This window comes from Arvicola amphibius, chromosome 11, assembly GCF_903992535.2.
Source record: "Arvicola amphibius chromosome 11, mArvAmp1.2, whole genome shotgun sequence".
In the NCBI taxonomy this organism is placed as follows: domain Eukaryota; kingdom Metazoa; phylum Chordata; class Mammalia; order Rodentia; family Cricetidae; genus Arvicola; species Arvicola amphibius.
Window position 1 is genome coordinate 113,374,871 of NC_052057.2, and position 72,089 is coordinate 113,446,959.

Genomic DNA, 72,089 nt, shown 5'->3' on the forward strand with positions numbered 1-72,089 from the left:
CTTCTCTCTCAATATTTGTAATGCATATGAAACAAAGGTTTCCAATTTTTACCGTTTATCTAAATTGATCCCAGCAGTGAACATTTAACTTGAAATGCCACAAACATGGGGGCAACTCTGAATGTCATTTTGTTTCCTCTCCTGCAGGGGCTGTTAAATGAGCCAAGAGGAGCCTCAGACTGACTTGTTTTTAATAGTAGATGTTGCAAAACAGTGACCAGTGCTTGGATCGTGGCCTACAGACGTGTTTTGTTTGGCGCACACGGCATGTTTTAAAGTTTTGAATGTTTCCAGCGTTTAAGAATAAGAAATCTTACATAAAAATTCGGATTTCCAGCTTATTTTGGAAATCAGATCTGGCTCCTGTCCGGCTCCCTTCTTGTCTTTCAGCATGTAAGCGTGAGCTGAACGTTAGCCACCCTGGGAGGAGCCCAGGCTCGGGCGGTTCCCTGGGGTTGTTTGGCCTTCTGTGTACACTCTAATCTTAGACCTTCAGGCCTAGCACTGGGTCAATCGTGCTTTAAGAAGGGTCGAAAAAGGACCTTTGCCTCAGTTGTCTAGTTTGTAAAATGAATAGGGACACTCCAAGTTAGTGGGCTGCGTGTCAATGTCTGGCTTCACGCTGAATCTCTCAGTGAATCTCTGCTTCCATGTCTGAACCTATGTGGATCAAACACTTAAAGTTTAGACCCAGGAGCAGAGCAGAGGTCATCAGTGGAACCCTAGTGGTATCTTTCACTTCAAGCAGACTTAATAGTGTGTGATTATAGCACTGGGTACAGAATTCTTTTTTTGAGTCAGAGAGGGTAGGCTGCAAACAAACACTTGTTGAGTAAATAGATCAGTCAGAATATAGTTATGCAGATTTGGTGTGTGTCATCCTGCGAGGAGCGGCTGTTTTCAAGGCCAGATTCTTATGATAGATACATAATAAAATAACACTCATGTCTAGGGGAAATTGGGTCCTATTCATCTCCATCACCAAAGTAAATGAGAAAGTGTAGTTTATCATTGGTGACTTCAAAACCAAACCCGACCAGACCCTAGTCTCTCTTTGAGTCCTCTGAAAGTATGGAAAATACGATTCTGACTTGCAGACACGGGCCATGGGAGAGTGGCAGCTTTAAATGCCTTTTTTTGGACTCAAGTTCACTGCTTTAAGTGTTTATAAAAGCAGATAGTACTAAAACATACTTATACCCAAGAGAGAGGCACGGTATCCTTAATGAATGTTTGTAGTCCCAGGATTTAAAGCTGCAGATGAGGGGGGAAATACTCACTGGGCGAGCTGCTTTTCGGGTGGGTCCGTACTCTCCCCTCACCCTCTGAGAACTTGTTTAGAGTCATAAAATACACAGGACCAAGCTATATGCATTAGGATATGATGCGCCATACATCCTTTGGCAAGAATGGTCATGTTTTTGAGATTTATTAACTCTAATACAAGCATTTCTTGCTTAGCCATTTAAATTATATTCTAGAAAGATTAAACCACCGCTTTGATTGGGAGGGCTCAGGCTATTTCCATTACAAACAACTGAACCTGAATACCCTTGAACTGGCTCATTGCTCATGTGTTTCACTTGCTCAAGAAATATACCTACTGTGGTTTCCAGATGTCAGAATCGAGAAGAGATGGAGGAGAGGAGGAGAGAGAAGAGAGAGGAAAAAGAGAAAGGAGGGAGAGAGAGAGAGAGGAGAGGAGAGGAGAGGAGAGGAGAGAGAGAGAGAGAGAGAGAAAAAAAAGAGAGAGAGAGGAGAGGGGGTGGGGGGATAGAAGAGAGAGAGAGGAGAGAGAGACAGCACAATTGTAGGTGGAAACAGTAATTCTTATTTTTGCATTTTTGGAGAGAAAACACTGAATAGCTCAAACCTAGAACAAAACAAGACCAAACCTTGTGAGTTTGGTTGTTGACCATATTCTGTTTTTGCCACACTCCCTCTGAGTGCTGTCTGGGCTGTGTCCTCTTGGCCCCTTTCATCTCAGTTAGGCAAAATCTGTGCCATTTTAATTATCAAAACTTTCTCAGTGTCTCCTCTTGTTAGAATTCTCCATCAATGAGAACCCTTGGCCCTAAGGCTTCTGTTTTTCCCTGACTGCGGAGTCGGCAATTGGAGGTTACCTGGATGGTAGACACCAGAGAGGGAAAACGCAACCATCACAGACATTAGCAAAGCTATCTTGAAAGTATTTTGTGTTCAGTTTTTTGAAGTCAGGTTCGACTAATTAGAAAATGTCTCTAGGATTAGTCTGGCTGACTTTAGTTGGTACAGTGGTCTTTTCTAGTGTGCTTTGTCTATGCAAAATCTCTGCCATGGCACAAGCCCCACATGGGTTGGCTAACAGTAGATTACATTCATTATTTAGAATTTTTTTTAGTTAATGTTTTTATGATACTTTCTTTGTTCTGGAAAATTGTGCTTGTTGGAAGCCACACACTCTGCTTCAGTATGTGACTGAATTGAAGTAGAAACTCCCTCCCTCCCTCCGTCCCTCCGTCCCTCCGTCCCTCCGTCCCTCCCTCCCTCCCTCCCTCCCTTCCTCCTTCCCTCTCTCTCTCTCTCTCTCTCTCTCTCTCTCTCTCTCAAAACCAGTGAGATTAGTGCCTTAGACCCTCATCTAAAGTTGTCAATGGATGTGTGACTGTGCGTGCGTGTGTAGGTGACAGTGCACAACACACATGCAGAGGTCAGAGGACCACCTCAGGGACCTTCCACCCTTTGTTTGTGACGGGGTCTCTCATGGGCCCGGGGCTTCACCATGCAGGGCCAGCCTAACAGGTGCACAAACTTCCAGGGTTAACATCTTGTCATTGCTGACATTCCAGGCTGAAGGTACCATTCCTTTTAACATGGGTTCCAGGTTTATAATATTTCAAATAGTTAATAACAACAGTTTATCTTGGGATATAATTGGGATATAATTGATTATATTAATGTCTGAGAACTAATTATGATAGAGCATGTTGGGGCTCTGTATGTCAGGTGGTTTGACAGTGGAGACAAGTGCTAAGGACAGTTATGAAATAAAGAGAATAAGGAGATATGTGATGAAATGAAATACAAATATAAGTTTGACAGGGAGCCTCAGCCTGGAGGATTCGGGAGGTAGGGAGCACTCCATGCAGACATACTCGCCCACTGCATTTGTAGACCCTGCTAGGGAACCAGCCTCCCCGGATGTGTCTTCCTCATCTGGGGACCACTGACTGAGCATCAGGGCCAGAGCTGTGCACCTGATGCCCAGGTTGTGGAATTATAGGCATATTCACATCAGACGTGTGTCTGCAGAGCTTGGGGGCCATCTCTGTAGTTGGTTGTCCTTGAAATGGACTTTTGTTGGCGTCTCTTGTAATGGCCTTCTTCTAGGTGCACAGCTTGTGGGAAACAGTGCCATCGTGCCCTGTGTGGAGCATTAGCGTGCCTCTGTCCCACGTACGGTAGTCTCTGTTTACCGACAGTGGTCACGATGAAATCTAAAGTCCATACATAAGCCATTGGGGAGGACTGAGTCTCAGGAGTGCAATGGTGCCCTGTGTGGAGCATTAGCGTGCCTCTGTCCCACGTATGGTAGTCTCTGCTTACCGACAGTGGTCACGATGAAATCTAAAGTCCATACATAAGCCATAGGGGAGGACTGAGTCTCAGGAGCCTTTTCCTAGCAACTTTATACCACTAAAATCTACCGGGATATTAAAATGTAGAACTCAAGGCCATTATTATTAAAGTGAGGGGCAAAACTAATGCATCAATGTTTTTATTTTAAAATGTTTCCTTTTGTTTTTCCCCATAAGTTTGAAGAAGTTTCTTTTTAGTGAGCAGACTTATAAATATTTCCCATACAAATATTTTAATAATTGTAGGATTTTGAATATGTTGTATATGCACAGAGACGATATATACAAGTCCCTTTATTTTTTTTATAAGTGTTTTAATTCAAGAAAAAAATTCACAAATTATTACTCAAGCAAATTAGAGCTTGATGTCACTAATACGTAAACAAATGATTCTTAGGACAGGAGTCCTGAGCATAACCCTACTTTTATAACTTTTTCTTAATTTCAGAAGCATTTTTGTTGCCCATTAAATTCCTGGAAAAGCATAAACCAATTTACTGTTGTATTGGGACACATGCTCATGTATCTTTTTCCCAGCAGGATGACTGTAGTTAACAATATTGTGTAGAATATTTCAAACTAGTTCAAAGAGAGGTGTTTGGATGTTCTCATGAAAAGAAATGTAAGTGTTGGGGGCGATGGATAAGAGAATTGCCCGAATTCAGTCATTATATAACATACAAATGCACTCAAACATCACACTGTCTCCATAACTGCAGACAGTTATTATGTGCCAGTTACCATATAACCATGCCGAACTCTTAAGGACTACCTTACGTGTGGTGACGTTTCCTGGTCAAGGTGACTTAGGGAATGATGTGAGGATGCGGGAGGTTTCTGTCTCTTTGTAAGTTGTCCGTCGTACTTGACCCTCTTCTGATGCCCTCTTCCCATGGAAGTCACTACTCTGTTTTGTTTCCCATGGTTCTTCTTTCCCAAGATGTCATATTCATGATGTGGCCTCTTGTATTTGGCTTCTGTCTCTAAGTACAAGGCTTTGTAGTTTCGTCCAGTGTAGGCACATTTCTGCGCCTTTCTCTAGCACTGTAGAACACAGCAGTTCAGTTATTTACTGGTGATGGACATGCTAGTTTCTCTCTCTTTCCAGAGTTTTGAATAGATTGACTTGGGATGTTTGTTTACAGGCAGTTTGGTGTATTTTGGGTGAGTATTCTGGACTGGAGTTACTACTCAGATACTTATGGGTGTCTTAAATAGCAGAGAGGTTTTCCAATTAGTTGTATGGTTCTCTATTCCTGCCAGCAGTGCACAGAAGGCCATTTGTCTATTTGGGTAGCAGTTGGCATTGTCAGTTTTAAAGTTCTGTTTGAATTTTTTTTGCCCATTTTTAAATTGAGCATTTTAATCTGAATTAGGGGAGTTTAAAAATGGTTCAATAACTTCTCTTTACTAGAAGAGTCTCTGAAAACTATTTTCTTCTGATCTACAACTTCTTTTAAAAATTTTTAGTGTCCTTAAAGAAATTTTGTCATTTTAATTGATCTAATTTGTCATTTTTATGTTTAGTGCCTTTTATTTCCAAAGAACTCTTTGCCTCTTCAAAACTTACTTTAAAGATGTTTCGATTAAATTTAAAAATAATGTGATTAGCATATTCCCCTTTTCTCCAACTTCTAAAAAGACATGTTTTAGGTGAACAAAAATCTTTGAATTTCAAGCAATGGGTTTGTTTATTAATTTTAAAAAGACAATATAGATAGGATTGTCTCTACTTGTAGCTGTTCTGATATTCAGTAGCGTTTTCCCCCAGATTAATAATCTTACTCTTTAATATTTAATGAGTCTTTGGATAGATATATTTTCCATATACCACAACAATTTTTTATTTCTCTTCATTCATCTCTCTGAGGTGAGTCTGCAGTCACTAACTGGGAAGTGTGTTCTGCCCCCCGTTTCCAAGTCCCCTGTGAGCCCCTTATATTGTATCTGCTGAGGTTTGGTATTGGGGTATACACATGAAATTGTTTTTCATTTGGAGAATTTCTATTTAGTTCAAATTCTCCCAACTTCTGCTTTTAACTTGTCCTGCTTAGAATTTAGTTTTCCTTTCCTTCCTTCCTTCCTTCCTTCCTTCCTTCCTTCCTTCCTTCCTTCCTTCCTTCCTCTCTTTAACTGTTTTAAATCTTTTTGAAGGCCTATCCTATTCAATGAATTTGAGTTCTTTGGAGGGTGGGGTTATCTATGTGTTTCATAAGATGTCTGTCCAGGATACTTATTTCTTCTTGCACTATGTTGCTTTCCAATGTGAATTGGTATTTTATAGAGGAAAATATGCATATGTATGTGTGAGTTTTTATTTGGTGGGGTCTCTGGGCTATAAAATGACATCATGCAGAAATTTGTGATGTTGGCGACTGTGATGAGGTTTAACATTTCTAGAATGCTTTTTTTTTTTTCTGACAGAAAGTTCCTGCATCAGTAGGATAGCATAATTAACAATTGCCCTGGGCATAGGTCTACAGATGATGGTAGGACACCTTTAAGACCTGTGTAGAGAATGATCAGAATGATCATCCTGCTGCCTTTGAAGGTTGGTGTGCAGGATGGTGTGTGTGTGTGTGTGTGTGTGTGTGTGTGTGTGTGTGCCCACACAGATGTATGCTCATGCACCTGTGTATGTGTAGGTGAAGAATTCCTGCTAATACCAACTGATAGCAACATTCTGTCTCCTTGTGTATGTGTCAGGATACCCATATCTTAAATTAATTCCCCCCTAAGCCCTACTCTCCCAGTAGCACTGGCTCCCTCTTATTGATCAAGGTTTGCCTTTATTCTTAAAAATATTCTGTGTCCATTCCTCCAGATATACTAACCCCAGGGTTATGGGTAAGTGCTGACATGCCTAGCTTTATATGGGTTCTAGGAATCTAAACTCAGGTCCTCTTGTTTGTATAGTAGGCACCTTACCAAATGGGCCATCTCCTAAGCCTGTGAAAATAGGCTTTACTCCAAAATTTATCTGATGTTTTATATATTTTTTTAGCAGGAAGTGTGTCTTTCTGTGATAGATCATCCACCATATTGCCATAAATCCAGTCTCCACGATGGCTCTGGTTTTGACTAAAAGTGGCTTTAGAACTTAGTCTTTAGGATTTACATTTTGCTATTTATTTTCACTTTGGGGATTTCAACTCGACCGCTAGATTGTTTTTCCAAAGGCTGGAAGACTAGCCCTCCGGCACAGAGTGCACAGCTTTCAAAGGCCTCACGAGAAGCTCTTTAAAGGCTTCCTTTCTGGACAGCTGCATCCCCACCACCTAAGTTCCTGCTCAGCTTTCCGTTTTTATTTTCAGATGAGCAGCCTGTATGCTTCGGTTTCCCTCTAGGACACCATGTATTTGTGCTTAGATAACAGCATCATTAAGTGAGCCCAGGCATTCATCTCTGGTTGTTTTACCCTCTTCTGTCACCAAGTAATTAAGAGATGTCCTCTTTTATGAGGAAGCACCTCTGAGGTATTTGCACCCACATTATGAGACATAGACTTCCTCAAGGAAGATCTGTGTAAGAAGTGAGATAACCTCTAAGCGCCACCCTGCAATCTTGCACAGTAAGAACACAGAGAAGGGTGCAGCCATGGAGGAAACACGAAACGGAGAAGGATCTCTGGGAGTCTGAGTCAGCCCCTGAGGACACTGGTAGATTTGAAGTGATGAAAAGGGAACTTCTAACAGGGAGACACCACCATGAAAATACAGCGTGTGGGGTACGAGGGCAGGAAAGGGACCCACGTGGTTCCCACTTTGGCCACACTGGGAAGCAACACACAAAGAAGGCCCTTCAACACGCGGAGTAATTCTAACACGCGGAGTAATTCTAACACGCGGAGTAATCCCAACACACAAAGAAGGCCCTTCAACACGCGGAGTAATTCTAACACGCGGAGTAATCTCAACACACAAAGAAGGCCCTTCAACACGCGGAGTAATTCCAAGTTTCTCATGCTGCTCCCTCCACAAGAAACACTCTCACAGGTGGGCGAGTTCATAGCTACATCTTGTAAAACTAAAAGGCAGCGCATTGTTTCCCCGCTAGGAACTCAGAAGCATCTCTAACCAGAATCTTTCCGTTTTCTTTGCGTACTTTTTGACAGGACGACGTGAGTGTTTCCCCCCTTTAAAGGGAAAAATCTTTTCATGTTCAGCCTAATGTTTGCTCGAGAAGCAAAATGTGAAATACTTCTAGATGGTTAACAGGGAAGAAGGGCACCAGGACAGAAATTGGAAGTCTCTCCTGGCACGTCCCTCCCTCAGTGGTTTCTCCAGTACCAGGGCAGGGGGAACGTACTTTCCCTCTGATACACTCAGCTCTATTTTTACTCTGAAATTTTATTTGTGTATGTGTGTTGTGTTCGAGGACGTGAGAGCACATGTGTGCTCGTATGTGTAGGGGCTAGAGGCCCAACTGGGTGTCTTTCTTTGTTGCCCAAATTCTAATTGGTCTTAATAAAAACCTGGAGCCAGATATTGGGGTTAAGTGCTGAAAGATCAGGGAGACCAAGGAGCAAGCCACAGTCAGCTCTTACCTTGCTCATTCTTTTGCCGAAAAAGGCCGACCTCATGTCTCCTCTCACCTTCTATTTTTCTCTCTCTGCCCAACCGTATTACTTCCTGTCTGTCTGTACAGACCTCCAAACCTCCATGGTAAAGTGGTGGCCAGCTCCACTCTGTGATTTTCTCGCAAGCTTTATTTGTTAGAGTACAAAAAAGGTATCACTGCTTTTCTCTACCCTTGTTTTGAGACAGTGTCTCAGCGAACTTAGTTCACTGACTGGCTAGACTGACTGTTCAGCGGGCTCTGGAGAGCTTTCTCCCTCCTTCCCAGAGCGCTCAGGGGTTAAGATCTCGTGCCTGGCTTTTGTATGGTTACTGGGGAACCAAGCTCAAATTCTTACACTGTGTGACAGGCATTTTGTCGGTGGAGTGATGGCATCCCTACCCTCACCTATCTATTGGCATCTTGAAACACTCCTGCTCTTGGTGACAGAAGACACGCATTCACTACACCCTGCACCAGAGGCTCTAAAACAGCAGACCTGCTGTCTTCCCACCAAAAGGGCTATTCTTGTAGGACTTTCCAATGTCCGTCCCGTGATCGCCATTCATACCCCTGTCTTTTACACCAAAGCTAATGGAAGTTCAATAATCTCTCCAGGATTCTACAGGGATCTGTCTCATCCCTCAAGAGCAAGAGCAGGCTGGGAAAGCTGTTACACACATGTTTTCAATCATGCGTATTTGCATTGCTACAAATAAAAGATACATTCTTCCTAAGTATGCACAGTGGAGATGGTTAGGGAAATCTGTTCCGAGTTAAGCTTACTCCCTTTGATACATGTTTCCAATTGCTAACCAAATGCTGCCTTAATTTTTGTTTATAGGAAGCTGAAGCAAGTAAAAGAAGACTGTTGTTTGGAGCATGTGGCTTGGCTAACCCGGAGGCTGACGGTCCCAGCAGTCAGAAGTCTAGGAAGACGCCACCTGTTGGACAGAAGAAAACTCAGTAAGATGCGGCTGTGCTCTTGTATTTCCTGTGCCTGCAGGGCGGAGGCTTAACTAACAGGATATGCTTTTCATGGGAACTGAAGGAACAGTATTACCAGAGTGAAGGGCCAGCAGGACTGTGGCTGTCATGTAACAATTGTGGGGCCAGCTTAAAGCCTTTCCTGCTATAAACAAACGTTCATAATTGGGTCCAGGTTTCCCCTGTCTTTTCTTGTAGCCTCCTTGTTCGCAGGCACCCCACACTGTTATCACCTCTCCTATTGGGTTCACTTTCCTTCCCGTGCATGTTTTCCTTTCCACGCCCATACTTTCCACGTTTTGCCACGTATCTGCGCCCCCTGCTGGTCAGGAGATTCGTGCCTCCATACCCCGTGGCTCTCCAACTCCTCTGTTCTTAAGTGGAGGCACCTGGCAGCATGACTGGCCTCAGGGCCTCCTTTAGTCTCTTTCAGAACCCATTCTTCTGGTTTGTCTGGTGGTTTATTTATGCTTCCCTGCCCTCCATAAAGAATGGAGAGGCTAGTGTTGGGACTAATCCTGCTACCACTTCCTTGCTGCGTGTCCCATGAGCTTCTCAACATGAAGGTAGCTTGTTTTTATTTCTAGTATGGTCAGCTAGAAACAGCAGAGAAAAAGGGGAAAGACGTGGCCTGCCTACTGCTGAAAGTTACTGAGGTTGAGAACACCAAGGCCTCCTATGGAGGAGTTGGGTTCGACTCCTGACTGGGGTCTTGAAAGAGCTTTCCTGAAGGTGTTGTATCTCACTGAGGCTGGATGTTGACATCACTGTCGTGTTTGCAGCTTTCTTGAGCAAACAGACAGGAGGTTTCCTGCTTCTCACCTGCAGACTTTGAATTATATTTTACTTACGTGAATTTATAATGAATGTTATCTGTATTTTTATCAGTAGCTGAGAATGTCTGTGTTTCCGTGCCTCAGCTAGTATTTACAGCGAGTCAGAAGGCTCCCACGGCAGTTTGTTTCGCGGTCACAGGTAGCACTGGACAGCTGGCCTCCAGGCAGGTGACTCCCTGCAGTCCGTTTGGACGGCGGAGTGGAGAACGCACGGCTAATAACTGGAAAGGGGCAGCCATTTCCCGTGCCTTACCTTGATACCCCGATTCTCAGAGAAAAGAAATGTGTACCCCACTTTGTGTCCAGCTATCCCATGCCAGTTCTTCGGTTGAGATAAGAAGGATAAAGTGTCGATTTTTGGTCTTGCTTTTTCACTTGTTCTCCTTAGATGCATTGAGTATTGAGTGTAAGGCGCTGCGCTCCTCTGTGAATTCAGGTCCGATTCGGGCTTCGTGGTCCGTGTGTTTGGATGGCAAGCTTGCTACAGTCTCTGCATAGCGTGCACTAAGCTTGTGTATAACTTGTGATCACCAAATTCCCTGGGCCTTGGGGCCACCAAGGTTCTTGGTGTCTTCGTCACTGCAGGCTTGCGGCATCTCAGCATCAATGTCACTAAATATATATATATGGAAATGAGGTCCGTTTGGTGGCCTGGGGCTGCCATGACTGTGACAGGTATGAGGGAAGAAGACAGATGTCCCTCCCGGCAGCTCCCACCCTCAGAATCTCTCTTCTAGAAAGGATTTCTCCTGGCACCAGGGCATGGGACTTTAACTTTTCCTTTGAAAAAGCTTGGCTTTATTCCCACTTTGAACTTTTATTTGTGGTGTGTGTGTGTGTAGCAGTGTGCAAGTGCACACGTGCATGTATGTGTACATGCTGGAGGCCCACATTGAGAGTCTTTACCTCTTTTTCCACCTTTATTTTGAGGCAGTGTCTCTCACTGAAGGCAGATGTCACTGATTGGCTAGAATGGCTGATCAGCGAGCCCTAGAGATCTTTCTGTCACCTTCCCAAACTTCTCTGGGGTTGAGATCCCATGCCTGGTTTTTGTATGATCACCCAGGGGCAAAGCTAAGGGCCTTATGTTTGCATGGTGGCATTTTGTCAACAGCGTCTCTACATGGGGACTGCAGGCGTTTTGCCAGTGGAGTCCCTGCATCCCTACAGGGGGCTGCAGCGGGATGGCTGGTGTTCAGAAGGTCAGTAGTTACAGCTCACGAATCACCGCAAGGAGCTCAGATTGCAGACTCATGGAGGCTGTGCTCCCCAAACAGCTTCACTTCTGGTCTGTTCTTATTTTCTTGGGTTTGGTTTCTGTCTCACAAATCCTTAGCGGCCTCTTGGCTCTGCTCCTCAGTTCACTCATTGCTATTGCGTGGTTTCTGCCTGTGTGCAGACACCTGATGTCGTAGGTTCTTCAAGCGCCGCTCTGCACATGTGTAAGCAACCTGTAAGAAAGCAAGCTCATGGTGTTGACTTAGGTGTCATCTGGGCAGTGCTAGGATGATCATGTGATTGGGGGCATGCCTATTTCTGGAATTAGCATTTACAATGACCTTACTATTGCTTAATGGTTTATCAGGAAGTACGGTATGCTAGACATCATAGAGGTATCATTATAAAAGATCTTCTCCCACACATACATGGAGCACCCACAAGAGCAGTGCTGGAATTCAATAGTGTAGAGTCACTCTTAAGAGCTATAGCAGGTGTCATCTTATATAATAATATTGAGATTCTTTGATCCCCGCACCAAGAGAAGAAAGGTCTGGGTAAGATCCCTTTGTTTTACACACACACACACACACACACACACACACACACACACAACTTGCTCAAGGTCATGAAAATGTTTTAGGGGAAGAACAAGCACAGGATCATCCCGGTTTAGACTCTCAGCCCAGTTCCTCCTCTGCATCTGTCTTGCCTCGGATGCCAAATGTTTTCCGAGCAGGGCAGGTGCTGCCATTACAATTACTGTAGAGTAACACGTCTGCCATTGTGGGTGCCGTGTAATATACCCCTATCTATTAGATCGTTTCACTGTGGGAATGCTCGGTAATGTGCACAACAGGATATACAAATGGACCTTCATACACAGAACATCCAGTTTCAACCACTACCAGTATTTCAGTGTTTTAGTACTCCTTTGCAAATTTCACTAAGCATTTTAAAATCCAACATCATGTTATTTTTCACGCGAATATTTCTGTTGAAATATAATCACCAAGCTTAATATCACCAGTTTCCTAATATCATCTCACCCTCAGGCTACATTTAGTTTTCAAACATCTCAAATAAGTTACATTAAACAGAGGAAAAGTCTTCACAATGTCCCGGGGCATGCTTTGTAAAGATAGTTTTTCCCTAGCACTTACCAGTTCTCCAGCTTATGTTTGTTCTAATATTCATGAGCCAAGGAATTGAAGTAATTTTCTCTATAATTTCCTGTGTTGCAAATTGAATGATCACATCCTCAAGATGCTCTTCGACATATTTCTTAGTCCATATATATGTATATATATTTTTTTGAGTAGGGAAACTTCCCCAGAGGCTTCACTGATACGAGCTGAAGTTTTGGCACGAATATGTTGCTAGTGATAATGTGTACATTCAGGTCACACCACAGCAGGTGACACCTGGCAGTCCGGCTTCCAGAGGTGTTAAAATTGGTTGGGGTGCAGTTTAGGTATTTCGAATCTGATCCATCTATTATAAAGTTCTCTCAGTTTTTCATCAAAAGCTTATAGCTACCATTGCCCCAAACAGCCATTTTTTAAGGGTTGTAAAATTCTGATTTCGAATTAAGTCATTGCTTTCTGTAATTATTAATAGGAATTCTTGTGTAAAGAGCTTTCTCTCATGCATTTATGTATACTTTAAAATACAGAGCACATAAGGAAAGCCAACTAGGGCCTCGATTTCAATTTTCAGAAAAACAAATGAAAACAGCAGCTGTAGTGTTGATCAAGTCATGAATCAGAGCTTAAAAAACTCAATTGTCACGATCTGCTTCTTCAGCCTGATATCAGTGTTACTTCTGAGGGTTTTCAAGTTGCTTTTTCTAGAGGGTGATCCTCCGGGTGCTTGGCAGGATCACCTGTCACTTCCTTGTCTTCTGGTACAATCCAGGCCTAAGATTCATGGAGACACATCGTCCCAAGCCTGGGATGGGTATTTTGTGAAGGAATCTTGATTCCTTTCAGAAAGAAACATTTTCTTATTTTGTACATGGGCTTACTATCTCTTCAGGCTTTAGCAATTGCAAATTCTATTACTAATTTATTTATGTGAATGTTTTTGTTTAATGTATATAGCTTCACATTTCTATTTCTTTCTCCTTTTACATTGAGGGTCTTGTATCTGATGCCTGTACAGCCCCTCAGAGCCCCATGCTTGGAGATGTAACTCCATGAGTCTCTCTGGGAGCAAACCCATCCAGCTCCTCTTCTGGACACTTAATAGTACACTGTGCACACGTTGGGCACTCAGCTCTCTGCTAAATTAGATTAAATTCGAGTAGTTTTTGAGTACTTGCATTTTCTGGGGCACACAGAAGTAGTGAGTCTGACTTGAGGGAACATTGGTCATATTCTAGCCCAGTTTCTTCATGTACCCTTGAGAGGTCAATGATTTGAAGCAATGGACAAGGACCAATGAAAAGGAAAGCATTTGTAAGACATGGAACTAAATCCAGAGCCGCATATATTCCAAGTGACTGTTTAGAGCCATGGAAATGTAAATGCTAAGGAGAGCGTTGGAGTAACACATTATGAGACATTGTCAGGAGCTAATCCTGATGTGTCCAATAGGGAAGAGGAGAGGCGGAAGAAGTAGAGGGGATGATGTGGCTTGTCAGTCATGAGACGTAGTAGCCCTTCTCTCCTCAGAGGATGGGGCTGGAGGGAGGAGGAGGCGGAAGGAGAGTAGTGGCTGCTGAGCCTGTGGCAGGTGCTTCTGCTTAAGCAAGACTGCCCTTCTCCTCCCCACGTCTAGGCAGCTGCAAGCTCCAGCTTGAGCAGGAAGGTGGACAGGAGTGTGGATTGAGTGGCATGCATTTTGCAGACCCTTACATTCCCCAAAGCCTTAGCTTATTTCTTTCTAGGACTTGTTCTCTGTTGTTGACTGAAGAGCAAAATATGGAAGGAAAATCATAGAAGACTGTGTATTTATTTGCTTTTGTTTGCTAAAAAGCAAAGCAGTCCTTTGCAGAATAATATTGGTTTATATAAGCATATTTCTTTGGAATCTCAGTGAACTCCTGAGTTTACCACAATGACAAATACCTGTTGAATATTAATGCATGTGATATTTAGATTAAGTGCACTGTTAGGAGTGGTTAATGCCAGTGCCAAGGAGTGTGTTTTATGTGCCCCTACAGTCATCTTACTACTGTCTTTGGCAAATAATTCAATAAAAATGAACCTTAATTCTCTCTCCCAGACATTCATGGGCATTGCAATTTCAATTTACTGTGCTTTCTGGAAAGCCCAAAACACGTGTTGGCAAGTTTCTGGTATACATGAAACAGCCATTTGAATTTACCTTTGTATTTTCTATACAGCCCAACTCTTGTGTCCTCAGCGAGCTTATCTGTCGGCAGTGCCAATTTTGGTGAATACTGTGTACCTCTTGGTTAAAAGACAAAATATTAGTGATGGAGGATTCCCATTGGCTAATAAAGAAACTGCCTGGCCCATTTGATTGGCCAGCCCTTAGGTGGGTGGAGTAGACAGAACAGGAAGAAGGAAGTGAGGTAGATGGCTCAGTCAGATGCTACGCCTCTCCTAAGTTAGTCAGACCGCCGTGCCTCTCCTCAGAGAGAGAAGCCAGATGCGATGGAGCCAGCCGCCAGTTCAGACATGCTGAATCTTTCCCGGTAAGACACCATTCGTGGTGTTGCAAAGATTATTAGATATGGGTTAATCAAGATGTGAGTAAGAGGCTGAAACTAATGGGTCAGGCAGTGTTTAAAAGAATACAATTTGTGTGTTGTTATTTCGTGTGTTAAGCTAGCCGTGCTGGAGTCAGGCAGGATGAAAAGCAGGCCTGCCCGCAGCACCTCACTACATATTAGCATTTTTACTGGAAGACATCCATATAAATGTTGGAGATCTGCTTTGACAAAAATACCACTTACCAGAGCAGGGGCACAGGGATTAGAAAATAGTAAGGAAAACAAAGACAGAAGTGAAAATAATAAATCAGAAACCATGGATGGCACCAGGAAGGAGTTCCAGTAAATACTGAAATTCCCGTATTTATTTTCCATTTGCTTAAAATACTTCGATCCCAAAAGGTAGGAGTAAGATAAAAAAAAAAAATGCATAATGTGACACAAGGAAGTGAACATATCAGTTGAAGGTTGCAGGCCACATCCAAAGTTAAACATTCTGTTGATAGAATAAGAGAAGTCATGCTCACACCCTAGACCAAAACGTTCTGCAGGCAAACCACTCCCTGGGTGCAAGTCATTGTTGTTTCCTTAAGGGAGTAGGAACTCAGTTGGCTCCTTAGTCTTTTTTTTTTTTTTTTTTTTTTTTTTGGTATAAAAGACGTATCCACTTTTCTATTCCTGAAGTACAAGTTCTGGCTATTAGACAAACCTGTTGGCAATAACCCTGAGAGAGCAGAACTCTCTGGACCTAAATCTAGGTGGGACCTTTGTTTGGGGGTAGAAACAGACAATAACTTTGAAGGAACAGAAGTAAATTCCAACTCTCTGAACTTTGGTCAGGGTGGAATGGGAACAACTTTGAGCAAGCTGAAACGCTCTGACCTTTAGACAAGGTAGACATAGGTGCACATTTTTGGGCCTCCAGATATAAGGAAGATTGCTACCACATTCTTCAGAAGAGTGGTTGTGATGTCTTTGAAGGAGACCCATGTACAGATGACCAGGGTCATACTGAAGAGATGCCCCTCATCTCAAGTCCCTCCATTTATGAATATGATGAACCTTCCACCCAGCTGGTACCCTCTTCACCCCACCTTCTGTACAGCAGCCATTTGGAGCCCATTTTTACAGGGGGGGGGGTGGTGAACCACGGGTGTTTGCATTCTCTCTCTGTGAGAGAACTGGGCCTCCCCATCCAATGAAACCCAGGGCAGTCAAGACATAAGACCGGGGAATGAAAATCATGGATGCTTTGGATGCAAATGTTAAAGTAACTGAGGGAAAAGTGCCGTTTCTCTTTTATGAAAGATCAACACAGCGTCTTGCAGCAAGGTGACTGCAGAGAATTCAGGAAAGAGTCTGAACGCGGATCAGAAAGAAAGCCTGCCTCCTGCACATCCTGCTCAGGGTGGTAAGGCGGGAGCCGGCTCAGGTCTTTCCCCAGAGGTTGTGACGGGAAACTGAGAAGTGGATGGGGTCACGGGGCTCTGTGAGCACCTGGCTGCCTCCCCCAGAGTGTGACAATATTTTTAATGTAAGCACGTCTTGCCTCTTGCTGCACAAAAGCCCTGGAAATGAATTTTTGATGGCTGAGAATGAGCCCCATGAGAAAATCAAGAAATTTTTTCCTTTTTATAAATACGACCTTAAAACATGAAATGTGTTCTGAAAGAAGGATTTGTTTGGGCTCAGTTCACCACAGGGCTGTCTGGGATTTTTACTCCTTGTGGAAAAGCAGCAGGGTTTCATTCCTGCCCCTTCTTTGGGCTTTCTGCAGCCATCATTCCTCTGAGCCTGCCGTCTGCCTACAGCGTCCAGCCACAGATTTCTTTCTTGCCACCACTGTGGGTCTAAGGAATAAGATGGGATTTGGGAGAAAATAGCCCCTACCAACTCAGAATAGGTCAGGATGGTAACCTAGGTGAAGGAGATCCAGCCGAAGCAAACATGACTAATGAGTAGGTGGAAAATAAAGCTTTTGTTCTTGGCTGCAGAGAGATGCAGCCCACTAGGACTGTTCTTTTGTGCCACAGTGAGGTGAACTTAGATATATCTAACACCCAGGGGCAACAAGCTGGGGAACAGAAGACACCCCGACTTATCAGCACACAGCAGGGAAGCGTCTGGGCATTTCATCCCCGTTCAAGCTCTCCTCAGTTCAAGTAGAAGCCCATTCCTTCCTCATTCATGGACAAGGATGGGTCCTGCAAGGCATTCTGGGAAGGCTCATGGAGACTCTGGGAGCTGCATGGCAACATGCAGCTGGTGGCTGCCCCTGAGACCAGCCTGTCAGTTCAATCTCACAGTGTGGTCTAATGCGTTCCACGTTGGCTGAAGAGCTTCTCCCAGAAAGGTTTTAGTGACTATGAATAATATTTTGAAAGGTCCAACACCTGATCTTCTAATAACAGACCTGGGTACTTTGGTTTAGAGTGTCCAAAAAAGCCAATTATCCTGCGGGGCTCTGATCCCAGCGTAGCAGATTGAATTATAGAGGGCACATTTCACAAAGCTGTCCCTGCATTCACGTCCTCCCAGCTGAGGTAGGATGCTTACACACGTGACATTTCCTGTCACAGTTGCCTTTTTCTTCTGTCCTGTTTCTGACACTTAACGTGTTTTAAGTGTCTCTGGTCCTTACTGGCTGAGGGGCAGATTTCTCTGCTAGCATCAACTTTCTGAGAGGTTGACATTCTTACTCAACTTGAACAATGGCAGACGTAGCATTAGACTGTCACCTTGTTGGTTGACATGGGATTTTACGTGTCGCTGGAATGGAAGCAAGAGCTAATGTCAGAAAGGATTCTGTTCCAAACACAGTCATTTTTCAGGTGAGCTGTCACAGCTGGGTGGAGGCCTCCTGTGGAGGTTCACAAGGCTGAAGGCCAACAGGAGGACTCTGGGATTCAGTGGAAACCGCAGAGGAGGCAAGGATGACACAGCTAAAGTCTCAGGGATGGCCAAGGCATGAAAACAGCCAGAGGGAAATTGAATAATTCGATTTTTCTGAGCTTTGATTCATGTTCAGGACTGTCTGCTGACCAGACTGCAGCCTCGTAAACTCCCTGCTGGACCAGCGTCTGAGTGTTCATTCAGCCCACCCAGCTGTGTAACTCTTCCCACATGGAGGTGGATGTGCGTGCAAGCCCACGGTATGGGACAGGTCTGGAGGCGAGGCCTGGCATGCAGTGGATAGTCAGTATCAGATTGCTATAAAGAAAGGCAGAGTTCACCTCAGTTGACTTTCTTATTACTTAATAAACTGAAAGTTATTCAGAGGCCTAGGCTTTGGAGGAGAACTCAGCATTGTACACAGTAAATCACTGGTTTATTTTCCCTTCCAGAGAACTCAGCATTGTATACAGTAAATCAAGGTCTCAGTTTCCTGTTTGCATTCTTCCTTCCATTTTGGCCGAGAGCAGAAAATCTTACGTGCTACAGAAAGTTGTGGAAAATAATCCCATAGTTCTCTATATATGTTTATTTTACACATTATTTCATTTGGTTTGCACATGTTGTAGCTATGGTGGGACAAGGAAGAGACGGGGGGGGGGGGCGGTGGTAATTCTGGCAAGCCCTTGCATTTTGACCAATCTCAGGGAAAGCTATTTTAGCCTGTGTCTGTGTGCAAGGATGGGTTTTGCTTACTGGTTTAAAGAATGTTTTACATTTTTTCCTCTTTTTTGGGACAGGGTCTCACTGAGTACTGCAGGCTCTCCTGGAACTTGGTACTTAGCCTGGAACTTGCACCTCTAATCTTCCTGCCTAGTGCTGGTTGCTGACTTTGATTTATTTTTCTTTTTCTTTTTCTTTTTTTTTTATTCATTATCTATATTTATTTTGGTGCTAGGAACCAAACAGGGTATCTTGTATGTGCAAGGCAAGCTAATCTTACATGGATCTATCTATAACCACAGCCGGATTATTATTTTTAATAAGTTCAATTTCTTTTACCTCTCTTTTTTATTGATTAAACCCATGCTTTGACTCTTTCATACCTGTGTGCAGTACATTCTGTTTATTCTGCCCACTCACTCTCTTATTTGATTTATTTTTCTACATTTGTATTATGACGTTTTGCTTAATCTCTATTTCTTTTCTCTCTAGTTTTGGAGCCCCATGAACACTAGATTTTCATATTTCGTCTGTTGAGGATAAATAACAACATATGGTCTTGATTTGATAGTTGTCTTCTGTTTTGCTGAATTTATCAATAGTTTTGTTGTTTTGTTTTGATTTTCAGTGAAGAGTTCTTACATGTTTAGAGCTAATGAAGAAACACATCCTCATTTTCTTCCTCCCAATGTCGTTCTAGATTTTGCATTTAATCTCTAATCTACTTCAAGTTTCCAAGAGTCTATTGTAATAAATGAACCCCACTGAGCCATTTTTTATATCAGTGACTCCAGTATCACTGGGAAAGACAGCCGTCATCTCTCCTCTGACCCGAGACTTTGTGTCTCCCATACATGTAACATACTTCCACATACAAGGTAGCAGCTTCTGGAGTTGTTTTTTTGTTCCATTTGTCTCCCTGTGTATTTGTACACAAATAAACCACTCCAGTTACATACACCTTTTTACTTATAAAGACAAAATAATTTATAATATTATTTTACATATGGTAAATTGTCTTCAACTTGCCTGACCCATTGTGCTCCTTCTTGTTTTTTTTTTTTTTTTAATAGTCATTCTTGCTTGTTTGCTTTCATTGTGGCTTCTTTGTCTAGCTCTGGGTGTAAAAGTCTTTTGGTCCTTCATGGAGAGGAAGGCAAGCACAACGTCAGGCCAAGGAGAATGGATACCTTGTAGCTCAGGGTTTTCCTGTCAATGTGTGCTTCCTGTTGTTCCACTCTTTTTAGTAAGGTGTGTAATTTTTAGGAGAGTTTCATGATGTTCTTAATATCTAGTATATACCTTAATCTTGTTAAGGTTATGCTCATTGTTTTCCTTTATAAATATAAAGAGAATCTGTTTTCATAATAACTTAAAACAGTTTTGTTTTAAATACGAGAACTACTCTTAGAAGTGTACATGTGAGTCTCCACATGGAGCTTTACGTTGCTTGAATGTGAGGTTTTTGCACACTTCTCTGGTTACTGGTCCCCTCTCTGTCTGTTTATAGTTGGGAAGCTGTGAATAAGTTTCTCTGACTAACTTGTGGGTGGCGTGTTTGAGCTCCCTAATACCTGCAGGTCTCCCTTTGACCTCAAGGCTGCCCCTGCTTTCTCTTGTCTCATTACATTGTCCCAAATTGTAGACACCAGTGTTCCTAAGTAGCTTCCCTTCAAAACACTTTACGAAGAATAAAGTTGGTTGTGTAGCTCTTGTCACCTTCTCTCACTGTCTCTTACCTTTGGCAAGGAGCGAATAATCAGGAAGAGGTCCTGGTGTTGATCTTGAGAGAGACAAAGGGAACCCCAGTTTGCAGTTGAGAATTCAGGTCTCAGAATTGCTGCAGTTCATCAGAAAAATATATTTAATTGTCAGCATTCAAATGTATCATTTTCAGAAGCTTCTGAGAAAATTGTTCACTTAATTATCAAATTTCCATATATTTTACAGAAATATTTTACATAAAAGTTACTACCTTAGCTTTCACCTAGTAAATGAGTTAACTTTGAAAAGAAAGGTTTATTTTCAAACCCACCAAAGCCAGGAAGTCTTCTTCCTAACACTCCCATAATTATTACATAGGACATTTTAGGTGCCCAACCCAGAGTGAAGTGTTATGTCTCATGCCACAGACCGGCTCAGGGGAGCCACTCAGACCGTGGGAGAAGCAGGGTCTTGGTACACAGGAAGGCACAAGTTCAGCAAATGACAGACAGACACAACACACAAGAGAGTGGTTGGAATCTGCTGCGATTTTACTGAATTCATGTTTTCATTATATAGTATTCAAACAAAGAATAAATCAGAAGGTCATATATCATCAGTTGGCACAGTATGAAAGCTTCTTTTAGTCACATCAGCGATTTACAAGAAAAGCATATTATCAGGAACAGGTGTTAGACATAAAACATCCTTAGAAGAGGAACTCTTGTCCTTGGGAACGTAAACCTCAGACAAGTGGTTTCATCTTATGAATAGAAAGTTTCTGTCTCATTATCGCTATCATGGTCCTTCCTCTTTCTAACCCTTTCTTTATCTCATCTAGTGACCAAATATGCCTAATCAGCACCTGTTGAAATATACTTTTTTGTACCTTCTTATGCAGCAGACACCATGGGGGTTGGGATCTAGCAAGCCTATCCATAAAGTTCAAAGTATAACACTCTTTGTCCATCACCATTAACCCATCTATTCCCTTGCTCATCATACACCCCGTGTATGACAAGGGTTCTGCTGTAGTCTTATACATTCCCATACTGTGCTTCCCTATCCCAGAGCTGTTTGTGAAGAGATAATCCTTGTCTTATATTTATATATATAATGATAAAGACTATCATTATTATAAAAAGAGATTGTGCAAAGCCCATATCCCGCATAGCCAGCTAATTGAGAAGCCTGGCTATGCCTCAGTGGTGGCCAATACCGGGCCGTCTGACATTGACCTCCAGGAAGCCTAGTCCCATAGGACACGTAGCTCTTGACCAGCATAATGACATATGTCATGTCACACAGACGACACTGGAGTTGGTGTGGAGAGTCTCAATGGTTTTGTGAAACACACCAGAGGACCGGGGATGTCAGGGAACATGCATGAAGCAGTAAATTAACTGGGCATAGAAACTAGCCTGTCTCCATGGTAACTAGCCAACCTATGGCTCTGCTTAGATGTGAACATGTACCCACAGTGTCTCTGAGCTGGCTTTTCTAGACTGTGGGCTTATGATTGTTCCTAGACTGCCACCAGTCATCTCTGTGTGATCTTTGACATATACACTACTGAGTGTCAATCAAACTTGGAAAGCTGTGCAGCTCTGTGACTGTGACATATGCTGGCCACAGAGGATGACTCAGTCTATCACCCTGAAAGCGTTTGTGCTTTAGTCTTGTGAGGAGAACATTCAGACTGCAGAGCTGCCTGGGCCTTTGCTGCTCTGCTCTGTCACTGGGCTGCAATAGCAGGTGTAGGCAGAGTTTTGGTGGGACCGTGGGATGCTCAGTAATGGCATGGAGGCTTGACCGATAGCCTAGGCATGTTTTTTTTTTTTTTTGCTTTGTTTTGTTTTGTTTTTAGTTTTTTGAAACAGGGTTTCTCTGTGTAACTTTGGAACCCGTCCTGGAACTCACTTTGTAGACCAGGCTGACCTATCAGGTGAATCTCTGTGAGTTCGAGGGCTAGGCTAATTTTTAACTAGCTCTTACAAGTTAAACTAACCCATTCCCATTCAACTTACTTTCTTTTACATGGCACAGTTACCCTTACTTTTAAAAGACCATACCTCTTGCTCTGCATTTTTGGCATCTCCTTGCTATTCCACCTTTCTTCTTCCCAGCATTCTCTCTGTCTGGAAATCCTGCCTAGATATTGGCTGTTCAGCCTTTTATTAAACCAATCACAGTGATACATCTTCACGCAGTGTAAAGGAATATTCAAGAACAAACAGGTCTCTACAAAGGCCTGGCTATGGCTTTACTCTCAGCTTCCATGTGAATTATTTAAAGCTTCAGAAAACAGAAATTAGACAGTAAAGATCAAAAACAGTCTCAGGACTGAGGTGTTGCGATTTTCAGAGAATAAGCCTCACATGTCTCTTTTTATATCAGAACAAGGGTTTTTTAAAAGATACTCTTCATGCTTTAATAAAATGTTTTGTGATTTTTTAAAATGTGTTATACAAAAAGACAATAAGAAAGTTAAAAGGAATTCGTTTTCATCAGCAGGTATTCAGCAATGTGTCAAATCTTAATCTGCCTAATTTGCCTTCTTTCAACTTGACTTTTGGGTTTCCTCATTCCGATTTTTCAAAAGGTGACAGACATTGTGTGATTGTCACCAATTCCTCCCACTTCGCTCTCTGTGCTGCATTGTTCTGAGGAAGACATTGTCAGCTCCCCTCCACGGGTTCAATTTAAGGCAGCAAGGCAGCTGGTGGGTAGGGCTCTTCAGGTGCCATGGCACAGGCTGGCATTTGGTTCTGGAGAATCTCAACACGTGTTTGAGAAAGTTCCAACTCTTGTCCTCGTCACCTTCTTCTGTTCTTCATTCAGGGCCTGGCTGTGGTTAGAACGAAGGGCGCAGTAAAGATTTGTCTTGGAAAAGCAGGGGGATACCTGAAGGTTGATACACACTTGTGCAAACGTGTTCTAGTGCCTTGAGCTAAGTGAACACTTCCAAAACTGAGGTGTGCCTGGGTGTACCTCGGTGGGGAAACATTTGCCCATATACAAGGTCATGGGCTTATTCATCTCCACTTCAGACAAACAGATCAATACCTTACAAGCAGCATCCAGTTTTGCCCTCTGGACAAGCTGGTAGTGTTGACTCTTTGATGAGCTTTGACGCACACCTGTGTTCCACTCTTGTTACTTTCCTGGTGAAGCTCAGAGCACACTGCTTTCCACAGACGATTCTAGCGTCCATGTGCAGATGTGAAGTTGGCTCATTTGTGCAGGCAGGAATGCAGCACACAATGTGATGGATTTTTTTTTTAATATAATTAAAATATAAGTAAAATAGAGGGAATCATTATTTTCATAATTTACAGAATATAGGGCACATATTAAGACCGTGGACGGTTCTAAGCTTAAACGCCATTGGCTTCTATCAAATCTACTGTTCCATGCAGACATCCCTGTGAGCTCTTTGCCCATGTGCACCTCGTCTGTGTGACTGTCCTTTTGACTGTGCGTGTCGTGGTCTTGTCTTCTCACCATCCGCTTCCCTTCTCACAGTTTCTTCAGTCATTCATATTTATTTTGATGTGGCTTTCCCCATGTTCCACCCATTCCGTCAAGCAAGGGTCTCTTATACATCATCTACATTGGCTGTTTAGAGTGTCCTGGCATAACCATTAGTAGTACCCCGATTTGCTATGACATTTCTCTGTTTACATGATGTGGTCTGTTCCCTATGTATTGTTGTAAAGAGACTCCATTTTATATATTGATATTGTTTATAAGAACTGTTCTTATTGCTGGATTCACTTATCTTCCTCCTAAACTCATATTGGACATACACTGTACTTCAAATATAGTTAATGTGAATTAGAGCCAATTAAGGCTTAGAGACTGGCCATTCTATTGTCAGTTGGTTTCCACAGCAATGAACAAAGAATCTTTTCCTGAAGCTGTCAACAGATATAGCTACAGCACAGCTTCTATAACTGAGGCTCAGGAAACATCACAGAAGAGAGGGTAGAGAGATTGTGAGCACCAGATGGCCAGGAGTCGCTGTGACACCATGTGTCCTAGAAGTGGCTGCCTAAAGTCCTGAACAGTATCAGTGTAATAGACAATTACCAATGCTAATAAAGAAATGGAAAATGTCATGGGGTCCCACACCTAGACAAAGAGTGACAGGCAACCTCTGACTTCTGGGAGAGGAACAATTAGCCTCTCAGGGTTAGGTCCCTGATTGTTATTTCTTGCAAGATGGTCAGTCCTGAAATCATATACATAGAAGTCACACTAAATGGGATCAACAGGTTGTCTTAATATATTTATGCATATATATGAAATAATAAAGAAAAAGAGGTCATCAATTTGAGGGAGTGAGATGGTATGGGAGTGGGAGGGAGTGGACATAGGAGCAGTGTAACAGAGGAAAAGGAATAAATAGGGGAGCGATGGAATTATATTTTGATTAAATGTTTTAATAAATTTAATAAATTAAAAAACATTAAACATTAAAAGAAACATTCACCACATTCTGTCTGTGCACACAAAACCTTTCTCTGAGACCCCAAGATGACCTTCTTTATATCTCATCCTACATATTATAACATAAAAATTTTCAGTTAGATATTCCCCCTGACCATAGAGTGAGATGCAGTTTAAAGAGAAAAATCTTGCTGTCCTGTTTTGTTTTGTTTGGGGGTGAATGTTCATTATCTTTATATTCTGGATATCTTGGAAATGCAAAGTGTATAAATGTTATCCCATTCTAAGCTGCTAGATGTTTGAGCAGTGAAGACATCTCAGAGGATGAGTCAAAAACTGCTCATGCCCAATAAGCTCGTCATATGTCAGATCAATGGTACAGATCAACTGAGGGATCCTTGAGAGCTACAGACTCCCAAGACTTTCTGCCACTCACCTATTGCAGGGTCGTGAACTTAGTGAATGTCTCTGATTATTCATTTCTCCCTCGGTAAAACTGGATTAGTGTTAGCATTTATTGCAAATGTTATTATAAAAATTAAACGAGATATTCTTGGTAAGAAGGAAGCCTACTGCTAAGGAGCAGACAGCCACCAGCATCTTCCCCTGAAAGCCCTTTTATACAATCAACATTTGGGGTGCCACTTTAGAAGAGCAGGATTACAGCTGTGGGGGGAGGAATGGCATGCTGTAGCAGGAAAAGATGACTCCAGAAACAATAACCTGGATTCTTCCACTGATTGGTTTTGTGATCAGGAACAGATCTTAGTTTTACCACTTATCAGAGGGGAAAGACCGCTTGTTTCAAGACAACAAGGGATGTCAGAGGAACCAAGTGAAACAATGTATGATAAATTAGTTATAAAATATTATATATATTTTATATAAAATAACTATATATGTTATAAAATATATAAAGTACTGTAAAAAGCTGGCTATCACTAAGATTAAAGCCCAGAGGCTCAGGTAGGTGTGCCCCTAGTAGAGTTATTCTGGATGAGTAGACGTAAAACCATTGCTCATAAATGAGTGTGTTCTGCTTCTGCCTGATTTTGTTTGCTAACTTGGCCATCTCATCTCCAAGCCCAGAGATGAAGAAGTCATCCTTTAGGAACCAATGCTTTGCTTTATCTCTCGTTGCTTCTGTAGCTGGTGTCAGGAGATGGGGCTCCAGCTTCAGCACCCTCATCCACACGTGGGAGTTTAGGGATGTCACCCACCTCCCTAGCCAATCATCATCATCATCTGTGAAATCCGCTAAGCCCGTATTCACCAGGTCCAAGACATTCACTGCCTCATCAGTGACCACCTAGTGCTCTCCTGCCGCCTTAAACATCTGGCTCCAGTGCTGACCTGGTGTGGCCTCCTTTGCAGACCTGCCTCCCATCACCTCTTCTGACTTTATTAGCCGTACCGACTTCTCTCTGTTACGTGCTATTTCCGCTACTCCGTCTGTCACCTTCTAGTCCCGACTCCCAGCCTGAACCTTCCCTTCATAACGTGTCATCATTGTAGCTTCACACCGCTTGTATGATCGTTACTGCCTGTTTCTCCTTCAGAATATAGGTCTTCCAGCAGAGAAATCATATTCACCATTGTTGTCGTACATCCTCATCCTTAATAAGCAGGTTTTGAATGAATATTGAAATGAGATACACGCGAGGTATTTAATACAGTCTTAAAACACCCCACTTGCTTATTTTCTCTCATTAATTCAGGACTTCAGAGAATAATTCTTGTATGAGATAACCCCATCTTTTACTAGAAGTCTCAGCATTAATACATTTTTAATTTTCATGAATCTAATTTTAGGGATTTAGTAAAGTAAATAGACATAGGTATCTAGAATTCTCTCAAGGATTTGAGTTGAGTCACCAAAACAGGGGGACCAGAGTTCCAGAAGGGCTGGCGGGACAAACGATGAGTGGGGACTGTCTGTAGACTTTCCTTGGGCTGAAGCTGTCCCAGTCTGTGAGCATTGTGAAGCTGGAGTGGGACTTGGATGGGCTTTAACTAGCTCAGCTAACAGTTGTTTGTAGGAGCCCGGGAAGCCACAGTCGTCTTCAGCAACCTCACTCCCGCTGTCCCTGTCTCCCTCTAGCTCCTCCCACTCTCCCTGGCTGTGACCACTTCTGAAAAGTCACAGAGGATGAGCATAAACACCCTGCTTATTTTGTTTATAAAATCCAGAGGATAGCCTGCTGCTGGACTCAGGCCCCTCCCAGTAACCACCTCTGCCCTTTGCTACACAGTTCTCGTCCTCATTCTCGCCTCTCCCCCCCGAGACCCGACTGACTTACGATAAACTGACATTGGTTGTGCTTCTATATTTAGAGTTCAAGCAGATGAGTCAAGGGTTCTTCTACCTTGATTGACAATAACCCAAACTTCCCAGGACAAATGAAATATGCTATTGAAGTCTCGAGACACACGTTTAATGGGGCTGGGGATTTTGTACTTGCTGCAAAGCTGTTCTTTTGTTGAGTTACACCCAATCTTTTTTTTTTTTCCATCTTTGTACGGCTTTATTTTAACCTCTATTTCGTTTATTTTTTACTTTTACTTTTTGAGACAGGTTCTCTGTATATCTTTGTCCTGGAATAACTCTATAGACCAGGCGAGTTACACCCAATCTTAAGATCAGTTTTCTGTAGGAGAGACTAGAAAATAAACAGAAAGAGAAAATAAAAGGAACGGCAACAGTTTGAGGAAGAACTTCTCAAAACGAGAAAATTTGACAGCCTCTATGGTGGGAAGGCAGTTTCTGAAAACCAAGGTTGGGTACATCACTTAGGAAGTAGGTGGCAGGAGGATTTCAGAACTGAGATTCAGTGGTACCAATCTGGAGGTCAGAAAGCTAACTTTAAAGAACCATGGTTGATTCTGACACTGCCACTTATAGACAATGCAGTACCCACAGCCACAGCATTTTTCCTTTGAGCCGACCTTGAGTGTGGACAAGTATGGTGGAAAGAACTCATAGGTGAAACCTTGGCAAAGAGTGTCTTGAACAGTCACCCATGGAATGGTGCCTAAGGAAATGGCCGCTTTAAATCCTGATTTAAAGGCTATTCTAACTATAAATTGTTTATGAATCAAAAACTTCTGATGGCACTATTAGGACCGTACTTTCCCTTTGTAGGAGAATAAAGACTCCCTTGGAAGATTCTACTGTTAACGTCTTTAGGTGGACTGAATGGGTAGAACTTGCCATTCGTGACCATAATAGCTGAAGTGTCTCAAGAGAGATGGATGTCTGTAAGGGAAGCAACAGATGACATTATGCAAAAAAGCTAAGTATGATAACTCTAAATATAATCAAATCAATGGAGATTTTAAACTACTATGATAATAATATAAATTTTTACTGTAAGTCAACTTCTTGAATAACTTTAGTAGTTATTAATATCAGTTTTGATTGCCAGCATCAACTTCATTGTATTGAGAAATACCCAGGCATTAATGGGGCCCAAAGTTAAGTGTATCTGCAGGAGTGTTTCCAGAGGGACTTCATTGGTAATTCCAGAGGGAAGACACAACTGTAATTGGAGATTGCTTTTTTGTTTCCTGGCCACCCAGACCCGAATAATCACCCAGAAACTATGTTAATTACAACACTGTTTGACCTATTATTTCAGGCTTCTTTTTAACTAACTCTTACATCTTAAATCAAACAATTTCTATTAGTTTATGTATTGCGACATGGCCGCGGTGTTACCTCATTTTCTACATGTTTTGTTTCTTTGGTGGCTGGATGGTGCCTTCTTGAATTAACCTTCTTTCTCCCTGCATTCAGTTTTGGTTTCCCACCTATCTCTATTCTGCCTGCCATAGGCCAAATCAACCTCTTTATGAGGCAATGGTAATAAAACATACCAACAGCATGCAGAGGGGAATCCCACATCATAGAACTTAAGTGTGGATGGAAAAATATCATGTGATGGCATCCTGACCTAGACAGAAAGGCAGAACAGATAAAGCCAGCTGAGGACCAGCGTTCTATATTCTTGCTTTCAGAGGTGGAGTATCTCTGTGCTTAGCCAACTATGATGGATGGTGTCTTCAAACTGTGAGCCAAGTAAGTAGTTTCTCCTTTAACTTGCCTGCTTGGTTGGTCAAGAGAAAAGGAACTAAAATGGCAATATTAAATACATAACATGTATTAATACTAAATATTACATATTTAATATTGGGACTCATATACTATAAGATATCATTAGTAATTTATGTGTAACATGTATATTTATTCACATACATATATAAACCTACATGTCATATATAAAATTTGGAAATATGAATTCTATTTTGAGTTTTGATTATTTTAATGTAAAATAATGTTGCACATTCCATAGGATTTAATATCCTTCACAAACATGATTTTTATTTTTATTTTTTTATTTTTTGGTTTTTCGAGACAGGGTTTCTCTGCAGCTTTAGAGCCTGTCCTGGAGCTAGCTCTTGTAGACCAGGCTGGTCTCGAACTCACAGAGATCCGCCTGCCTCTGCCTCCCGAGTGCTGGGATTAAAGGCATACGCCACCACCACCCGGCTCACAAACATGATTTTTAATAGATATGTGATAGATTATGGCAATGAACTGTTATTTTATTTTTTCATTTATAGTGTTTCTAAATATTCATTATTACTAAACAGCACTTTAGTGAGTGATTGCGAACCTGTAATTAATGTGTCTCTTTGATGGTATTAATTTGAGGCTTCTTCAGCACATCAGATCCAGTGATGCTTGGTTTACAAAAGCAAATGAACCTTTTCTGTTAATTTTCTACAGAGTTAGCGGTCACCCTTGTTAATTCTGGCATTTGTGGGTAGGAAAACCACACCGTGTACCTTAGTCGTTATTTTCAGTAATCTTTTCTCTGCAGTATATACATACCGCAGAGACTTAACCTGACTTCAGTGGCTCCAACTCCATATAGCAGGCTTCACTGGCATCTGGGTGGGGGGACATTACAGTGTTAAGAAAACAATCCACAGCACCTCAGCAAGTGAGACATCATGCTTTAAAAGCTGTATGCTAATTGATTAATAGGATACCAAATGCACCAAATTAGAGCTATTTTATGGGTGAAATAGAGTTCCATAATTCCCAGAACCAGCAGTGTCTTTTAAATCATTATTTTTAACCACTTGGGTTTTATAATTAGCCTATAAAATATGCCTTGGCGTTCTGAAATGATACAAGTCTTAGGCCAACTTTCATTATGGGGACTGGAGTCTTGGGCATTGACTTTTAAATGAAGGGAATTCTGTAGGAACACAGTTTGATGATGCACATACCTTTATCCAGTACAGGTGTGGAGGTTGTCCAGGCACTGGTTGGGACAGCTTGTCTCAGGGTTATCTGTGTAACGTAAGCTTCAGAAGGCTCCTAAGGAGGAGATACTGATGATGCCTGCAGTGGGGGAGGTGATCTTGCTCAGTCAGGCCCCATCATAGGCTTCCAGTACTCCCCGGGTTATTCCAGTTCTGGACTTGGCTGCTTTCTTCTGCCGACACCATGCGTGTCTCCTCTACCACCCAGACCTCATGTTTCCTTGGATCCCGGGTATGTTTCCTGATGTTGCACACCTGACCTGGCTGGGCCTCTCTCCTCACTGGCATGCTCTTGCAGGAGACATCTGGTGTTCCCGCTGCTTGGGAACGATTCCAGCCAATTTCACCTCCACTTCACCCTACTTCTGCTTAAACTTGATAGATGCCCCCCGCCTCTCCCTATCTGTATTTATTTGTCTTCAAAATGAGGTTAGCAATAAGCCTGATGTCGAAGGGCACGGATGATGAGATGAGGAGGCACACATCTGGTATGTTTGCTGGATGTTTGCTCCCGGGATGCCTGACGTTACTGTAGTTATCTGGGAGCGCTACAAGGAGACTGTCCCTTAAACTATGGCAGAATGTTCCAGTGTGCAAACTCTCAGCTGTGGATTCTCAGCCCTGGAAGTGTGTTAGAAGGCTGGGCTCTGCATTCTCGATGCCACACACAATGCCCTTTAGGACGCCTACTGTGTGTTCTGCTGGAACCCATAGAGCAGGCTGCCCGCCAAGGGCTTTAGGGAGCCCATTTGTGCCCACATGTCCTCTATGTGAGTAGGAGAACGAGCTCACCTCTCTTCTGTACCCTGCCGACTTGGTTCAAACCCCAAACATAAGCGGAGTTACTTGTCTGCCTGAGTGCTGTGGGCCTATGAATTACTTTGGAATATAAATCATTAGTCCAGTGTCACCGCTATTGTCCAGATCACGTTTGCATTTCCCCCGAGAGAACGGCCTGCAGAGTGTATGTACACCCTTTGATCCCAGTTGCTATACTTTTCCCCAAGGGTGGATTTAGGCTAATTCTTTGAGAAGTGTGTATGCTTACAGAGTCAGTGTGAGGATAAGGCAGAAGTTATAGGTCGGCTTAGTCAATACACATCAACTGCCTGGATGCTGTGTTTCCTTTAATAAGAAGGCTCAAAAGCAGACATGTTCCATATCTTGCATTCTTTGATTTTTCATAACTTATAGTGACTGGATTTGCTCTTGTCACTAATTCATGGGTAATAATTTTTGGGAATGATTCTGTTCTCACACTAAGAGCCAAAGCCATGAGTTGGGAATGTATTTGGTCCCTTTACCTTCTTCAGTGACCGTGTCCAAATGCAGGGGGTATTTTGCAGCTTACAACCATGGAGATAAAGCCACCACCTCCCAAAGGTGATCATGTAGAACAGTAGGAAGCACTGAGAGCCTGACATCATCCTAGATCTGCTAGTTTAGCCCTGGCATATGACTAAGGTACTCTGTTTGTATGTCCAAAGTATGCCTTTGAGTTTCTGTACATCATCAGCTTTGAGCTCTCAGGATTCCCTGGTTAGTGTGTTCCTAACAGAGTTCTGAGGACAATTCAGCATGACTTCTGCATGGCATTCCACTCAGGGAAGCCATTGTGCTAACTGCAGATCGTCATCTTCCCTCCATCCCTCCAAATCCAGTCCTGTCTCATCCCCAGCTTGGAGCAGACCACCTGCTTCAGCCTGTCTTCCCTTCTAGTTCAGATCTTCAGAGGAACACACAGATATCCCTCTCCAACTTCCTTTCCACAACTTCCAGTTTTATCCTAGCCCCCAACTCCAGCAGGCATCCCCTGGGAACCTATAGGCTACTCCAGGTAGCAAAGCAGGGAGGCTAGTGTTAGATCTTCACTCTCCCTCCTCTCCTCTGAATCCATCCCCACACTCTCATTCCCAAGCTCTGTAGCAGACTACAGTTGTGGCCTCTTCTCATTCTCTGCCCCTATACGTATCCAGGGAACTAAGCAGATCCTGGTGCCATACTCTGCTTTCCTCCCTGCTCCCTGCCTATCACCATTCCTAAGTGTCAGCTCCCAACACCTAGAAAAACATCTTACCCCCATAAGACATACCTAGCACAAACTCAGATCAGTTCCCTATGAGGTAACACACAGCTACCACACTGTCCTAAGAACAAGAGAGGACAACAGAGACCAAGGAACAAAACACACACCCAACAAAGGCAAGACCAGATGTTTTAATCAAAGTTCGATTGCTTTGAAGTGATGAGCGCAGTAACTCTTTTTTTTATATTTTTTATGGTTTATTTTTTTATATTTAAAAATTTCCATTTCTTCCCCTCCTTCTCCCTCTTCCCTCCCCTCCCCTCCACCCATACCCCCTCCCTCTCCAGGCCAAGGAGCCATCGGGGTTCCCTACTCTATGTTAAGACCAAGGACCTCCCAACTCCGCAGTAACTCTTAAAAAGAAAAGCATTTAACTGGGGCTTGCTTACAGGTTCAGAAGTTTAGTCTCTTCTCATCATGAATGAAAGCATGTTGGCACAGGGGCAGACATGGTACTGGAGAGGGAGCTGTGAGTTCTACATCTGGATCCACAGGCAGCAGGAAGAAAGAGAGAGACTCATTTATGCATTTGAAACCCAGAATCCCACTCCCAGTAACACATTTCTTCCACTAATGATATACCTACCCCACCTCCTAATAGCCATTCCCTAATGACCAAGTGTTCAAATCTATGAGCCTATGCGGGCCATTCCTATTCAAACCACCACATCAGATATCAGCACCTAGAATTATAATCAGCCCAAACCCAGATGCATAGATCCTGGGATAAAAATGTGATCAATAACATCCAGGTAATATGTCTCCAGTAGAGTCCAGCAATACTACCACAGCAGGTCTTCAGCAATCCTGTATTGTTAAAGTACAAGACAAGGACCTTAAAATAGCCTTCATGAATATGATAGAGTGCTATGAAATAATCCTCTTGGACATTGTAAAGATGTGTCGCTCAAATTGGTTTAATAAAACACTAATTGGCCAGCAGTTAGGCAGGAACTTAGTCAGGACAGCCAAACTGAGGATGATGGGAAGGAGAAGGGCAGAAACAGAGTTGCCAGTAAGTGCAGAGAAGCAAGCTGAGAATGTTGTACTGAGAAAAGGCACCAAACCACATGGAAAAGTATAGATAGGAGCCGGGCGGTGGTGGCGCATGCCTTTAATCCCAGCACTCGGGAGGCAGAGGCAGACGGATCTCTGTGAGTTCGAGGCCAGCCTGGTCTACAAGAGCTAGTTCCAGGACAGGCTCCAAAGCCACAGAGAAACTCTGTCTCGAAAAACCAAAAAAAAAAAAAAAAGTATAGATAGGAATATATATTAAGTGTAAGAATTAGGTAGTAACTATATAATAACTATATAATAACTTGGCCTGAGGTATCAGCCAATCATTTATAGGTAATATCAGCCTCTGAATTGGTTATTTGGGACCTGACAGTTGAGACAGGAAACTTCTGCTTATATTTGGTGCTTCAGTGTGGGTCTAGAATTTCCTCATAAGACCTGATAGTGGTGGTGCATGCCTTTAATCTGAGCATTCTGGAGGCAGAGGCAGGTGGATCTCTGTGAGTTCAAGGCCAGCCTGTTCTAAAGAATGAGTTTCAGGGTAACCAAGGCTACACTGAAAGGCTCTGTCTCGAAACAAACAAACAAACAAACAAACAGGATTTTAAACACACAAAAATGGAGTCAAGCACAGCTTCTTGGTAAGTGTCTTTTCTCTGGTAGGCTCTGTTTTGTTTCCTAGCAACAGGCAGCAGCATGGCTCCTTTAAGAGATGGATTTCTGACTCAGTGTTAGCAGCAAAAACCGCAGGACTCTTTGAAATGTCCTGCTACCAAACACTTAAACAGCATTTATGAGTATCAGGTGGTGCACTACTCAGTGCAGACCCAGAAACTCACAGAGTTGGGATGATAAACATGGCTCCCACTGATACCTCCACCATGAAGTTAGGCTCTCAGAACCAAGGAGTGAGGCAGGACCAGTCATGAAAGCCATGGCTTTGATTCTAACCATGCTGCTTAGCAGTATAAAGACTCAAGTGGTCATAAAAAGATAAAGATATGCAGATTCAGACAAAAAACAAAAACCTCTAATGGGTTACATTGTGTTTAAAAATGTATGTAGTCTTGGGAGACAAAAGGAAAAAAAAAACAAGAGAAAGACCTTAAAAAAAGAAACAGTAATAAAAATTATAATAAGCCACACAAATATGGCAGATCCACAGAGACTGGATACTGTATGTTATTGAGTTGTCTGTAAAGTTTTTGACTCCTAAGGAACAAATGATAACTGCTGAGAGACATTTGATTATGAGAGCGGCTAGATTAAACCAACCTACATATTTTAAAAATATCTTGACTTCAAAATTTAAGTCAAAAGATATGTTACTTTTGGGGAGAGGGTGGTTATGCTTTTGTTTCCATAGGAAATGAGAGGCTGTGATTGACAAAAATCAGGTTTGATCAAGGAAGACCCCTGACAAATCTCTAATGGGAGCAGATGGTCCAGATGATCCGACATCTCAGAACACCTCTGTGGCAGTTTCCTCAGAAGTCCGTATCCAGAGTGCTTCAAGGCTGCTGGCTGGGATGGATCCAGCCTCAGAGATTACTTCAGTCTGTACTTGACCATAGTCCTAAATTTTCTCAGGGTCCCTCAAAGATTACCAGTGCCCCCAATCAGCAGGAAGTAGTCTAGAGAATTATGTCCACATTCCCCAAAATGAATTATGCATGTTTGTAACCATTTAGGGAAGTTGGTTACAAATTGCTATGGACAATGCTCAGAAAACAAGCTAAACAAAGGAGATTAGATTCAGGAATCCTGCTATAGAAAGAAAAAGGGTAGGGGATAAAGGAGTGATAGGATAAAAGGGTAGATTATTGAATCTACTTTAATAAAAAACAGCTATTAATCTCGGGATATTTTACATTTGTATTTTGGTTTATTGATACAAATTTAAAGTTAATTTTGTTCTACTCTGTGTATATTTCTACTCTTGTTTAAGGTGTTATGTTTATGCAGCTCAATTAAAAATGTAATGTATAATTAAGAAATACAGTTTAATAGTCATCTGTATTAGTCAAACATATAGTCATGATAGGTGTGTTTTCAAGGTCATACACAGGTATATTTAGATGGTCTTCAAACACTTTAAAGACCTACATATAATATGCCTAACAACCTAAGGCCTTTCATGATCGTGAGACATGTCTGCTCCTGACAGCACCAGTCAACTTCAATGAAGATAATGGGCATCAAAGAAACTCCATATGGAGTTTGCTTTTATTTTAATCCCAAAAGCTAGCCATGTGGTCAAAGAAACTACCCTTGCCTCAATTGCTGGCAGTTACTGTCCAAACTAGACCAGGAGGTCACAAAAAAGGAGACAGCTAAACTTTCCCAAGACAACATAGGGCAGTCCTTCAGAATTTCCTGCTTCCTGGAAAACTCTGTCAGACACACTAGGCCTGTCGGCCAGAGCTGGTGCCCCAACATTACACAGGAACTTTGGGTGACTAACCAGGCAGCTTGAGGTTCCTGTCAATAGGGAACATCTCATCCTTCCTGGGTCTTTGATGGTGTTGAAGACTAGATAGTTATAATTTTATTTAGTTATGATAAAAGATAAATTAGGCACGAAACTTTGGACTCACAAAGATAAGATAGATAATAGAGTATTTTCTCTAATTTGCAAATAAAAATAAACTGGACATTGTACTATAATTCTTACTTGATATCTGTTTTTTAAAATATGATCTTACTATGTTAATGTTAAAACCTTCCTATTTAATTAGACAAAAGGGGGAAATGCTGTAGAAGCAAGTTGAGAATACCGTACTGAGAAAAGGTGCCAAGCCACATGGGAAAGTATAGATATGAATATGGGTTAATTTAGGTGTAAGAGTTAGCCAGTAAGCTTGAGCTATTGGCTGAGAATTTATAAATATTTGTCCTCTGAATTTATAATTTAAGACCAGGCAGTTAGGACAGGAAACTTCTGCTTACAATAGAGGTTCTTAAAGAGGAAACAAGTGAATTCCTTAAGGAAATCTATGAAAACAAAAATGAACAGTAGAGTGAAGTAAATAAAACTGTTCAGGACTTGAAAGTGGAAGAGGAATTAATAAAGAAAACCAAAACTGAGAAAATCTTGAGGAACAATTTAGGAATTTGAAAAGGAACTTTAGAGGCAAGCTTCAGCAACAGAATACAAGGATGTCAGACAGAATCTTAGGCACTGAAAACACAATAGAAGAAATGGATACCTGGGTCAAAGAAAATGTTAATCAAAAAAATCCTAGCACAAAACATCTGGGACATTTTGGACACTATGAAGAGAGAAAATTTAAGAATAATAAACAAAGAGGAAGTGTTAGAGGAGGCTGCTTGTTGGTTCCTGGCCGCCTGATTAGCTTAGATGCAAAATAATCACACAGAGCTGTATTAATTAAATCACTGTTTGGCCCACTAGCTCTAGCTTCTTATTGGCTAACTCTTACATATGAATTTAACCCATTTCTATTAATCTGTGTATGGCCACATGGCTGTGCCTTACTAGGTAAAGTTTCCAGCTTCTGTCTCTCGAACTCCACCTTCCTCTTCCCATGCTATATATTTTTTTATTCATTAACCAATAAAAACCAGTTTTTTATTCATTAACCAAATAAAAGCAACACATAGACAGAAGGACCTCCCCACCAAGGAAGAAGACACTTTTCTCAAGGGTCCAGAAAATATTTTCAATAAAATTATAGAAAAAAATTCCCTACAATTCAGAAGGTGATGCCTGTTAATGTACAAAAACATACAGAACACACAGAACCTCAAATAATCTTGACCAGGAAAGAAATTTCCCTCGCCACATAATAATCAAAATACTGAACATACAGAACAAAGAAAGAAAAGCTGCAAGGGGAAAATGTCAAGTAACATAGAAATGCGAACCTATTAGAATAATAGCTGATTTCTCTCAGAGGATACTCTAAGAGCCAAAAGGTCTGGAGAGATGTGATACACTCTAAAATCAGAGATGCCAGCCCAGACTATTATAAACAGCAAAGCTTTCAATCACAGTAGATGGAGAAAATAAGACTTTGCATAATAAAAACCAAATTAAAGCAGTATCTATGTATAAATCTTGCCCTAGAGACAGTGCTACAATAACATCTTCAACATAAAGAGGCTAATTACACATCAGAATAAATAATTCCAGACAAGAAAAATCAAAATCAAAAAGAGAAACACACACACACACACACACACACACAGACTAAAAAAAAGTGAATACAAGAACAGGATCCAGGAAGTATCTAAGGCATGTATCTCAACATCAAGGATAGACATCATCTCCGGGTTAAAGGATGGAAAAAAGAGATTGAATGCAAGCAAATGGACCTAGGAAGCAAGCTGGTGTAGCTCGCTATTCTAGTATCTAACAAAACAATCTTCAAATCAAAGCTAATCAAAAGAAGTAAATAGGGAAGGATACTACATACTTGACAAAGGGGAAAAATTTATCAAGAGAACCTTGCAATTCTTAACATCTATGCAGCAAACACACCCATTATCACCAGTGAAGCACACTACTACAGCTTAAATCATATATTGACCCTCACACACTGACAGTGGGAGACTTCAATACTTCATTCTCACCAACAGACAGGTCATCCAGACAGAAACTAAACAGAGAAATGATGGAACTAACAGCACAGGCTCCTCCAAACAGCCAGGCTGTTAACCAATACTCTCCACAAACCGATGGCAAGGCCCTTTTGCTGAGTACAGCTATACAACTCATCGACTTTGGAGAATTCAAGCTAGTGACTACATAGTCTTCAGTCCTACATGCTAACATTTGTGGTTCAGGAAGATATCTGTATGCGATCGAAAGAGAAACATAAACACCAATCCAGCCACACATACTCTCAGATCCACAATGGTATCCCGCCTGCAAGATACACTACCATAATGGTGGCTCAAAACTTGTGGGAGGAATTGACCACTCACTGATTTGACTTAAGGCCCATTCCATGAGCTGAAACCCATACCCTATACTGCTTAGGTGGCCAAGAACCTACATCTGGTCTACTACAACAATGTAGCAGTGAAATGATTCCTAATGACCTTCTGCTAGACCCATAGATCAGTACTTTGCTCAGCCATCATCAGCGAAGCTTCCTCCTGCAGCAGATTAGAACAAATGTAGAGACCCATTTCCAGACAACATGCAGAGGGTGAGAGACCTGGGAACACTCTGCCCTAATGGGATGTATTCAGGAAATCCCTACCCCCAGGGCTCAGGGAACCTTGTGGAAGAGGAAGTGGGAGGAGTTTAAGAGCCAGAAGGGGATGGAGGGACACCAGGGAAACATGGTCCTCTAAATCAACAGGTTTGAGGCACATATGAACACAGAGACCGAGGCAGCCTGCACAGGGCCTGCACGGATCTGCACCCAGTGGGGTCTCAGAACTGAAAGGAGAGGTGCACACATATCCCCACCCCTAACCCAGAAACCATCTCCAATTGAAAGTCACAGCAAATGAAAATTTAGTTTCCTTCAAGACAATCTCACTGGGAAACAAACTACTCTTAAGGTCATGAAGACTGCGACAGGCCCCTCTATCTACTGATTCATCTCCACCAGTCCTGTGTACTTTCACGAGAGTTATTTGGTGCTGGTTTTTCGTATAAATAAAAAAGGGAAATAGACTTAATAAGATCCAGCTATGATTACTTCTAAAGAGACTGTGCCCATATACAATTTCTCAGATCCCAAACACTAAATTCCAGGGGCAATTTCTGGGGCTGCTTAGAGTTCAGCTCTTCTGGGAAAAGTGGCAAAAATTGAAAGCAGCAGGCCAGGGGTTCATGAAATGGAGGGAAGAAGAATTTCCTCTTTGCTTTGATACATTTTAAGGGACTTTGCATCCTTAGTACGTTCAGTTCTGCAATTTAGAAAAGGACAGAAAAGCATATTTTGTCTAGAATAAGAGTAGAGCATTAGAACTCCTTGATAATTTCAAGTAACACATGATACAAACAGGCAGAACATTGGGTCCAAGGGGGTTGGAGTCTGATTTGATCATTTAAGCCCACCACCAGGCCTTAGCATTTAGACAGCCTCCTAACAAAGACGTTAACAGTTGGAGATGGTTTTCATGAAAGAAATCGATTCTGCCTTCTCCTCCTTCCTCTGCCTGTAATTTATTTGCTTTAGGAACCCACCACATCGACTTTCTGAGGTTTTGCCAGCACCACTGAAGCATTTATCCTCACTGAGCTACGGGAGGCTCTGGGTGTAGAATATCAAACAACAAAGAACCCGATGCCCAGTGAATGCAAGGCAGCTTTGGTTCACAGACAGCCAGGACTTAATATTTCGTCTTCCCTGAGTGCAATAATAGTCTCCATTTCACCTTTTCGGAAACATGCTTTTCATTAAGTTTAGACTCCAAGTTCAGACGTTGAAATAAGTTGACGTTTTGCATCACACAGAATATTCAGGGTCTGTTCTGATCACATTCCCCATTTTCAGTGTAAAAACCAGTTGCTGATCAGAAATGACTCATTACCTTTGTTGCTTGAATGAAAAATCTCCTTTGATGCCATGTGGATGTTAACGTCTTCAAAGTTTACTGCAGTTTAAAGTAAATTACAGGGGAATAGTCTCAATAAAGTACATGTTTACATACAAACCAGTGTGTATATATATGTATACATTCACATACATACATGCATACACATACTACATACATATACATGCATACATATATACATAAAAAATACAAATAGTCTTATTTTTAGCTAATTAAGCAAATGCAAACCTGTGCCCAGGTAATATCAGGATAATTAGTTAATTAATAAACTAATTTTCTGCTTTAGAGCATGTAAGATATCCATTTATGGTATGTTGTCTATAATTCTAGTCTGAATTATGATTTTGGGAATAGGCATTCTTATTAGCCAAGACGTACCCATTTTTTTTAATGTAAAAAGTTAAACTCTTGCCTCACTGAGAGTTGAGATGTGGGACACTCATGCTGCATCAACAAACTGAAATAATGTTTTGTAAGGATAAATTAAGTGTGATGTTTTGTTTTTAGATTATTTTATTTTGTTTGTACAAGTAGTGCTTTGGGTGACGGATTTATGTACTGTGTATGATGAGTGCCTGGGTCGCAGAGGTCATTGGATCTCCTGGATGCTAGATGCTTGGAAACCACCACGGAGTAATGTGAATTGATGCCCCGTCCTCTGCAAGAGCAACAAATGCTCTCAGTGGATGAGCTACTGCTCCGCCCCCTGTTGTAAGTTTTGAGAATTTGGGGGACTTATTTCCAAATCAGAAGTAGTCACAAGTTCTCCATGTTGCCAGGATCTGAAGCACATTAAAGGTTCATGGACCTCTCCAGGTGTTGACCGCACATTATCCAGAAGCCCACACCGAAGTCTGCAGCCGTTTGGCTGTGGATGAGGGCTGCTCTTGGGGACCTGGGCTGGATGGAGGGGCTGTGACTCTGAGGTGGGAGGCAACACTTCTGTTCCTGGCAGCATGGGCCTGTCTTTGTTTAACTCCCGCCATCCAGAGGACTTGGAGGCAGGAGACAGGACAGGTTCATTGTTGACTCTGCCTCGGTAATGACACTGAGGACAACGTGTTGTTTTCCTGTGGACACTGATGATTTCAGTTATAATTCTGTCACTGTCTCCGGTGTGGCGATGTGTGTGTGCTATGCCTGTAATCCCAGCGGCAGGTAGGCTGAAACAGGAGGGTCGCGTGAGCCGAGCTGGGGAATTTAAGAATAGCTTGCATTGTACAATAATACTTTACTTCATGCTGAAGATAGGACAGGTCAATGTAAAGACATAAACAAATAATAAATGTTGTCCCTGCTCTTCCGACAGGTATCCCCTTCTTTGTCTTCAGCTTGGAATTCCACACCCTCCAGATTTTCTTACTTTCCCCGTTCAGGGAAACACAAATAGATCAACAGGCAGATAACGAACACGGATCCCACTAAGAAAGCCAGTTCGGGGTATAAAATGTGAGTAGGTTTTGGCAGCTAGCTAGTAACACAAAAGAGAGAGAGAGAGACCTTATAGCTGAAAAATGAAACACAAAATACCATAATGCTTGAAATAGTAAATTTATGCCCAAATCTCGAGTTATTTAGGCATTTTCTAAAATTGGCCCAAGAGCAATTGAAATAGGTACATTGTTAATTTATGTTGGGTTAAAAATATTTTTTATTTTTAAAGATAATTTTAGCCTTTAACTTTAGCTCTGAAGTTCTCCAAATACCTGAAGGGATTTTAGCATTGCTCACCAGTTCTCCCACACACCTGTCAAGCTTCATAGAGCCATTGTGATCAGCTTGAGGGTTCACACGCCTTTCCGTGTGATTTAGATTTAGATTTAGAAGTGCTACTGGCTCACCACGCAGCTGTGGATAATTCCTCCCAGACAGGTGGATTAGATTGTAGTAGTCGGCTCTCTTGGTCTGTTTTCTGTTGCAGCTCAACACCCAAGTTGAGAAACAAAGAGGAAAGCCTTGTGAAGGTCACACTTCTGGAAGTGAGGAACCCCCATTTGGTGAAATCTTTTCGATGGTGAGGACTCTGTAATGTCCTAAGGGGGCTCAAGACACCGTGTAGCAAGAGGCATTTGCTTAAGAGACAGCTGCACGGGCTTTTAACACACACCTACTCTTGAGATAACTCATCAATTTACTGATCCACTAGTCTGTGGCTGGGCTTATCCATTCATGACAGCAGAGGCATCCAGACTTTATCAGGTCTTCAGAATGTTCCACCTAGTCTCACGAGTTTTGAGGCAGCACTCAGGCTGCAGCATGTGGCATCTGTCCTAATATCCTTGAGGATGAAGCATAAGAAACTGGGATGTCACCGGCAGCTTCTGGATCCGGCACAAGGAAACTCCTACAAAGTGGAAGGAACTAGTTTCAGTCACATGCGTAACGTTCTGTCCTAAGCCCCCTCTGTCAATTTGGTTCTAATTGCTGACCACTTTATGTGAGTCCTTTACCCAAAGTTTCTTGTCTTCTGGAAAACATTTTCCTGTCAATTAACTTCACATGCAGTGAGAGGCGATACCCTCAGGCAGGAACATGGACCACTGGGAATTGCAACTAAAGAGGAGAAAAGGCATTATCAGCAGGTGTGGTGGAATATGTCTTTAATCTCAGCACCCAGGAGGCAGAGGCAGGCAGATCTCCGAGTTCTAGGACAGCCTGGTATTCAGAGTTCTAGGACAGCCAGGGTTCCACAGAAAAATCCTGTCTCAGAAAACAAACAAAAAACAAAAACAAACAAGGCATTATCATTTTGATAAAATTCACAAAAATGTACATTTAAAATAATTATACTTTGGTGAAGTTTGATTATATATTAGGTGTGTAAGTAGTTAACACTAGGACCTAGGTAGCTCCAACCTGAGGTACCCCCCCGACAATGCATATATCCTTGTATATATGTGTGTGTGCATGCATTCATGTGTGTGCATGTGTGCAGGTATAGACCAGAAGACAGCATGGATGTGATTCCTTAGGCGTCGCCCCTTAGTTTTGGAGATACGGTCTCTCAATGACATAGGCCTTTCCAAGTAGCATAGGCCAGCTGCCTGTCTCCGCCTCCACACAGAGCATGTGCTGCCACACTCATTTTTTTTTTTTACATGGGTTCTGGAGATTGAAATCAGGTCCTCAAGCTTGCATGACAAGCGCTTTCCCAACTGAGCCATCTCGAGGCCTGCTAGCATTTGTTTTGTTGGAGAAGATAGTGATACACTAGAAAACAGCAGAATAAATTCTAGTGATGGGTAAGAAATAGACATGGAGGGCATTATAACTTCTCTTAGTATAACTGAATATCACCTAATACTTTGTGAGTAGCAAAGACTTATTTAGCTCATGCCTCTGGAGGCCTGGAAGCCCAAGAACGTAGTGTCAGCCTTGCGTTGCAGCAATTTGTGTCGGAGGACATCATATGGAGAGCCAGAGGTGCTCAGCCAATTCCCACTAGGTCTTGTAAAGCCACGCATACCATCACAGGACCCTCATGTCTTGATCTGACCTAGTTGGTTACTTCTATGCCTTCATTTCCAGATCCATTAGTCTGAGTTGTTCCAAACTCAAAGGAAGACATAAAAGAGGATTCTGGAAGACAGAACTGGTTTCAGATTTAATGTGGTTGAAGTTGTCTGAGCAGGTGGATGTGATTGCAAAGAACAAGGATCCAGCCATGGAAAGGACCAGAGTACAGGCTCTTGGCATAGGGAGCGGTAGAGGGGTAGAGGGAACATGATTCCAAAGGTGCTGGAGTCCTTTCACTGTGGGAATGGCCTGCTTTGGTTCATTAACAAAGAACTTGCTGTTTTTGAGTTGTCTTGTTTTTCTCTGTGTAGCTTATTGACGTGAGAACGAATTGACTCAAGCCCTCTTTAACTTGATGTTAGATAGGGATAAGTAGCATGCCCTAGGCTGTTGAGTACTCATTTTTTTCTACTGTGTTACTTGATTTTGATTTTTTCCCTCTTAGAGCTGCTTTTCAGTCAGAAACAAAGCATGGATTTTCAATAAAATAGCATTGATATGTGATAATAAATGCTCGTGCATCCCCTTGCGTACTTCTGGTTGTTTTTCCATTGTTCTACTCGAGCTCATGAAACGGGCTTCCCTTAAAAGCAGCTGTGAAATATAGAATAACTGTCGCAGGAACTCACGATTGTTTGGAGAGGGTTGTAATCTTCCTCCAAAAGTCTGTCAGTTGAACGGATTTGATTATAGAGAAACCATTTTGCCCTACTGTTCCTTTATAGCTCTGAATAATTTCCAAAATAAGATGGCATTTTAATCTTTCTGGTAAAGATTCAGATAGGTTGCCTTTAATTTCAAAGCATGACAAACATTATTACTCAGAAAGGCTTTTTGCTTTGCAAAGGTAACAGAATTCTTTCTCTGTCTCTCAAACTGTTGGAGCTGGGATGTGATGTTACTTGGCCAATATTATGGTTACAATACTGAAATCTTAGAAAACATCACTTAACATGTAAAAGAGAAATTTTTGCTTAGATTTAAATTTGAATGAATCTGTGGAGACTTACTATGGAATCATTGTTTATATAAAATATGTGCACTTATTATTCTAGAAACCAGTTACTTTTGTTTACACGATCTCTCTTTGGCTATGTGCACTAAATAGGAAAGAGGCTGAAGGGCAGAAATGCCTGGCTGAAAAGGAACCGTGCTGGGCCAAACAGTAGGTTTGGAGCCCGAATGAACCACACTCGCCAGAACAAATATTAGCAGTCATGGGGACAGGAAACAAAAGAGAATAATGAGGAGGGGAATATGGGCAAAGCTTATGATAGACATGTATGAAAATGTCATAATGAGACCCAGTGTTTTGCCCAATCAGTATATGTTATTAATAAGTGACATACACAAACACATCAAAATATTACACTGTTATGCAAAGCAAACATGATGGAAAAGACACTCCACTTGCACTTGGAGGGGGAGAGAGCTCGACTGGTAATCTGGAAGTCTTGATGCCATACAATGGCGACATGGCCACCACATTTTTATGCTTCAGGGTCACTCTGCTTCTGTTCCCACTGTCAGTTGGGCTGTGCGCTTGTGTTCTTTTTCTTCCTAGATTTTTCTTTCATGCCTTGCACACGGTGAATTCCTGCTGGATCTTCTGGGATCCTGAGGCGGGTGCCTCCTCCCATGATGGCTGCCATCTCCTGGCTGTGAGACAGTGGTCACGTGTTCTTGTCAGCCTCCTGACTTGGAGCAGCTCTCCCTTCTCAGTGTCTGCTGTCCGCAACCTTGGCATTTCTGCTCAGAGAATAAGTGAGTCCCTTGTTTGGCCAGCAGTCTCATCCTCTCATCTCTCATCTGCTTGTCCAGGTAGCGGATCAGCAACAGGCCTGAGGGAGCAAAGCTGACAGGAAGTTTTTTGCTCCTCCCTTTCCCCCTCCTTTTCTTTGTTCTTTTCATGAAGTACTTGTGGAAAGTAGCACTTGGAAGCTTGGGGGTGGCAACTGGGAGGCCCTAGGAGCTGCATGGGGAGAGTTTGGAGGGAAGGAGACCCTATGGACAGTCCAGGTTGCTCCTTCCCTTGGTTGAGCAGAGGCATCAGCCTGCACACTGTTTGTTGCCTGTGATTTCCCGTGGAGTTCCAGGAGAATAGCTTTCCCATAGTTGCACTTCAGCATGATCGAAATGGCTGCGTGGGTTTCTTTTCCTGAGTCTCCTATGACTGACTTAGCTGACTACCCTTTATTTCAAGCTGTCTTTCAGCCTCCCTAAGCAGGGAATACAATGTACTGAAGAGCTGAGCAGCCCCGCCTTATATACTGCATGGTTTCCACCTTCCAAAGCTGGGAGTTCTTAGGTATGGGTAGAAAAGGGGTGTGATTCTAAGCAATCAAAAATGCTACTCCTAAATTCTTTTAACCTTTCTACATTTTGGGGGGGGGGTTGGGTTCAACTGCTTTAAATAGAAGACAGAAGATTGATGTTCTTTCTGCGTTAAAAATCTTATAAATTGGCAGATCTTCTTGAAATCTAATAATTATGGTAGTCAGGAGAAAGGGCGAGGCAGCTCAAGTTTGAGAAAGAGAGATGTGGAGGAACCCAGCTGTGCTCTTGGATCCATCAGGGACCTCAGGCCCCAGTCCTTGCAGACACTTTGGATAGAGGTGGCTAGGTGATTGCACACAACTGTGTACACATACAGAGGTCTTCCCATTCTCTTAGTTTTGGAGGCAGCAGGCTCTTTCATGAACATGAAGCTCACTGATTGTCTGGAGCAGCTGCCAGCAAGCCTAGGGATCCTTTCTCTCCCTAGGATTGCAGAGATAAGCCACTGCATCAAGTTTTTGAATTTTTAAAGCTTTGCTGACTTACTTGGGTGCATGTGTGTGGATGTGCCCATGTCATAGTGCTTGGGTTTGTGGAGGTCAGAGGACATCTTTAGGAACTGATTCCCTTTCCGTCATGTGGATAGTCTGGCTTTGAGGCAAATGCCTTTGCCTGCTGCACTATCCCTCTGGCTCCTCTACCATCTTTTTGTGTGGCTGCTGGAGCTCAGAAGTGGGACCCTCATGTTAGTCAGGCACTTTACTAATTCAGCTTCTTACCTTCCCTTTCCTGGGTCAGTTATTATTATTTTTTAAATTGAATTCATTTATTTTACATTCTGATAGCAATTTCCTCTTCCTTCACTTCCCCTACTCCCTCCCACTGCCCAAATCCACTCCTCTTCTGTTTCTTTTCAGAAACGGGTAGGCCTCCCATGGATACCAACAAAACATGGCATGTTCAGTTGCAGTAGCATTAGCACCTCGCCTGTGTTAAGGCTGAACAAGGCAACCCAGTATGAGGAATAGGTTCCCAAAAGTCAGCCAAAGCACTAGGGACAGTCCCTGCTCCCATTGTCAGGAGTCCTACAAGTAGATCAAGCTACAGAACTGTCACATATATGTAGAGGGCCTAGGATGGTCCCATGCAGGCTCCCTGGCTATTGGTTGAGTCTCCATAAGTTCCTATGAACTCTTATTAGTTGTTTCTGTGGGTTTTCTTGTGATGTTCTTGACCCCTCTGGTTCCTACAATCCTTCCTCCTCTTCAGCAGGATTCCCCAAGCTTGGCCTAATGTTTGTCTGTGGGTCTCTGCATCTATTTCCATCACTTACTATATGAAGGCTCACCAATGACAATTGTGGTAGTCACCCATCTATGAGTATAGCAGAATATTGTTAGACATCATTATGTTGATTTTTTTCTCCAGTCATGTTTGTTTCTATTCTAGGTCTTTGGGTCATCCAGCACTCAGGGCAATGTCAGGGGTGGGCTTACTCTTGCGATATGCATTTCAGGGCCAGTCATTGGTTGGCTACTCTTACAATCCTGTCAGTTATTATAATAACCACATTGCCATTATTATTGTTCTTGTTGTTATTGGCCATTCGTCCCAAGATTCTTCAGATCTTAATGACTTCCAGCAGGTAATCCTACTAGAAACTGTGATTTGCCATTACAAATAGCTTTTGATACACAGCAAGTTGATACAGTCATGTAGATGTAGAGTCAAGCCAGAAAGCCACACTGCTGCCCAGGGGACAGCTGCCATACCTGCAGCATGGCTGTGCTAGCATCTGGGGTAGGACGAAGATGTGTGGGTGGACCTCTCCTGTGGGACAGCACAGAGCTGGCTACTATCACAGAGTACCAGTAGCATTGTTTCAGATGACAGAGGCAGGTGATCTCTGCCCAAATAAGGAAAGAAAGAGGGGGCAATGACACACTCTTCTTCTGGCAGACCCTCATTACAGGAAGCTATTATTACTTTTATCTTCAGAGTTATGCTGTATTTCCAAAGCCAGGTGCTTTTCATCTTATTAAATTGGGTAAAATTGAGAAAGCTATGATCTATTGTTGAGTTAGTAATTCAAGTAATCTATGTCAAAAGGGAAGTAAGGTTGAACAAAAGAGCTCCAAGTAGAAAGGAGAAACTGCAGCTCAGAAGTTCAAGGAACAAACACTGAACTCTTTATATATAATTAAAAATTATACCACTTAGAACACAATTGCAAAAACAAATTACACCTCAAAGTTTTGTGCCTAATTATATGATTTAATGCAGCAGATTTTAAAGAAAGGAAAAGCACGACTCATTTTTGTTCCTGTGCCAAACATTAATTCTTACTGGTATTTTTCAGGGTCCATTTTTTTATTGTTGCAGGGAAATAATTAAAGCTATTATAATTAACATTCCAGTGACTCAAGAACTCTGAGTAATGTGAGCACCTGCTGATATATGAGACATAAAATAATATAGTCTCACGGAAAAATCCTGCCAATTTAAAGTTATTTGATAATTAACCATAGATTTTCTTAAAGGTGAATTTCCAGAATCACTATGGGCAAAGCTGTAACCTAGAGATTGCAAAACTTTCATTTGTGACTTGATTTCCAGGATGTTCACGATTCAAAGACGTTAGTTAATTCGGTATGGCAATGGTTGGTGTGCAGATTAAAATGCTCATGTGCATTTAAAGCCACGATCCCTCGTTCTCAATGCAATAGTTTCAGAGAAGGAAGTGCAGCTTTGTTCCGGTTGACAGCTGTGCAGATCTGAAATGCAATAAGGCTGTTTTCCCTGAGCCCCCTTTCAAGGCAGGCATCATTTCTACAGGATCCAGGAGTTTCCTTGATAACAGGATGCCAGCCATTGGGCCTGCACCAAGTTTTTAACCAAGCTAGGTCTACTGTCTTGTTTTTTTCAATTGATGGCTAAAAATTTCAACTTAATTCTTCCCAGAAATAAGATGCTGGAGTTTAAACTTTTCTTCTAGATTTCGCCTTTTGTCACAGAAATTGGGGAAAGGCCACACGGACTGTGACAGGCTTACTAATTTTCTAGGTTAGCTGTTGTTCTTCATATCCATGTCTTTTTTTAACCTCCTGTGAAAATATTTGAGAAATAGAAGCTGTGTCTGTACTGAACATGTACAGACTTTTTTCTTGTCATTATATTCTTCAAAATATAGAATAGCAATTATTTACATTCCTCTTCCATTGTGTAAGGTGTCAGAGACTTCAAGTGCACCAATGGATATAAATAGGTTACATATAGTTATTTTCATTTTTATGAGAAACTTAAACATCTTGTGAGGTCTTGTGATCAGTTCTACATAAATGGTGCCCATGGCTGGATTGCCTTACTAAGAAGTAAGGTCTCCGCGTCTGGGAATTATGTGCTGTTGGATAGAATTACTGTGGGGCAGAGGTTTGAGTTCTGGTTCCAACTTTATCTGAAGGACTTAGAGTATCAGTTGCCATTTATAATTGTGCATATGTGTATATTCATGTTTTGTGAATGGGGAGGGGTCACGGGTGTCAGAACTCAGGAGTCACTGCCGTGTTTCTGAGGCAGAGTTCCTCACGAGGTCTAGAACTCGCTGCACGAGTTAGGCTGGCTGGCACATGAGCCCTAGGGGTCTTTCCAGCCACTTCCTTAGCACTGAAATTGCAAGCATGGACCAACATGCCTGCTTTTCCCTTGGTTTCAGGATGTAACCCAGGTCCTCATACTTATAAACTTTATAGAATAACTATCCTCTCCAGTCTCCAGCTGCCATTATTTAAGCCCAATTTTCTCATCTATAAAACCATAATGATTCCTGCTTGAATAATGCCTACATTTGGGTGGCATCTTACTATAGGTTGGAACAACATTTATATAAGCAGGTGTATGATTTATAGTGTTTGTAAAGTAGGTAAAGTATTTATGAGGTGACTCTGAGGCACAAAGCCATAAGCATACAATAAGCTTCCGAGAAGAAAATGAGCTCCCCATAATGGGAAGTGATAGATGCCAGAGGAGTCTGCATACAGGCGCTTGGTGTTGCAGAGAAGGCTCAAGCATCAGACTGGTAAATGAACTATTAACTGACATGATTCCTAAAAACCACACTACTGGAGACTTGTACAAACTAGAGTTAAGAAAAATGAAGATTAAAGGTCTTAACTCAGTATAAGTTTTAATAAAGAGATTTACATTTTGCCTATAATCCTCAAAAGGCTATTGTAACTAGTGTGTTTGGCAAATATAGTTGTATCGTTTCTATTTATTCCTTAGAGTCTAGGTTGGGAGTGGGATGGGATAGTAGGATCAACGGGGTGTAGGAGAGGGATAGCTAACATTAAAGGTGTTTGAAAAAGTCACACACACAGATGCACACACATATGCACACATTCAATTGAGTTTAGTTGGAGTTCCTTTACAAATGGGAAAGTGCTCCTTTTAGAATGCACAGGTTGGGCAAATTAAAAGCTCAGTGCCAGGCGTAAGATACTTCCCTTACATTGTTGGCTAAGGGAGTCCTAGAGACCGCCAAAACAAAACAGGCTATTGCTATTGCTCTGATGCTGAAGACCCTGCCTATATTGATCTCCAGGCAAGGAGAAATCAAGCTCGTACTGATTTGAAAGCCCCTTATACTAGCTAGCCTTCATTATACCAGAAAGTGTTATATAAGTTGCTGGTGGAGAAAACTCATCCATAGTCTTACCCAGCTGTTAAAATTGTGAGATACAAATGAGATCATCCTGCAAAAAGGCCCATGGGTGCAATAGGGGCATGAGAGTTATGGGACTAATAAGCCGCTTTCTGGTTTATTTAAGACTTGCTCTACAGAAGGAAACTCATGTCTGATACTGTAAATCTTCCCATGGTTGGAGAGCTCCTGAGTCCTAGGTGTTAACCTACTATTATTTTACTAAATGAATGTAGAATATTATTTTAAGGTATGTGAGAGCCTAGCAACAGGCACTGTCAGAGTTTCTGATTGTGCCTAGCTAATGAGGGGAGACCATGTGATGTCAATGAATTGGAACTCCTGGGTGCTGGGAGGGTTTGTAAGTCTTTCCCCATTGTTAAATAAATAAGTCTGCTGTATGCCTTCTACCTGACTCCCATTGTCTGAACCCTTGATGCCATGCCTTCCTCACCCCTTTCCCTGAGGAAGATGTTAGGTCCTGGCTACAAATGAACATGAGTTTCAAACTTACTTCTAAATGTGTGTTTCTACATCCACTGACCACTGCCGCTCTCAGTGAGCAGCAGTTAATGTGGATGCTCACACCTGATGAATGTGCACAGAATATGGTCAGCGGACATCAAAACCTCCTCCCTTCCTCCCAAGACCCAGGGACCTTCACAGGACAGAGGGTGGGAAGATTATAAAAGCCAAAGTTCCGGGAGGACCAGGGTAAAACACAGTCCTCTAAGCATGGTAGGAATCTGCTTTTATAAAGCCAGTCACCATTTAGCATGGAGGAAGAAGGGCATAATGAGCCTCTGACCATAGCTGAGAAACTGGTGGTGGTTGGTATGAGAGGGATACTCTGTTTTCTTTAAGTGTGTAACCCCTGGTTAGTTGACTATACTCCAGTGGATGGCACCATGCCCATAGATACAAGGAAAGAGAATTAAAGAGAATAGACTCTTTATCTATCTATCTATCTATCTATCTATCTATCTATCTATCTATCTATCTATCTATCTATCTATTATCTATCTATCTATCATCTATCTATCTATCTATTATCTATCTATCTATCATCTATCTATCTATCTATCATCTATCTGTCTATCTATCATCTATCTATCTATCTATCTATCTATCTATCTATCTATCTATCTATCTATCATCTATTATCTATCTATCTATCATCTATCTGTCTACCTATCTGTCTATCTATCTATTATCTATCTATCTATCTATCTATCTATCTATCTATCTATCTATCTATCTATCTATCTATCTATCATCTATCTGTCTATCTATCTATCATCTATCTATCTATCTATCTATCATCTATCTATCTACCTATCTATCATATATCTATCCATCTATTATCTATCTATCTATTATCTATCTATCTATTATCTATCTATCTATCTATCTATCTATCTATCATCTTATCTATCATCTATCTATCTATCTATCTATCTATCTATCTATCATCTATCTATCTCAAGAGGATATTAATTTGGGAGGTGCCTGGGGAGCATGAGAGGTAGATCCAAAAGTAATTAAAAGGAGGGATGGGAGTGAAGGTCATCAAATATATTGTATGCATATATAAGAATTAATAAAAATATTTTATTTAAAAAGGATAAACATTCATCTAAAGGCCAACATTTCTTTCTCACATGCTGTTGTTCCCATTGTCTTGGTGTAGCCTCAAAAGCTAAGACAGATTGTCACAAGCATTGTTTAAAGATATGACATTAGTCAAACTGATGTCTTCTGATTGTTACACAAAGGATAAATAAAAATTTTGTTACTAAAGAAGAGATCATGAATTAGGGAGGGAGGTGGTAGAACTTGGGGAACTAGAAGTGAAGGGAGGAGCAGGAGAGACACATCTGCTCATGTGTGAAATTCTCAAAAAGCATACATTATCTCCCTACTATGAGTCAAAGATAGATGTGAATTCTTCAAAGTCCACAGAACTAGATGTCATTTTGGGAGACTTTCTTTCTTTTTTTTAAAATTAGAGATGTGTTACAGGGTATATATTTCAATAGTTCCAAGTAGAACCTGGAATCTTTACTTGTCAGTACTACATTATACAAATCTATGCCTTAAAGGGTTGTTTAGGCTGTATTTCTATGTATTGTTTACTCTACATTATCTGGAAGGATTAGTCTATGGGCACATGCCAGAAAGGAACCAGGTGTTTTTTTTTTTTTTTTTTTTTTTTTTTTTTTTTTTTTTTTTTGGATAATGATACGGGATTGCAGTGGCTTTTCCTAGTCTTTGTTAGCAGCCAGGCCCTATATCATGTCTTATTTGTGTGTTTGTGCTGGGTGCTGTTCCTATGGTATGGGGCCTTAAAATCATCAGCAACACATCCACAGTTGCTGCACACATGACACTTTACTATTGTAAGAACATGGAGTGTGTTACAGTTCACATACACCCAAGACTTTGATAGACATGCCAGAGCTTAGGTTCTCTCCACTTTGAAGAACTAGAACTTAGCTTAGGGGGAAGCATACCTGGTTAGAGCCAATAAAGCTAGCACTGAAGGTCTTATATGTAGTCACAATTCCACCATGTTGGTGAAGTATAGAGAAGAGGAGGGCGTGCGTGCACATCTCCAGTCCATCTTTGACCCGTGGCTCCTGGGGCTATTTAGACATTGCTCCATCATTCACTAGTGAAATGGCATGGTAGACAGAGAAAGGCGAGTTTAGGAATGTCCAGAAACATTCAGACAGTCCTCCACACTCCAGTCTAAACCATAAATAGGGAAGATGGAGGAATAAACTCTCAAAGCATATTTCTTGCGACCCAGAAGTTCTTTGTCACCATCCACCCAGAGGCTGAAAGGATGGAAAAAGAGGTCAATGGCCTTTCCCTTTTTACCCTCCACCTCAGGACCGTGATGCTGGGAAATGACAGGGTGAAAATAGATTGATTACTTAAAAAGTACAAAGCAGTGCCCCACTGGCCTGTTTAAAGGTGCCCAGTTACTTTCCGGAATGGCCTTATATAGGTTTACAGTTAGAGTTAGTTAGGCCAAAGTGGCTCAGGAATAGGGGCACAGGGATTGTTACCACGTAGACTCATTGACACAGGGCAGGCAGGAGCGGTTGGTCCTCTGCTGTGTGGCTATGTTCAAACGACCACAGCAAACAGACTAATTAATGTATTGCCTGCTTTCTGGGTCTTATTTTATTTGTATTTACCTTTCAGTAAAGAGCATTTATAGTGCACGTTGAGTTAAGACATGACTTTTGTATGTAAAGGCAACAGGGGAATGGTGGAAAGTGGGGTGCAGTAATCCCCGCCAGAAGTAGAATGTACCTACGAAGCATCCGAGAATAGAGAGGACCAACTCTTCAGTGTCAGCATGGCATCACTTCCCTGGGCCTGTGGGTTAGATTTGAGATACGACAGACAGATCCAGAATCAAGAAGATATATGATGATGGCTAATCTTGTTTACCAAACTGACTGGTTCTGGAATAAAGAGGAAGTAACTGGGAACTCCAGTGAGGAATATTCTTGATCATTTTATTTGAAGAGGAAAATCCTACTCTACATGTGAGTGGCATCTTTGATGGCCGCCCAGATAAAAATATGGAATAAGGAAGCTTTGCTTTTGCCTGCTTGCTTTCATTCTTGCTGGCAAGTTTATCTACTTTGTTTCTGATTCTGCTGCATTACTTTGCTGAAATTAGTACCAAGCTTTGAGATTCCAATGTGAACAGGAGACTAGTGGCTCTCAAGGAGTCTCCTAGGCCTTCTGCTCTAGATTGGGAGCACTGAGACATCCAGTCTTATGGACTGAGCTACCAGGTTCTCTGGTGAGAAAGCAGTGGTTGAACTACTTAGACCATATCATATGAGCCAATCTAATAAATCCCCTTTTAATATGTGTTAATTCTGTTACTGATATTAATACCTAAGCAAAAAGTAGCTGAAAAACATAGAGAAATACATTTCAGACTCTACTCAGTTCCTTTGTGTATTAAGGCTGAGAAAACATCCATCTGTGTAGTGTGGAGCTACGGGCGGCTTTGTGCCACCCGGCTCTCGGCCGCTGGCTAGCTTATGCCCCAAAATAACAACACACAAACTGTATTCTTTTAAACACTGCCTGGCCATTAGTTTCAGCCTCTTACTCACATCTTGACTAACCCATATCGAATAATCTATGTAACACCACGAATGGTGTCTTACCGGGAAAGATTCAGCACATGTGACCTGGTGGCTGGCTTCATCGCATCTCTCCCTGAGGAGAGGCACGGCAGTCTGCCCAGAGAGAAGAGGTGAGGCACAGCAGTCTGCCCCAGAGAGGAGAGGCGGGGCAACTGTCTGAGCCATCTACCTCACTTCCTTTTTCCTGTTCTGTCTACTCCACCCACCTAAGGGCTGGCCAAGGCAGTTTCTTTATTAAAACCACATCACATCTGGTAGATGAATGGATGTGAGGAATGAGATTGTGAGTGGTTTGCATGTTTACAACTGTAGGTCATGTTAAAAGGATCAGGAGTCAAGGGTGGGTGGGACAGAAAAAGTGGTGAATTGTCAAGAAGATCTAATTTTTGTGTTTAATCCATTATTATAAAATATTCATGGAATAAAAATGAGCTACCTGAAACTAGACACACAGAGGCACTGCCCTCTGTTTCATGCACACATTTTTCCTTCCCACTATATAAATAAATGTTGAATAATATGGAGTTTTGTGCATCATTAGAAAACTCTTTGCTAGAATCATGATAATCGAGAATTTGTTCTTGCTGTTCTTATTCCCTCTACCCTGGGAAGGAGTATAGAAAGGAGGGAACTAAAAAGAAAAAGGAAAGACAAGAATTGCATCTAAGTAATAATAATAAAAAATATGAACTCTTGATGGACTAGAAGCCCTTGGGTGAGCACACATCCTTATTTTGAGGATACAAAGTAGCAGAGTTGCAACAACCAGTGGTGGTGGAAGACAGAGGGATCGAACTGGCTGGGGGATCAGTAGGTGCACATCCCTGCATTCGTTTGTAAGAGACTCTTGCCTTAACTACAATAACAGAAGAACTTCTTGCCTGGAGCAGATGGCTGCTTCATGTTCCAAATCATGTTGGGGACTGCTCATACATCTTTGGAATGTGCATCCTCCCTTGTAGTACCCCCTTTCTTTACCCCACTTCTTGGTGCTCATGGCCTCCTGTCTGGTCCTAAAATGTGTGTTTTCTGATTCCCAGAGATCTATTCTTGTATCTCCTTTCCTGTGCCATCTTCTCAGCATACCCAGTATGCAATGCGTGCTTGTTTATGTTAAGATAAGTCACACCCAGGCTGCCCTGAACTTGCTATGCAGCCTGAGTTGGCCTTAGATTGGTCTCATCAAAATCCTTTGGTCTCATCATTCTCTTTGTCACCCCATTCATCTTAATTAAGGATTAATTGAATTAATAAATCAATATGGCATGAAAACTTTCCTTGATGTGTCTGCATTTTTGTGTGTCCCAGTTAGGGTTACTATTGCTGTGGTGAATTATCTTTACCAAAGCAACTTGTGGAGGGAAGGACTGCTTGGTGATTCATCACAGCAAGAGCAATCCTAACTAGGGCACTCTAGATAGTCTGATACAACGGATTACCGCAGGCAAGAAAAACAGCAGATTTGTAAAAGTGTATGTGTGTGTGTGTGTGTGTGTGTGTGTGTGTGTGTGTGTGCTCATGCATTTGTGTTTGAATGCAGACCATAGGAATTCTGGGATTCCAGCGCTTCCTGCTAGTGCATTTGACTTTTATGTAGGTTCTGTGGATTTGAACTCAGGTCTTCAAGTTTGCTCAACAAACTCTTTTACCTACTGAGTCATCTTCCATTCTTAAACAAGAGGGCTTTATTTCACCTTATTTTGGAGGGTGAGGGTCTGATGTTATTGGTAGGAGACCTACTCACAGTTTGCAGGTGACAGTTTTGCTCCTGTAACCTCACATAGGGAGAAATACAGGGAAGTAAGCACTATGCTCATGACTTAATCACCTCCTAAAGACTTCATTTTCAAAACCTTCTTACTGAGGCTTGGGTTACTATTTCAGCACGATCATGGGAAGCTCCTGCAATTACCTCCATATTGTACATCATCTCACTGGTAAATCCCTGCCATATGATTCCTTCCCAGAGTTCCTTTCTCTGCCCAGAAGTCCTGCCTATCCTCTCCTACATAGGCATTACCCATTCAACTCTTTATTAAACCAACCACAAGGTGCCTTAGATAGGTGAGGTAAAACAGAGACACATCTTCATGGTGTATGAAAAGGTTATCCCACAATACCTGGGTAATCATCTTCTTTTGAGAAGGCTCAGCTGAGCAGGCCCAGGCCAGGTATGAGGTGGCGGAGGTTGTGCTATGTCCTGCCATACCTTCTTGTACAATAACTTCTGCCCCTTTAAACTTTCCACATACAGTAAGAGCCTGGGCTGAACTTTGAGAAAGCATCAAGAAGGAAAGGACAGTCTTTTGGTGGGCCCATTTCGTTATGATATCTGATTTTCAGTTGTGGGGACAGTATGTTTGTGACTTTCTGTGTCTGCCTACTGCTTATGTGCATGTGTGGACAGTGCTCTCTGCATAGCATGGTGGCGCCTTGGCTTCTGCACCTACCAGGGTACCTTTGCTGCTTTTGTCTATCACAGAGTCTGAAGTCCATTGTACTGGAAGAATTGCTTCTTGTCCAGTTCCGTCCTTCAGAACCCATTAGGACATGCCCTGCATGGTCTCAGCAATATGACCGCTGCAAAGGACCAGGCTCACACTGTTTCCTAGATGCCCTGCCAAAATCATACCAAACGACTAAGTTCCTCCTTTCCCTTTGTTTGCAGAGCGGTGTCATGACAGTATGGACACTGATTATATAATCTTTACAATGAGATTTCTCAGTCTCCGTGCTCCTTGCATGTCAAGCTGGATGGGTGTTTACTGTGTGGGTGTTTCATCCATTTTGCAGTATGTAGCAGGACCTTGACCTTTTTTTGTACTGAATAGAGGTTCTGCCTCCCCTTTCATGGTGTTCCGTATCTCCAGACATTGCCCAGTGTCTCCTGGAAAAAAACTGCCCTGACTGAGAACCATTGTTCTACCCATAGACTGGCTCAGTCACTTTAGACAACTGCTTCACCCATTGGATACTCAGTTTCCCCACGTGTATGCGGAGACAAACATGTTTCCTACTCTGTAGAATAGGCCAGGTCTGCATCAGGTACTCTGCGTACCAGGAAGGAGTTTGCATGAGCTTGCGGATGCTGCGTGTGTCCCATAGGCCTTGCTATTGCTGTTTGCTGCTGTGCGTTTATTTTTCATCAGTGGAGAAAGATACGGCAAAATCCAGGCCCCTCACAAAGTTCCCAAACTTCCTCCGAGACCAGAAGAATCTGTGAGGGGAGGCAGGCTCCACGCCGCTTCATCTCAGCAGTCAAAATGCTTCAGACAGCCTTTCCTCTTGGGGTGTGTTCAGCCTGTGGAGCGCCAGAATGAGAGTAAGGAAAGCAAGCCCATTGGGGACTTGGTTTGGGATCATGTCACACGGCTGAGGATGTGCCAGTTCTGCGAAGCCTTGCTTATCAGAAAGTGAAATATTCATGGTGTCCCACATGGATTCCTATTTCCAGCGCCTCAGTGACTCATGCAGGGGTTCATTGTCTCATAGGAAAGGCTGCCACTCTGTCATGCTTCGGAGATATGCTGATGAAGAAACCAGACATTTTGTTCCCGATGCCTAGCTTCCTCCACCAACAAGGGAGATTTAATCTTAAAACTGTCAGGAGAATGTATTGGAGCCGAGCATGCTTCTTGGGCGATATTTATTAGACTAGATTAATCTTTGGATGTTCAACAGAGTTTCAGCTGGAAATAAGGGTGTGCACTAATGGAAAGGAAAGAAAGGGGCACATCTGCCCCCAGAGAGACTTAGTATGGCTGATGGTGCAAGTGATCACATACAAGGGTGGCCCTGGCGTTTCCAGTGTCCTGGAAAGGTGGCGATGAAGGCTATCCTTTGGAAAGTGACTTTGAGAAGACCACTATGTTCTATGCCCTCTCCCTTCTTGTCTCTGGGACCTGTGGAGCTTGTGGCAGTGGCCGTTTGGGGGGGGTGAACACAGCAGCTTGGCAGATATAGGTGCAGTGTTTTCCAGAAGCAATCTCGACTGGGCCATGTAGAGATTGTCCTGGGTATGTTCCCCTAAGCCCCATGTCTGCTAAATGCTCCAATGCTGTCTATCTTCTAAATTTAGACAGACGTCATAAGGCTATAAGCTAATGGGCTATTGGCCACCCTTTCCCAACAGGCAAGCTACTGTCCACAAACTAAGAAGGAAATAGTTCCAAAGTTTCCTATGCATATTAATCATCTTCTTTTTCTTTTGTGAAAACATTTTGTTAGTTTTTAAATTTTGACAAAGTTTTGCTGACATGCAATACAATATTATCCTGCTTCCATTACTTTCCCTCACTCCCCGACTCAAAACCTTTTAACTTTCTGTAATATCTTGAGGTAAGTCTCTTCATAAACAGCTCCTTGGAAGTATAAGTAAAGGGAACATTTTTGGCAATCATGCAACAAAAACAGAGAAGATCGTTTGGTTATTTCAAATCTCTGTATGTATTACTTAGTGGCTCCAATCTCTTAAAGCTTCAGTCTCCATGATGGGGCAGGATCTGCACGGAATACATCCCGACTCTGCTTGCCATTTGGACCGCCGTTGATTAGCCGCTATCTCCTAGACTTTCGCTTATCTACATTTATCACGGTCTATTAAAATCACTTTCTCTTGAGTGAAACCTCTAATTCTCCTCATTCTTGAGTTCTCAGCCTAGAGTCGCCGTCAGGTTATATCTCACTATTCTTACTCCTAATATTTTCAAAGGATAAGCAGAATGATTATGGAGTGCGCAGCTTGTTTCTGTAATCCAGATGGGTGATGGAAATATATAGTAATATTCTTGAGAAGAATAAAATCTCAGATCCAACGTTTTCTACGGATGGCATTGAACTTTCTACTGGGATTTTTATTTATAGATCTTTATATACTCAAATATACAATGCAGTGCATTTTTTTATTGTTATAGCAAAACACTGGGTTCCTGGAGCCCGACAAAGAAAAGGGCTGTATTTAGCTCACCACCTTGGAGACTCAAGAGAGCAGCAACATCTGTGACGCTGATGAGGGATATCTGACCACATCACAATATGGTATCATGGTGGGGGCACACAGGAGAGGGAGAGATTGCACAGCAAGACAGGAAGTCCGGGAGATTCAGGGTTATCCAACATTGCCCTGTTAGGAGAGTTCATAACCCAGTGACTTTCTGGAGTCACTTGGAAAGGATGTTAACCCCTTCAGAGGGTGGTACCTGCCTTGACCTAACCACCTGGCCACCAAGCCCCACCTCTTAAGGGTTTAACACGGCAACACTGCCTCACTAGAACCAACCTTTTAGCACCTGAATCTTAGCAAGCCATATCTACATTATCTCCATGCCTTGCTGCACATATCTGCCCACATCCAAGACCTTGCTACCCTACTTCACGGCCTCTTATATCAGGGTTCTTCAGAGAGCTGTTTCCTTCATCTGGAACATTTCCCCCTTCTGTCTAGACACAGTTTAAGATGTGATTGAGAGTCAGTTCCCCGGGAAACTCACATAAATGATGGCAGTGCTTATATGTTCTGTACCAATTCTCTGCAAGCTTAGCTTTTGTGTGATTGCCTTAGAAATGATGTTTATCTTGTTTATAATGTTTTCTTCCTAAAATGCAAGCATGTCCTCAGATTCCATAAGCTAGCCGGTAGCAGGAACTGTTTGTTAGTTCTTTCATAAGATGGCACCTTAGTTACCATCTACTGCTGTGATGAGACACCATGACCAAGGAAACTTATAGAAGAGAGCATTTAATTGGGGCTTGCTTACAGGTTCATAAACTTGGTCCATGAACATCATCATCCTGGTGGGGAACATGGTAGCATACAGAAAATTACCGCAGTGTAGTAGTAGCTGAGTAGCTGGTTATATCTGATGAAACAGGGGAAGGGGAGGTGCGGGAGAGATAAGGGGGTAGAGAGTGCCCTGAGTGACCTATCTCCTTCAACAAGGTCACCCCTCCTAACCCTTCCCATATAGTTCCTCTAACTGGGACCAAGATGAAGAATTGAAATATATGAGCTTATGAGAAGCATTTCACTCAGAACTCCACAGACAGCTCTTCTAAGATCCTGGGAGTGGAGCTTGGGCAACTGTGAGCTTAGACAGCCACAGAATTGGTACTTTAATTACATGAATCATACAGTAGACTTGTGTTCCCCTTTCCACTGATGGTCTGGATTAGGAAAGAAACAATCTCTGCCTCATCAGGGCCCAGCACAAAACTGGTGTTGTGTACGCACTATGGACAGGAAAGGAATGGATGTCTACAGAAAGAAATGTCCTCTTCCTCCTTGCCATCCCACTGTGGTCCATGGCAGTAGACAGCAGTTGTAAATAAGACCAGTAAGAATAATTTTTTTCTTGTCTAGAGACAAGGAGCTTCCATCCTTTTGTTGTTCTATGTCCACAGTCCCAAGGGAGTGGTTGTGATTGGTCCCTTTGGGAGAGCAGGCTGGAACTAGTTGGCTCCCATCTTTCTATTGTCCTTTGCTCACTGTCCCCAAGGGAGTGGGAGCAATTGGCCCATTTGAGAGAGCAGGCTAGACATTGTTGGCTGCCATCCTTCTTGTCCTGATTTGTTCACAACAGTTTATTCTTGGGTCAATCATTTCTTCTTCCCCACAGCCATTAGTGCATTATTAGATGCTCCATTATGTCTGCAGATATATACTATGTTCATACCCACAAATCTGATATGTTTATCCCCATCAACTCACCTCTGAGTCTTCTTCATTTGCTTTCGAACTCTGAGAAGGAGCCGTGACTAACTATCACTCTAGATCAGGAGGTAGTACGTTGAAATAATGTGGAAGGCGCACTTGCCTTCCCCTAGCTATGCTGCTGCCTCTCAAAGTCAGCCCTCCACTCTTGCACCACCTCAAGGAGGCTCGGGGCCACCTCCTGGGGTTCAGAAAGAAGTGGGCAGCATACCTTCCGAGCATTCTGCTTTGCTCTGGGGTGCCTCCTCTACCTCCTTGGATTGGAATGTGTTGTGTCATGGAGTAGGAGTGAGGCAGGGTGCGGTGCAAACTCAGGCAAGCAGGTCTCCAAAGATGCTTAACATGTCTTGAGGAATCTATTCCTCTTCACCCAGGCTGGGCAACTGTGGATCAGAGAAACAGCTGTGCCCAAGACTAGCCAGTGAATCAGTGACTTTACTGGGGTTACCTATGGGATCATGGGTAGACAGGACACTGGGTAACTCTGGCAGCTGTAGCAGGAGCATGGGTAGAGTGTGGCTGTGAAAGCTGCATCACTGGAGCTCCCCGGGCAATTCTATGCCACTCTCCAGAAGTCTTCTTTTCTCTGGCTATTGTTACTTCTCATGTGATCTAAGAGAAGGGCCTTACTGATGTTGTAATTATTCTGAGATTCCTTGGTCCCCCTGTGTCTTGCCTCTAGAAGAGAATGTTTCAATCTTGAGGAAGCAGCTACACATCACAGTTTACTTCTTCCTTTGGGTTCTCACATGCTGGCCATTGTCTGCCGCGCACCGCGCCCCCATATCTGTGCTCTGTGCACTAGAACCCAGTTCGCGAGCTTCGGGCAAGGGGCTGGAGGTTGAGAAATCACACGCAGAGACAGACCAACATACAGACCTTTTAACACTGGTACCAAAAGCCCCTCTTTATTAGCACCATGTAGGGTAAAATACACTGCAGTCAATGGCCAACAGGTGAAAATCCCATCCTCTGATCCTCTAAGCTAGGCACAGCTTTTAGTAACTTCAATTAGAAGGTTCTAGGAGGGAAGAGCAGCTGAAGCCAGGACTCATTAGTCCCAACAATCGTCCTTTTGCCCTCATCATCCTGGGGTTGGAGACCAGATGTTCCTGTGTCCTAAAGCTCTGAGATAGTCAACCCAGCAAATCTCAACCCATTCAGGTATTCTCTCCTGACCCCTGCCACCTCTAACCCCTGGCGAACCCTGCAGCTTCTGTGTGTGGCATGGCCACCTCTCCTAAAGTCTGAGTATAACAACACACTCTTTCCAAAGGCAGTCAACCCTGACCTGTTGTTATTTTGATAATAATAAAACCTATATTTCAAATTAGGAATTACTGAGTGAGAAGGAGCTGAAAATAAAAAAAAAATGATAAAATAGCCACCAAGGAGTTCTGTAAGCAGTTAGGCTAATCTTCGTACAAGTGTTTACTACTTTTTAAATGAAAACAATGTCTAGGATGGGGAAATTCAATAACCCGCCCAAGGTGACACTTCCAAGGACCAGGGGAGCAGGTGAGGACACACACTAGTGGAAAACAGAGAGGGCGGGGGACATGGTTGTGGGCTGGCTCCGGAATCTGAAATCGCTGTGATGCCTTTCCTCAGTCACTGCAGATAACCCAGCTGGTCCCTTTACCAGAAAGATCTCTCTGCCCCCGGGTTTTTAATACATTCTAACAAAATCCAAGGGATTGGCTGGACTCCCGTCAGAAGTCTTCTGCTTATCAGCCGAAGACAGAGCCAAGTTTTCAGAAATCCCCGCTGATCTCAGACTCCTGTTCTCACAGCCCAGATCCCAGGGAGATAACTGAAGTTACCGAATCATATCAAGTCCAACCAAACGGAGCAGCTTCTCATTGCCTTGCTTCCATTTCTTCAAGGCTCTAGGGAGCGAGCTGTGAAAGTGCTCAAATTCATTTTGTAATTGCATGTCAACTGCCATACCTCCCTACTCAAGGGAAGGCAAGAACTAAAATTCACAAGCATGTGGCACAGCCCCAGCTTTATTTACACTGTGTCAAAACAAAGAGCTGAAAATCCAGGTGCTGCCCTCCGCCTCCCTGCCAGCTTCAGCTTTCTGGATTCAAAAGTCCTTTGACTTTCCCTTTCTGCCAGATTCTTTGTAAGTTAAAGGAAACAGACTTCACTCGATACACGTGTGTGGGGTAGACAGTCAAGTGTTTCCAAGCCCATCTGGACAAACCAGTACAGAGAAATGCCAGAGGGGGAAGCGCTAGTTAGTAGCCCCAAACTCAGAGTCCATGGTCAAAACCACTTGGTTGATTTCAGAACTCACTTTAAAGAGCAGAAGGAGGGAGAACATAAGAAAGAAAGTCAGGACCGTGAGGGGTGCGTTCACCCATGGAGACGGTGGGACAGAACTAACGGGAGATCACCAACTCCAGTTGGAATGGGACTGATGGAACATGAGACCAAACCAGACTCTCTGAATGTGGCCGACGGTGGGGGCTGACTGAGAAGCCAAGGACAATGGCGCTGGGCTTTGATTCTTCTGCATGGACGGGCTCTGTGGGAGACTTCTCAGCTTGGTGGATCACCTTCCTGGACCTGGGGGGAGTTGGGAGGACCTTGGGCTTAACATAGAGTAGGGAACCCTGATGGCTCCTTGGCCTGGAGAGGGAGGGAGGGGGGTTATGGGTGGAGGGGAGGGGAGGGAAGGGGGAGGAGGAAGGGAGGGAAGGGGGAGGAGCAGGGGAGGGGATGGAAATTTTTAAATATAAAAAAATAAACCATGAAAAAAAAAAAAGAGCAGCCATTGGTCAGAACCTTGTAGAGCTAGCTGGGCAAGCACATCCCTCTGGTTCATTATCTCTGTCAGGAAGGCCTCCTATAGTTCTTTTTGTTTATTTTGGAGGTTCAGAAACAAATCTTACCTTCCAAAAATTAAAAATCGTTGACACATGAACATAAGCATAGCTCTGACGATTCTCATAAGATTCCCCTGCTATGGTGAACAGCTTCGAGGAATGCAACTCCTCAGGGTCATCCTGGGAATTTAGATGTTCATCCCTACCACAACGTGGATGTGGCAGCTGTAAAATATATCATGAAAAAGGACCACAGCCTGTCAACTGAGGCCCTGCATCTATCGTGTCTGGACTTAGCAATTACTCGGTAGAGCAACAGAACTTTGGTAGATTGGTGTGGTCCTATAATAGCACTTCTGCTGGTTGGAGTTTATTCTATAATGCTGCCCATTTTGTGGCATCCAGAAGAAACACTTCAATTTTAGCTCTGAAAGTCTGTGCCTGGGGAAGTCAGGGTTCTTGGTCCCTCAGGTGGAGATACGTTTGTGTGCCACGCACTGCCACACTCTCCGCTCCATTCTGGCAGTGTTAGTTTAAGAGGTAAGCATCACAATCATTCAGTGACAAGCAGTGTATGATCTCATAACCTTGAACAGTCCTCAAGGCATGGAGAAGTCAGACTGTGTGGGATGTCGGACTGTGGGATGGAGTTGTCCTGGCCTTGTGAGGCACTCTGCTTGACTCTGGGGTTAGAGTGATTGCTTGGGTTTCTGCCACCAGAAACAGAAGGAAGTCAAACAACTCCTGTGCAGGTGTGCCATGGCATTCTTTTGAAGATGTAGGGATGGAGAGACTTGAACTGGAATCCCAGGAAGGGCTTGAGGACACAGAAAAGGCCTGCTGCTCTGGGGCGCTGGGTGCCAGAGGAATGGCTCTCGGGTTGGTTACTTTGTGGAAAGCGTGGGCAGACCTTGCTGTGAGACCTGCTGAGGGAGGGGAAGAGAGCTGCTGTGCCCCTTTGGACCTCCTCCAAGGACATTTGCTGAATTTGAAGTTGCCGTTGCTTCCCCTCTGGCATCTCTTTTGTAGTGGTTTGTCCATGTGTGCTTGGGAACTGTTGGCTGGTAAGGGTCACAGCCCTGCACGTGACTATTTTGTGGGGAAATTTAGAGGGCTCTTTGTTTAGGGAGTTCTAGAAATTGTTGCTTCTCATTCCTTGTGGAATTATTGACGCTTCCTTTTTTATTGAAAACCGGAAACTTGTCCCAGCAATGCAGCAATCCTATTACAGATGACTGACAACTCTCTGTGCCGATTGATTGTAGCCCTCAAACGGGGGCTGGGGTGTTGAGTTCCTCCCTATCTGTTGGGATCTGACTTCTCACGACATATTAGAGACTGAAAAAACAAATCGGGAAAATGTTGGAGGAATCTTGATTGTACTTGAAGATTTAGATTTCCCTGACTCGGGTTAAAAACAGTGGGTTTTTTATAAATCAGGTAAATTGGAAAATTCACATGACTATTTAATACAAAACTTGAATAATTAACAAATTTGAAATTGTTTCAAATGTTGCTCTTAAGCTCGTCAGTCACAGTGGTTTCAGGAGCCCGGAGCCAGACTCCAGTAATGAATCATGGGACTCGGCTCACACGCTCATTCATTATCCCCTGACCCTGATTTTATCCCATTATTCTTGTTGGAAAAACTTTTTCCTTTCATTTTATGGGTCATCTGTAATGACTAATACATTTTATCGTGACAAGCTGTCTTTTATAAAAACACTAAAATACAAAACCAAACCAATACCCTGCAAGAGGTAAAGTGAGCTGGAGATTTTGTGTAGTCCACAGCAACACAGTCGCCAGAGAAGAGGGAACTGACTAGAGGATTTTTTTTTTTTTTTTTTATCAGTTTGGCTTGTGGGCATGCTTGTGAAACATTAACCCCGCCCCCAGACAGGGTTTCTCTGTAGCTTTGGTGCCTGTCCTGGAACTTGCTCTGTAGACCATGCTGACCTCAAACTCACAGAGATCCACCTGCCTCTGCCTCCCAAGCTCTGGGATTTAAGGCAGATGCCACCACCACTTGGACTGTGAAGTGTTTCCTTAATGACATACAAGAAGTGTCTAGCTCTCTGCTGGTGATGTCATCCTGGGCAGGTGTTCCGGGGTGCATAAGAAAGCAGGCCGACAATGGAGAGTCATACATTTATCAAGAAAAACAAAATTATTAAATTTTCAGATGAGTGGATTGAGCTAGAAAAGGTCATTCTGAGTGAGGTAACGCAGACGTTGAAAGACAAATATTATATGTTTATTTTCTTCTATGTGAGTGTTAGCTTTTGAGCTTGTGTGAGGTGTGCTACAATCTGGATAACCACAGAGGGTAGGGGTCTAGGAAAGGACTGAGCATGTGACCACAGAGGGTAGGGGTCTAGGAAAGAACTGAGCATGTGACCACAGAGGGTAGGGATCTAGGAAAGAACTGAGCATGTGACCACAGAGGGTAGGGATCTAGGAAAGGACTGAGCGTGTGAGTCAGGGGCGATCTCTCAAGAAAGAGAAAGTACAGTGTATGGAAAGATAAAGGGGAAACCAGAACAGGAGGATTTAACAGGGAGAGGGATGGGAAAGAAGAACAAAGAAGGGAATGTGGAGAGGGACAACTAACACTAAAGGCCACTGAAAAATCACATAGAAACCTACTGCTGTAGAAGATTCCTAAAATATATGCACAGGTGAAAGGAAATCTCAGTGACTCACCAAGTCACAGGGAGACGATGCCTGAACTAGATATCTTACGCCACAAAGTGAAACCTCCAGTGCCTAGAATGGCTGACACCTTGTTCATATTTTGGCCAAAGGTGTCCCATAGAACTCCCTCAAATATCACAGGCTGGGATCAAGGCCATTGGTTGTTCACCTGATGGCAAAGCCCTATCGCTGAAGGCAGCACTTGTTTATGTCATCAGACACGGAGAAGTCAAGCTGGTGCCTAAGTAGAAGTCTGAGCCCTACTGACTAGTGTTCATGGTATGGATAGTGATCTGTATGGCACCAGGGGAGAATGGTAATCACCTCCCGCCTACCTTTAACAATGACCTGCCTGCACGATACACTGTTGAATAGTGATACAAAGTCATGGAATTAAGATTCTTGATTGCCTTTAAGGCCCACTCCATGTGGTGGATCCCATACCATCCACTGCTAAAAGGGCTAAGAACTGAGATTAGATAGGTCATGGGCCTACTGAAAACCCTACTACAATAATTCTGCTAAAGGAACATAATAATAAAATGATTCTTAATGACATCTTGATACACCTGGGGTCTCACTCAATGCACATCAATGGTAATTCTTCTTGTAGTACCTGGGAATAAACACAGAGACCCAAACCTGGACAATGTATAGTCAGTGAGAGACTTTGGAGCACTCGGCCGTAAGTGGATGTCTTCTTCAAATCCCTCCTCTCAAGGAGCTGAGAGATCTATGCAGAAGAGGAGGCAGAGAGCTTGTAAGGGGCAGAGGTAATGGAGGAGTCCAAGGAAGCAGTGTCTTCCATAGACACCAGGATAGATACACTTGGGGGCTTGCAGAGAGTGTGGCAGTATGCACAAGCCAGACAAGTTCCCAGTACTGAGAGGAGGAAGTAGACACGGGGTCCCATCCATAACCAACAAATTATTTGCAACTGATAACCCTCCAGCAAAGGGAAAATCAGTGTGCTCCAAAGGAGCACCACTGGATATATCAACCACATTCCTGTGTTGGCTCAGCCTAGGAGTAATTGCCCAAGATAAAAGGAGCACAGTGGTATTTTTGTAGACTTTTTGTTGCTTTTTGCTTTGTTTGGACTTTTTTTGTCTTATTGTTCTTTTGTCTGTTATGTTTTTTTAATTTTTTGTGGATTTTTTTGCCTTTTGTTTTGTTTCTCTTTTTGTTAAGAGAGAAACAAAGGGAACAGTGAGGGGGAGAACGTATATTTGGGTAGGGAGGGAGGTGGGGAGAATCTGGGAGGAGTTGAAGATGATAGATGTGATCAAAATATATCATATGAGCAAACAATTTCTAATTAAAAAAGAAGGCAGGCTGAGAGAGGCACAGGAAACAAATGGATAAGCAGTGTTCCTTCATGGCCTCTGCTTCAGTTCCTGCTTCCAGGTTTCTGCCTTGAGTTCTGCCTTGGCTTCTGCTAAGATAGACCATAACTTGTAAGCTGAAACAAACTCTTTCCTTTCCAAGGTTGTTTTTGTCAGTGTTGTATCCCAGGAATAGAAAGCAGACCAGCCCACCTAGGAGACCACTACAGTTTTCTAGACAGATTTTGACAACAGTTTTGGAAGCACTTTCTAAATGTCCTTACCTACTCACCGCTTGAGCCAAGCTCTTTGGCAATTCATAGTCATTGTACTTCGTTCACTAAAATTATGTAAATTATTATAGAATAAAATTCTCCTTGAATAATAAGAATCCTTGGTTGCTTTTACGTTGTTTCTTCATACTTATTGCTCATAGGCTGTGTTCTTTCTTAAAAGTGAAGTCTCTCAAGGTTTGCCGTTAAAGCAGGGTGTCTCACAGCCATTAGAAAGGAGCGAGGAGATTCACAGTGTACTCTTTAAAGGGCTGCTTTGCTCTTGCTCTTGCTTTACTCGAGGGAATTACTTAGGGCTGAATATTGACAGTAAGGCTGTGCCAGAAGTTCCTCAGCATTCAGCATCTCAGTTGATTAAACTGATCCCCAGCAATTTGAAGCTTTAGTATCAGAAACTGCAGCCATCCCTAACATCGTATGTGATGTGATTTCCATGTTCAAAATGGCAAGAAAGTTTCTGGGCTCTCTAACAGGTCACATGGTTAAATGAAGTGAAATTGTCTGAATAGATTTGTGTTTTGTCTTCTATTTTAACACGTTCAACTGTGAGATGTTTTGCTTCATTTCTTCCCCTTTGCAAAGATTTTTGTATTGTTTCAGGCATTCTGTGGTTTGTGAGCTATCTCTCTCTCTCTCTGATTTTTGTATGTATTCATATTTCTTTTATTTATTTATTCTCCTCTCATATAATACATCTGACCACAGTTTCCCCTCATGCCACTCCTCCCAATCCATGTTCTGACCCCCTTCTCCAGATGCACTTCTCTTCCATTTCTTTTGAGGAAAGAGAAGGCCTCCCAGGGCTATCAGCCAACCACAGAATAACAAGATGCAGTAAGACTAGGTAATCCTGTAGGAAGAAAGGGTCCCATGAGCAAGCAGAAGAGTCAGAATTCTCCCCCACCCCTGTGCAATGAACTTTCTCTTGGTTGAGAGAAAGTTAGTAGATAGAGTCCTTTGCAGTTTTCTGCCTTTTGGACAAGCATTTTGCTTGTAACTGTGATTTGGACTGAGTTTTATGCCGAGCCTCTATTGTGCAAATTAGTAACCATTTAATAGTTGTCAAGTAGTAATTTCAGATTCAAGCCTACCCCCACAGAAGTTTTTATTTCACATTCAAGTTATGGATATTTTTCTTTGATTTTTATGGATTTGGGGCTTTGTAAACAAAGAGAATTTTGATTGTCATCTTCTCAGTAAGAGGTGCCCAAGCATCTGGAACATGACAGCAACCTACGCAGTGACTGCTGGCTGTTTTCTTTTGTATTTGTGTATAGGTGCTGTGTTTGTGTATGTGGGTGTGTGTACACGTGTGTGGGTACACAGTGCGGAGGTCAGCATTCCATGTCTGCTGGTTTATTCCTCAATTGCTCTTCACCTGATTTTAGAAAGTTTTTTTTATTGAGAATTCCATGCTTACATTTGATATATTTGACCATGCTTACCTCCCGCTCCACTATTGAGTGCCACTGAGGCCCGTCTCCTCTCGCTTACTGGGGCAACCACATGCGTATCCTGCAGAAGGCCCTTGGTAGGGTCCCAGCTCCAGCATACAACCAAATACATAAACAAGGCAGTGTTTAAAGCTCACATTCTGGCATCTGCCATAGCTAGGCGCATAGCCATGCTCTTCCACAGCCCCTCAACAGTCCCACAACAGCTACTGCAAGCCCTAGAAAGCACACTCTGACACTGAGCCGCAGGGCCTCTAGAAATGAAAGCAAGGCCCTTTCCTCGACAGGTAAACATTGTAAGTTGCCTGCGTTTTGTATAGTTCTCCACCTAACAGTTGTTAGTAAGTGATGTGGGCTGCGGTCCTTTGAGGGAGACACACCTGTGCTAAAGATGCTGCATGCTGGCGAAAAAAATGCCAATTGATTCCTAAAGAAATGGCTGTTGAAGTGATCCATCTGGCTCGTCAGAGGGATAATTAGGACTTCAGGGGAAGGATAATCACACTTCATGGAACACTCTGCAGGGAAAGGCAGCACAGGCCCTTCTAATTTCTAACGTTCACCGAAATGAGCATCAGCAGAGACCAAAGCCCTCACTGCTACCAAGAGAAGAGCTGGTGACTAATACTGACAGACAGCACTGGGAACTAGGTTTGGTTTAAGAATGTTCCGTGGGACTATTTGGAGAACCGGAACTCACCGCTTTCATATCCTCCTCTGCACTTAAAATGACCAGTTGAACCCACTTTGGTAGCATACCCCTAAGTCACTCTGCATGCGGCCATAGCCATACTCCCAGACACGATACAGGAAACACGATGTGTCAGCTGTTGGCACTAGTGACTTCTTTCTTTTCTTGGGACCAGGTCCCGCTGAGAGTTATGTAGGGTCCTGAGAGGAAGAGATCAAACGAACGGCTTTATGACTCGTCAAAGCCACAAGGGAGATTAAAGACTTAGATGCGCAACAGAGAGAACACTAGTTCTCCGCCCTTCCTCTCTCAGCCTGCCTCCTAATCTTCAAACCAGGGTTTCCAACCCACAAATAGAAGTCCATCTACCGCCAGAACTGGATGAAGAGCGCCAAGAGGCTGGTGCTGCCTCCTAGCGGCAGTTCCCTATGGCCACAGCTGCAGACTCTCCAGTTGTTGGCGGAGATTCATGCATGAGACCTCATCTGCGAAGCCTGCATTTTAATCTTCATGGTCCCTACTCTCTGAGTAGTCATGAGGATGCCCCCTCTTCTCAAACGGGACTGGATGCCTCCTTTTTCTAGGGCTTTTGGCTATCGAAGTTTGCGCCCCAGAGCCATGGTTTTGGAGACAGCTGAGATGGACTGTGGCAGATTCTGAGCCTGAGCTGCCTCTACAAATCCTAGGGCATCACTGAACCCTGACATGAAAAAGATACATGTGGCTGCAGCAGGCAGCCATAAGAACAGGGCAGTATTCTCCAGGGGGTCTCCAATGGGGCACGTGTGTGTTTCTTTTAAATTGTGTGTGTTTCAGGACTACAATGCATTGTTATTAACTGCAACTAGCAGATTGTACAGCAGACCTCATGAATTCAGTTTTCCTTACTAACTAGCTTTTTACCTTTTTTGATCAATATCGACCCACCCCTCGGGAGACCTTGATAATCATCAGGCGACTTTGCTTCATGGAGTTCAACTTTTTCATATTTTACAAGTAAACAGGATCATGTGGTATTTTTCTGAGCCTGGATCATTTCCCTTGACATGTTGTCAGCCATGTTGTGGGAAATGGCAAGATTTCTTTCTTTTCCCAAGTCCTATGCTATTTGTCTGTTGACGGACACTTTAATCCCGTGTCCTGGCTGCTGTAGTGAGCACAGGAGTGCAGATGTACTTTGGGTATGCTAGGTTTTCTGAGTTTGAATTTATACTCTGGATTTCTAGACCACAGAAATCTATTTTTATTTTATTTATTTTTGGCAGAAACTCCATACTGTTTACCACACAGTAATTTGGATTCCTTATCCCACATCCTTGCCAACACGAATCTTTCATCTTTCAATAGCCCTTTTAACAGATGTGAGGCCACAGGTCACAGTGACTTCATTTGCATTTGTCTGATTAGTAGGATTAACAGTTCCTGTGTACTCACTGGCTGTGTATCCACCTCACCCTGAGAAATGTCTGCGTAGGTCTCTTTCCGTTTGTTCGCGTTTCTGAAGGAAGAGGGGCCACTGCACAGTCACCTTTGTGTCTCTGGCTAAAGCGAGTACAGAGAGGTAATGCAATAGGGCAGATGACTCGGAGGTTGGAAGGCTGGTGTGGAACGCTGAACAGTAGTGCTGGAAGCATGCTGTGATGGGGCTGCCGGCATCCTCTGAGATGGAGCCTGTCTGTACTGACTGAGGAAACAGCCTCTGCCAGGGACGGCCACTCACAGGCCTACCTCTGTTGGGAGCAGTGAGACCCCAGATCTTGAATTTCTT